Source organism: Lolium perenne, chromosome 2, assembly GCF_019359855.2.
Source record: "Lolium perenne isolate Kyuss_39 chromosome 2, Kyuss_2.0, whole genome shotgun sequence".
Classification (NCBI taxonomy): domain Eukaryota; kingdom Viridiplantae; phylum Streptophyta; class Magnoliopsida; order Poales; family Poaceae; genus Lolium; species Lolium perenne.
The window spans coordinates 209,029,256-209,101,169 of record NC_067245.2 but is presented as its reverse complement, the minus strand read 5'-3'; the positions used below and the strand labels follow the sequence as shown (position 1 = coordinate 209,101,169).

At 42.6% G+C, this 71,914-nt stretch overlaps 3 protein-coding genes across 25 annotated transcripts in view; all 3 read right to left on the bottom strand.

Moving 5' to 3' along the window:
- LOC127334714 (uncharacterized) overlaps window positions 1-10,519 on the bottom strand; it is an 11,838-nt gene extending 1,319 nt beyond the window's left edge. Inside the window, exons 1-10 of one of the 5 annotated variants that reach the window (XM_071826465.1) lie at window positions 10,130-10,518; window positions 9,886-10,035; window positions 9,407-9,556; window positions 8,093-8,175; window positions 5,419-5,480; window positions 3,828-4,167; window positions 3,125-3,270; window positions 2,199-2,393; window positions 1,129-2,090; window positions 1-150 (exon numbers count right to left, since the gene is read on the bottom strand). The exon at window positions 1-150 is cut by the window's left edge and continues 1,319 nt beyond it. In XM_071826465.1, the coding sequence (XP_071682566.1) occupies window positions 4,043-4,167; window positions 5,419-5,480; window positions 8,093-8,175; window positions 9,407-9,556; window positions 9,886-9,948 (483 nt within the window). In that variant the 5' untranslated portion in view covers window positions 9,949-10,035; window positions 10,130-10,518 and the 3' untranslated portion in view covers window positions 1-150; window positions 1,129-2,090; window positions 2,199-2,393; window positions 3,125-3,270; window positions 3,828-4,042. The other 4 variants (XM_071826467.1, XM_071826464.1, XM_071826466.1 and 1 more) reach the window with 4 other exon arrangements.
- Window positions 10,520-16,348: 5,829 nt separating this feature from the next.
- LOC127334711 (uncharacterized) lies at window positions 16,349-29,263 on the bottom strand. Of its 4 annotated transcripts, none has more exons than XM_071826459.1 (13): window positions 28,877-29,263; window positions 28,617-28,775; window positions 28,224-28,344; window positions 27,834-28,137; window positions 24,951-25,012; window positions 24,754-24,815; window positions 24,628-24,673; window positions 21,763-22,113; window positions 21,104-21,188; window positions 19,812-20,035; window positions 19,648-19,703; window positions 18,792-18,873; window positions 16,349-17,625 (listed from the first exon to the last, which is right to left on the bottom strand). In XM_071826459.1, the coding sequence occupies exons 10-13, from the start codon at window positions 19,913-19,915 to the stop codon at window positions 17,496-17,498; spliced, it is 372 nt and encodes a 123-aa protein (XP_071682560.1). In that variant the 5' UTR covers window positions 19,916-20,035; window positions 21,104-21,188; window positions 21,763-22,113; window positions 24,628-24,673; window positions 24,754-24,815; window positions 24,951-25,012; window positions 27,834-28,137; window positions 28,224-28,344; window positions 28,617-28,775; window positions 28,877-29,263; the 3' UTR covers window positions 16,349-17,495. The 4 variants fall into 4 exon arrangements, with proteins under 4 accessions (XP_071682560.1, XP_071682559.1, XP_071682561.1 ...); XM_071826458.1 differs by having other exon boundaries at window positions 24,628-24,670; XM_071826460.1 differs by lacking the exon at window positions 24,628-24,673.
- Window positions 29,264-43,608: 14,345 nt separating this feature from the next.
- LOC127334710 (uncharacterized) lies at window positions 43,609-56,526 on the bottom strand. 16 transcript variants are annotated; one of them, XR_007872381.2, is made up of 15 exons: window positions 56,140-56,526; window positions 55,880-56,038; window positions 55,487-55,607; window positions 55,098-55,401; window positions 52,215-52,276; window positions 52,018-52,079; window positions 51,892-51,934; window positions 49,027-49,377; window positions 48,368-48,452; window positions 47,075-47,298; window positions 46,911-46,966; window positions 46,482-46,530; window positions 46,054-46,135; window positions 45,154-45,226; window positions 43,609-44,906 (listed from the first exon to the last, which is right to left on the bottom strand). XR_007872381.2 is itself a non-coding variant. In XM_071826456.1 (14 exons), exons 11-14 carry the CDS (start codon window positions 47,176-47,178, stop codon window positions 44,758-44,760), a joined length of 372 nt encoding a protein of 123 aa, XP_071682557.1. In that variant the 5' UTR covers window positions 47,179-47,298; window positions 47,738-47,777; window positions 48,368-48,452; window positions 49,027-49,377; window positions 51,892-51,934; window positions 52,018-52,079; window positions 52,215-52,276; window positions 55,098-55,401; window positions 55,487-55,607; window positions 55,880-56,038; window positions 56,140-56,526; the 3' UTR covers window positions 43,609-44,757. The 16 variants fall into 16 exon arrangements, 6 of the variants coding, with proteins under 6 accessions (XP_071682557.1, XP_071682553.1, XP_071682554.1 ...); XR_007872378.2 differs by having other exon boundaries at window positions 43,609-44,887; XR_011752319.1 differs by having other exon boundaries at window positions 43,609-44,887; window positions 47,095-47,298.
- Window positions 56,527-71,914: the final 15,388 nt, after the last annotated feature.

Below are 71,914 nucleotides of genomic sequence, written 5' to 3'. Positions count from 1 at the left end.
CAACATAACTGTTATTAGTTAAAAGAAGTATATGTTGCACTCCCACACAACACAGAAGGAAGCAACCACAAACGTATCTAAACTCACAGGCTGCCGGCCAGCTGGATCTAGCAACCAGAGCTATCTCTCTTGGCCAGCTCCATTTCTCCCCTGAAATACAAAAACACAACGAAAGAGAAAGTGATTTTTATTAAAAGAAGGAATTACTAAAACTAGAAAACAATTTCTAATTCTGACAGCAATCAGGGAGCAAGTACACAACTAATTCCTTCTAAGTTGACCCGATGCACTATGAAGAGAAAAACCAAGTATCCAACCGATTGTAGCTCACCTATGTGAGCCAGGATACGTAATTTCCTCATGACACCGTGTTCTCACAATCAGATGCCATGTTAATCTATCCATTTGCTACTCGCATTCAGAGACGGTCTCCTAGATTTGTTCTAACATTTAGACATGAAATTGGAACAAGCACCTGGTATTTTCTTCAGAAAACGTAGAGATGGTACACAAGAAATTCTCAAGTCAATGTATCATTCCATACTACCTGGCATATTTTTTAAGGGATAATAGATGTAACTATTTGCAAAATTAGTTTAACACGCTGAACTAGTTCTTGTATGACACGATCATGTCTACAAGCAGTATAAAAACTTTCCCAGGTTGCATCACATCTAACACTATTCATCCATAAACAAACTACTAGTACAAATAGGACAATATCAAATTCAAAGCATGCATATGACATCAAGCAAATAAACTCCGATGGGATACACCTAAGCACGCACTTTTGCAATACCACGTACACAATTTGAATCTACTGTGGTTTCATTGTCAACTGGAAAAAAGTGACTTCTCAACTAATTTGGAAAACATGACGCTCATTATTCGGATCAACTATGGAGAGCAGGAACACAAAAGTAATAACACAGTGAACAAGCAAGTACAGAGAAGTATCTTTCTAGCACTACCAGCCCACTAAGCCCAAGGTGTTTCACATCCAACACACAACCAATATGAAAGCCATCATAAGTAAGATCCTCATGACACGGAGTGTTCCTCTAAACCCATCCCCATCTACGGATTAGCATCATCGCCCCCACATGCACAAAAAAGACAATACTTCACCTCAGAGTTCATCTATTTCTCATGACATTCTCTTTGACATCATCTTCTTTTTGATGGGATGCACCTTCGGGTTTGCTTGGTGCTAGGCAAAGAAAGTCTGTATATCTGAAGCGAGCAAAGCATCTGTATATCTGACACACCACAGTCATATCATAATTCTTTACAAGCAAGAAATAAGTTGAAAATTCATTCAAAATTCTGTATCGAGAACATCACATATTCCATTCCATTCATACTCATGAACAGACAACACAAAGAATCAATCATGCTTATTATAAAAGATAGCATCTAGTTCCCAATTCACAACAAATAAAGAAAAAGTCACCCTAGTCCACTTGGCTAATGTCCCAACAACAACAAAAAAAAAATATCATAGAACGTAACTTGCAACTGCTACCGTAGTCCACTTGGTTAAAGTCCAAACAAGTAGCTCAACAGCAGCTAGGTTACCAATTTGATAAATTTACAACACAAATATAGGTAAACACCAAATCATCCATCATGAGACCGATACTTGCAAAGTGGTTCACAACGTGTATAAGACTATGTGCACCTCATAGATGCAACACAATCATTCTAGTTACAGTGCAAAACATTTTTTTAACAACACCTATAGATTATTTGGCTGGGCTGCACTAGTGGCTTCGAGATGTATGATGCAACACAATCATTCTAGTTCATGTTTCAAAACATTTAGTTAAACTAATCCACGCCTTCCATGACTCGGCTCAAATTCGCACTTAAATACGCCTAATGACCACCCTAATCTACATCCAGACTTTGCAAAGAGATCACACTAATCTTAAGCACATTCATTCAACACTTCTTGTCCAACACCAGGACTTGAACAAAAAGGCTAACTACAGCAAGGAAGAGTAGCACAAAATAAACATGGGAACTTTTTCGGTTGAAAACTGTGCCATAACCTCTAGGTGGCTGAATGCCACCATCCGGTAAGGATCCTGTTCAACAAAAAAAGATGACAGTTATTTGTATAAACTATGTTTCTCCACTACGAAGTGGGTTATAGGGAACACACACAACAAAGGAAGATAGGCAGTACAAATTACAGTGAGGATGTCATCCATACTGGCCCCCATTCCTCGAGGTTATGCACTAGAGGATGCACCTCTAGTTGAGAGGCTTGATTGTTCCTTCTTTAGCGCTTGCGCTCCTGGACAACACCGTCACGGGAGAGGACTTGATCACTGGAAACTTCTCATCCAGATCATGTCCATGCGTTTGAGCAGCCTCGTCACCATCATCTGCACCAGCAAATCATTCAACTCGATTAGATGGTTATTTAAGGAGAAATGCAAGTTAAAAATAAAATCACAACTGAGCAAAGGAAACTAGTTCACTATTGCACAACCCATACACAGGACTATGATTCCTATGCAGGGATATAGCGAATAAATCTATACTTCAACAGAAAACGCTACTACCATAAGGAATATCTAAATTTAACCATCACCATATTTCTATATACACACAGCGGTGTTAGCAACACCCAGATCATGTCAAGCGCTAGCAATAGAATCAAACAGTCCATAATCCTAAACATCAACCAAAGAATGGCGTATGGTGAATACCACTTGAGATTCCAGCCACTATTATAGTTCCTACTTAGATGGAAAGATAAAATATATGCCGAACAATACAAAAACGAATTAATGCAAATTATTCATGTCAGCACAATTTCCAAAATTATGCACACTTATACGGTTATTTTAGCTTTTAATAATTTTCATAGGTATTTGAGTTTTTTTGCATCTCGGTCTGAGTCAATATCTAACTAATGTGTGGTCATCTACAAGACATGAAAAGGCGCCAATAAGAAAAAAAGAACATGTGAGAGGGAGAAGGAACAAATAATTCTAAGCATCGCAAGAGAGTGGCCAATAATTAAGGAGTTCAAACTTTTAATCTTGACCATCCAAAAAAAAAATTGTAGGAGTTGATAGTTATACATGCAATGACAGAAGGTTATCCATACTTTTGGATGGAACCATGTTATGATGCCGAATTGCAGATGATGATCAACTGACCTCGCTCCAGAACGCCTGCTACACTGCCCAGATTGACCTTCTCGCATACAAGTCTGCCAGTGTCCCAGTGAGGAGGCCCATAGAACACAGTAAGCTGCATTGGCAGTAATTAAAAGGTTTGTAATAGGCTCAATCAGAGCAGAAAGTTTCAACCAAACCATGGTTAGGTACCATTAAAAGGCTATTTGTTCATATATGCAACCTCAGCAGAACTGTAGTCAAAACATGATTCCAATATTTTCAAAACGTGGTCCCAATGATTCCAAAATATGAAAAGGCAGATTCTAATATTTCACAAATTTAACAAGCATGGGCTCATTGTAGGTACAACATTGCAAGCTAGTTCTAGAAACGACACGGGACAAAATACACAAATTGATATGATTGCATTAGTGCTTGTAATAGCAACTGAAAACAAATTATGTTTGAACCAAAAACCATATAGATCTCTGCAGATGATACGACACATTAATTCGAAATGTGTAGAATAATAAACCAAAGCGTCTCCAATACAAAATCATAATCATACAGCAACACCACTGAGTCCTAAATAAGATCATCGACTCTTTGGCTGGATCACAGAAGCACCAGTTTTATGACTGAGGTACACAGAGCATGTAGAGGAAAAAGAAGAGGAACCTTATGACTCACCTAGAGCATGGAGACCTAGAAGGTCGCTGCTGCCATAGCTGCACCATGGTGAACTTGCCTCCATCGCATGGCAGCGAGGGCGGAGGAAGTAGTCGATGGCTACCTCCTGGCCATCTCCATCTTTACTACTCCATTGCTGCTGCATCAGGGCCTCATCCATTTCTCCCCTTAATGAATGCCATGGAAATATGCTCCTCTGTGTACTTATCCAGCGACTACCACTGGTTCAAGAAGCGCAGCTCGTACGGTGTCGCGGCAGGGCTTGTGTCCTCAGCACTCCACAATGACAGTGCCATGATGGCGCTTGATCTGATCTTCTTAGTTGGGCAGAGGATAAATGCTGGAAAAATATAATGGGTATGGGAGAAGAGAGGAAACATGATTTTGGTTACCAGGATAGGATCAGTAAACGAATAGTAGTAATAAATAGTAATAGAACATATGCGATAAGAATATGTTCTAATCAGTTAACAGAGAAGTGCACAAACGACTTCAACATTTCATGACAAAAGTACATGTGAGCTATTCTCATCCAATTTATAGTTTGCCTTGGCAAAACACAACATTTGCCAACCTCAATAACTACTTAACAGACCCAAATATTTCATTTGTGGCACAAAGTAACAGGCTAGGTCTTTTTCTTTAGAATATCAGTCCAACAGCAAGTAAAACAGCTGTACAGTGTAAAAGAAGCATGCTTTAATGTTAAATTCATCAATCTATCGTTAATTGTTTCTGTGAATCATGTTTTAACAACATAGATAGTAATTAATTTCCTCATGGGATATCACTATCGTGTTTTTTCACTTACATTAATTTCCTCATGCATAATGGGTAAGGCTTGCTACTAACACCTTCCCCAGACCCCGCACAGTGCGGGAGCTCTCAGCACTGGGTACGTCCTTTTTTTATAATGTAGCCTCGGCTGATATAAAGTGGATAGAGAGCCTAATAGCATGATCAAAACTTTAACATGTAGTAACATTTTATGAAGCATCCTGGCACTCCGAATGAAGCTAGTGAACTAAAGACAGATTCATAAACTAACAGAATATGTGCCATCGGACCATCTCAAATTTTGGAATTTCATTGAGCATAACATTAGTATATAATGCACAAGCCTCATTTGATATTTTTCCTCTTCGGAGGCCTGCAACACCAAACCGTCTAAATGCAAAAGCTCTTTTGCGTTTTCTCGAAAACAAAAACTATATAATGCAAACCCGGAAGTTGCCAAGCCAAGTTATATTTATCTATAATCAGGGGTAAGAACTGAAACTAGTATCTATGAGTATTCTTACCTGCTAAACTTGTATTCAGAACTGAACTATTCTAGTAAGAGTATAATCTTGATCAGGGATTTGGTTACCGGTCGGTAAATCTGGTTACCGCCCGGTAACCAAGTTTCCAGAGCACCCTCGATAAACAGGCTAACCGAGCAAAAAATCCCGATTTTTTTTTATAACTAGTTCACTAGACGTCCACTCCCTAGTTGAGGATGAATGCTCTACTAGCCGAGACCATAGGAGAACATGTGGCTTACCAGACAGAAGCCCAATACTAGCAGAGAAGGCAACAATCCGAAGCTCACCTATAACATGAAGACCAAGAAGAGGCCACCGCTGCCACTGGAAAAGATTTCTCCCAGTATATCTGCAGACCCAACAATCAGCAAAGTCAGATAAAGATAGGCAATGCAATTGTAAACTTGACATAGCAACACCAATGGTAAATCTTGGGTGTAGTGATAATACAAAGAACAATATCAGATCTATATGTCGTATAGTTAAATTACTATTTGAGAATTAAGGAACTTATGAAACAGACAACAAACATATAAATTAAGGGTGTGTTTGGTAGCTGGGGCCAACACAGAAATTCTCATCTCAACAGAGATTTTCAGATATGTATGTGTTTGTTAGCCCGGACCAACACATCTCAGCTATGCCCACCTCATACAGAAAACCCCCCTCAGCCAAGCCCAGTTGTGAAGCTCAAATGAGCTTCACAACTCAGCCTAGCTGAGCTCATCCCGCAAAACGTCTCGAAAGGCCTGCTAGCACCCCCCAGACACAAACCCGTGGTCTCCTTACTCTCACAAAATGCCTCATCTCGCTCGCTCCTTCCTCGCTTTCCCCAGGCTGGGCCCCGTCTCCCCTCCTCGTGGCCGCCACCCACCGCCGCCCCTCCCCCTGGCTGCCGGCCGCTGTCGACCCCTCCCCTCGCTCGCCGGAAGAGGCCTTTCTGGCCGCCGACCCCTCCCCTACTCGCCGGTAGACGCCTGCCTGTCCGTCGGCCCTTCCTGGTCGGGACCCTCCCCTGTCCGCCGCCAGTCTGGCCACCGCCCGACTCTACTCAGCAGTTGGCCGGCACTCGCTGTTCATACACACCCGAGCGGAGGACCCCATCGATGAACGGTGCTGCTCCATGTACGCTGCAGATCAGAGCAGAGGAGCCGATTGATTTTTTTGACTCTGTTTCAGGACCTTTTAGCAAAACATGAGCACCTTTTTGCAAAAAAAAACTACTGAATATTGAATAAGTATATATTTTATGGAATATTGAATTAGTGTGTATTTTGTAAATGTATGTTTTATATTTAGATAGTCTCAACTTTGTTCGAATATTGAATTAGTCCTAAAATCAATTGTGGTGGCATCCTATCTCATCTCATACATGTGCTACCAAACAACATCTCATCTCAGCTCATACATGTGCTACCAAACAACATCTCATCTCATTTCAACTTGGTTGGAGTCATCATGTATGGAAGAGATAGTCATTCTCAGTTGAACCGGGCTACCAAACACACCCTAAATAAATTACTGACTGCATATTCCATTTCATGGCATGATTGTTGTGTTAACAACAGTAAAGATAAAGTATTCCAAAAACTCGGTAAAAAGTGCATTGCTAATTCCCAAATTAAAATTTCCAGACATGAGGTGAGTGAGGTGAATAACAACATGCATTTGGACACTGATACTAGCACAAACAGAGCAAGTACTATTAAATGTAGACAAGTGATTGAAGCCTTCCGACAGAGCAACCACCGCCAATTTAACTCATATTAAAAATCTAAACAGAATTATTAATTATGTCCAATATAAGATTGTTAGCAACTCTCAAATAATTCATAACCCAGCAAGACACTGGAAACAAGCATGCATGGAATTTGCAGTAGCATTTAGAATTCACATTGATGCAATTTGTAGTACCATTTTTTGAATTACATAAGATCAGCTAGACATCCAAATAAGTAGACTAATACTGATGCACATTTCCGAACAAGAAATAAGCCTACAATATTGAATTCGAAGCCTGCCAGAAATGATAAGCTACATGATAGAAGGATCTTTTCAGTAAGTACAACAACGTGAAGGAATTGGATAGAAGCATGGCAGCATCGATATGAGGGCAAACAAAGAAAAAAATAACACTTGACCACAGGGTGCCAATGTTGACAAGCTCGTGAATGGCGGCGGCCAGGGTGCAGATTGGGGGTGAGCTCCTGAATGGCCATGGACAATTGAAAAGGAATATCATCCCAATGGGTAGAAAATATATTTGTAATTTACCACATCAGAGGTGAAAAAAGGAAATCCTATGAATCGTTAAGAATAGCAGTGTAAGCACCATCTTAGAGAAAGTTGTATATTACATAGAACACATCATAGCTATTAACTAACGAGTTAATATTTGTGATGGGTTTCAGAATCCTGAACAAGAACTGGATAACGTTGTGAAGAAACTTGTACCGATCTAACATACAATATTGACAAAAAAAAAACATGTGTGATTGCTGTCCAGATGTTATAGAAACCATAAATGTATCATTTTTTTGGACTGACTTAACACGCCATGAATCTAGCTTATTTTGCACATCACGTGAAAGTTTGGAACAAACCTAAAAAGTTACACCTCTGGATCTACAAGTCACACAAATGGAAAACGAACAAATTAGTCATGCCCAAACCAAGGAATGATCTGATGCCAAACAAGAAAAGCGAATAAAATCTATTTAGCAGCAGAATTTTTCTGTTTTAGACTATATATATACACGATCCCGGCTACATGTACAAACAAATTGCAACGAACATCTGCGTACGGATCACAGTGGGACGGTAATGGAAACACCGCCTCCATTTGTACCTCGATTTGGTGGCCAACAATGCAAAGAAGATACATAATCTAACTTGCATTTGTCACAAAAGATATTAGATCCATACTCGATACTTGCTTATGCATGTATAACAAGAACTAACCTGCAGAATTCAGACCTCGGTATTTCTTCTTTAGGTTCGCCTCTTGGCCTAGCATAAAAGTATGTTTGGTAGTCAATGTTCTCCTATACATAGTTGGACGGATCAGGTAACACGAAGAGAAGATACACACTCTGGGAGAAAACAACTATCCGAAAGATAGCGCTGGTCGAGTAAAAATGTACTAAATACATGAACTACCAGCTCACTCTATCGAAATTACTTGGCGCAAATAATGATATGTAAGTAGTAATACAAATAGAGGACACCAATCACTAGTTCACTTTACACACAAGCAGCAATAAGCCGGAAGTAAGTACGCTGGTCACAATATTCAACAGCAATGTAGAAACAAGAGAAAATAAACGTGCCAGAACCACGAATGCTAGTGCCCTGGTTATAAAATCGCTAAAAAGGTTTACAAGCTTGAGCTTGTTGTCATGCAGTGGCTCCCGTGGGAGACGTTCTCCGACAAATATAATGTACATAAAAAATCCTGTCTTGCAGATATAAAATGGAACCAGGCTGAACCATACCAGTTCTTAAGTCAACAACAGGCTTCCAATTGATAAATGCTTGAGAGTATTACCTATACATAAGTAGGAAGAATTCTTTTTTGGCAGGGGAAAGTAGGAGGAATTCGTTGTTCCTGACTAGATGCGCCCCTCCAACAGTACCAGTTAAATGCAGTTAGTATCTTGAAACTAATTAACTTCAGGTTGTGTTGTAGTTGACCAAATTAGAAGAATATTAGGGACTCTACCAAACCATGTTTAACTAAATATTTAGGTTTTAATCTGATCGTACATAAACGGTCATTTCGCTTTGTGTGCTTATATGAACATTGGCTTAATTAATATGCAAGAAGAGCGAGCTAATTAAGCCGGACGGTACCAAACTTTGAAATGTTATACACATGCATGACCATTTACCAAAAGTATGAAGTTGTACTTGAGCACCACAAACTCAGGTTACAACTAGATCTCGACACCCTCGAATGCTGCTATGTTAAACACAATACAGCCAATGGCATATATGATACATACATGGAGTCACTCAGGTTTCAGGTCTCCTCATCGATTACAAGATAGATACATGCAAAGATGAGAAGCAAAGTCACCAAATCAATTTTATCGTCTCATCATATATTCTTATTAGGTCTTACAATAAAAAAGTTATCATATTTTTGTCTCTACAAGTAAAGACCAAATTAATCTGACCCAAATTTAGCACAACACAAAGATCATATACAACAACAGCATCTTAGCATCAACGACCCAACAAAAGTAGCCAACAAGGAAAATGGGTGGTGGCTACCTTCTCGTACGTGGTGGTCTTGCTCTCGGTGGAGCATAACCGGAATTGAGGGGGTGGCGGCGATGTGCTGGTGGAGGGCCTGGACAACGACTCTTGGTCCACATCGGCGAACCATCGTCGGCAGCAAGTCCTTGCAGGCGTCGAGCCTTGCTGCAATCGGATGGTGGCAGGGTTGAGCGAGAGTGAGGTGGACGCCTAGTCCTTTCCATTTCCATGTCAGTGTAGGCCAGGGCTGGTATATATTATACTAAAAATAAAAGAGCACTTAACGAGTTTTCTGTTTGTACGTGCAAGCTTAACCTAAAATTATACTTCTAGTAACTCACTTGCTTGTCAGCTAAATTTTTCTGCCGATCTGAAGAAGCAGATAGGGATGGGAAATCCAAATTTATCTTTAATCATAAAAAACTCCATATTATTGCTGGGCCAGGGGACTGTTTTAAATGGGGAATACATCATATATTCTGGGAAGAAATTACCTTGTGCGGGGCTGGACGGCGAGCTCGAGGTTGGACTAGATGGCCTGCTCGTCGGGGCTGCATCGCCCAATCCGGACGGCGACGTCAGCAACTCCTCATGACCAACCTGTTTTCCACCATCCTCCCTGTGGCCGTCCTCCTCTACCTTGTCTGAATCAGAGCGCATGCAAGGGGGCGTGAGCAGAGAGGCAATTGAAGACGAAGGCGCACATGATTAAGGAGGAGCGGAGGAAAACAGACTGACCGATGAGAAGTCGAGGTGGCTGGGGACGGCTAGGAGGGGCGGCGCTTGATTCCGCGGCCGAGAAGAAGACGGCCGCAGACGGTTAGTCGTCCGGCGAGGCCCAGCCGGAGCCGCGTCTTTCTCGACGGGTTGCCTGAAGAGGAGCAGGTGGGGTTTCACAGGACAGAAGATGGTGGCGCGGCGCGGGGAAGCGGCGTCGGAGAGGGCATCGGGGGATGGGGCGGCGAGGCTGCGGCGGCCGGGCGAACGCGGGCTGTGGAAGAAGAATGTGGATACAGGGGAGCTAGGCGGGCGGTTGATTGGGGAATGAGACGGGCTCGATCGGGGGTAAACGAACGACTGATGCATTGACTTCCTCCCCTTAATTAATGGAGATGGAGATGATGATACGGAATCGAAGCGTTGGTTGTGTTGCGGACAATGCTCAGCCAGGTGCATGGTTCAGTACTCAGTAGTACGTACTTGTTCATGTACACCCAACGCATTGCCGCCTAATCCACGCAATGTTCGTTGTCACGATGGCACTGGCCCTTCTAGTATCTATCGCAAATTTATCTAGGTTTGGATGTATCTAGTACATATATTTTAGTGTACACATTTATGTTTAAAAAGGTTGCGACACTTATTTTAGAATGGAGATAGTATATCCTACTTCGATAGCTTTGCATCTGTCTTTCTTTCTATGCCAGCAATCAATAGTTATTGATTCTTTTTTTTTTAAGAGTAAGCGGCCCCGGAAGGAATAGAAGCTGCATTAAAAAGCAACAATTACATGGAGTCCCTCATTAGTTACGGTTCGTCTCGACATCTCTGGGGACAAACCACTTGGGGACGAAGCGACGCCGAGATGGAGGTTGAACTCCTAGAAGAGGGCCGCCATTCGACCATAGGATGTAGGGGCAAGGCAAAGACGCCAGCATCAATCCCCTGGTCCCGAAGATTGTCACAGTCTCCACAACTGCCCGCTCCGTAGATCTACAAAGGACAACAGCAGGCCGATGCTCCTCTTCTTGACCACCACCTTGGTGGCCTGAAAAAAGGAAGTAAACCGATCTCGCCACCTCGATCTGGAGAGCTCCAATCGACCTTTATTGGGGGAGGGGATGTAATAACCCGGAATTTATGGGTTATTAAATAATTTAAAATAAAAAATAATTGGTTGCTAAATATGTAGTTTATAGCTAATATCTAGTGTTTAAATAAATGTTAAGTTTTGCGTGCAACAAAAATAGAAGAGTTAAACTAACTAGTATTATAGCTTGACTATGTGTGTCAATGAAGCTAATAAACTGAAGTAGCTAGCTAGTTGTGTATTGGTACTGTAGTAGTATATGTACGATGTACTAGCAGTCTAGCATGCCACAAGAGCAGAAGTGGAGTCTGGCCTTTGTCTGGTCATGTCGGCCTGGTTAAAGTACGACCTTTAAGAGCAAGTACAATAATAAGGTACAATTTGGCTATAAGAGATAAAATATTATAAGTTTGCTTAGTTGGAGGAGAGAGATTAGGAGAGAGAAGGTAAGTGGACTCTTATCTAATAGTCAGCTCTAGCACGTGCTCCTAGGTACTATGTGAGACTAAAAGGTGGGCCATGTATTGTAAATGTACTACACTTTTATAGTTTATACTATTGTACATGCTAGTTATAAGTTGACTATAGATGATGTGGCAAATTGTTATAGCCGGCTGCCGGCTACACTATTGTTCTTGCTCTAATCATGAAGGTGAAATGTGGCTGGATGCTAGAGGTAGCTGGGTTTGCATCGGCAAGACATTTCTCATGTGGACGTGCTGCATGGTGGCCAGCTAATGAGCCAATTACACGATGGATGTCGGCCAACGATATTTTATCCAGCTCGAAGAGTTAAGCGGCCGGCCCTGATATTTACCTAGCCTTAGGCGGTATTACTTGCTATAAATAGTACTGCTTGTGCCTCCAAGCCAACGTCGAAACTCAGAGATAGAGATAGGAACGTAGAGTATTCGCTGGCGGGAGAGATGTAGCTGTGCGTGTGCATGCCGAGAAGAAATACAGAGAGAGAGGGGTTACGCTGGTGAGAGAAAAGGAGAGGTGCTGGACGCTGGTGAGAGAGAAGGGGATGGTGCTGCCATGATTCTTGATACTTCTACCGAGGCAAGTAGATCTCTTCATGATCTTTGACTCATGCAAGTAGCTCCGTTGCTACTTTTCATGATCTCGGGTTACTCGCAAGCGAAGATAAAGATCTACCGGAGGTCAGTTTGCTTTGATCTGACTGGAGAGATGAGTTCCGGAAAGCTCCGCTGGCGAATGGAACAGTGCATATTTTGCCTGCAGTTTGCTGGATCGGGTGGTATTCGGTCGCGCGCACCCATGTTTTTATTCCGACCGTTTGGTTCCGGAGGGAGCACCGCGAAGCTGTATTCCGTGTTGACATCTGGTGACTTTTTGGTCCATGGTGAAGTCAGAAGAAGAAATATCATGAAGGCCGGATTGGTGGACTGACTAAAGGAGGTTCGAGTCAACGTGATGCTGAGGGATCTGCTTGGCGTTCCGGGCTTGCAGCAGTGGTATGCATGTGGGGGCGGCAGCACAGGGGAAGTCCAGAGTCTTACCTCTCAGGGTGAAAACCCAAGGTCTGGCCTAACTGGCAATGTTCTTGTTGGAGGCATTGTTTTGAGAGTGGGGACTATCTTCAGGGAGAAATCCTAAGACCTTTGGTCGGGCGACGATGGCGTTGGTGCACTGTTTTCTTCTTGGAGGTGTCGCTTTTGCAGAGTCTGTACTTCAGGTGTTGTCACGGTGGTGGTTGTATTGCTGTTGCTAGGTCTAGAAGGCTGTAGCGGGACTTTTTTTTCTTAGTTTTCTTTTCTCTTTTTTGGCTGTGTGCATCCGTACTGCCATTAGGGTGGGGCGTTGTTGCAGAGGCTGGGTGTAATTGGTATCTTTTGATATTAATATATTCCTTTTATCGAAAAAAGCTCCGTTGCTACTTCTAGATTCTATCTTCTAAATTTTGAGAGAATTAAGAGAAATGTGGCGGGAAACAAGATTAATTTCGGTGGGTTCTATTGACATGGCTAGATGCCTTGTGAGACCAAACGACAAGTATGGAAAAGAGGCAAGTCTAGTTAATACGGGGAGGATTCCTATCACGCTTCCGGGATTGGTTTGCTATCAATCACGAGACCCTAAAATCCATAGCATCCTATATACTCGGGGATTTCTAGGATGTGGATCGTGGGAATCCTAAGAGCCCCTCTGCAAACCAAGTAGCTTTCCACTCACTTCTTAATTTGATTGTTCCATCCAATGGTACGGAGTGCGGCTGGAACACATGGGCGGAGCTCCTTGGCTGTACTGGTGTGCTATACATAATCCTGAAAGTTTGACTGTTTATCTTTGTACACCCATTATTTGAAACCTGGCTCCGGCAATGGGCTGAATTGGTATCTCCGTGATTTTTTAGAGCTTCGATTCCTTATGACAATGATTTTTTATCATTCACAAGTGAAGTGTTGCTTCTGGAAAAGAAAAAAAAGTTGTAGAGATCTATGGCTTAAAGCAGCATGTTCGGTGGATACATTGTTTCATGCTTTCCCTAAATACTGATAGGTAGATTGATGCTTTCCTTCTGCTTTCCCTAAAGAAATTAGCATTGTGGTGGCTCAAACGTGCATCACATGAAAACTAGCTGACGGTAGTAATGAATGGATGATAATGAATACCTGATTATTTTTACATAAACAATGATGAAAAATGCACATCTCAACCCGAGATCATAGCAAACAATATCAAAAATTCTGATTTTTTTTTTTTGACGAACATGAGGATGCGTTCTAACAGCAAGTAATATTGTGGTGAGAAATGACAACAGTTCATTATACAAATATTTCAGAATTTCTTGATTTTATTCGCTACTTTTTCTGAAACTTTTATTGGAGCAAGAGCATGAGTTCGGGAGCAGAAAAACCTTGTCCAAACAATGAATTATAGAGGTTAATAGGAAAAACTGTAGTTAATCAATTAGATATAAACAAGGGAGATCAGGATTTTCTTCAAAAAAAATAGGGTAGTTGGGCACGGAAAAAAAAACCTAGATCGTTATTAAACATATATTTTTGAGAAACCTTTGCTTTTTTGTCTCAGTGTTTTTGAAAAATAAATATATAAGTGCATATACGTTTTAGTAAATGTGACCAAGTTGTCTAGCATTCCTGAAAAACAATACGTAAACAAAGTAAACCACGGGCGCAAATGCTGGTAGAAAACCATGGGGGAAGTCTCTGGAGCCAAGTTGTCTAGCACTCCTGAAATTGGGTAAATAAATTTCACAAAATAAGGAACCTTACCTTGACTGGACGCACGAGATTGCGCCCCTCGCTATTACTCCCCCATGGTCGCTCCCATTGCCGGAGTCGCGAATGCATCACTGGTACCATCCTCGTCCGTGAAATCGAGGACTCCATCATCCCCGGACCTACCAGACACCACAAAGTCCTCACCTCCCTGCTTCATTGGCTGCAGCGAGTTGTGCGGTTGAGCGGCGGCGCAGCGAAGGGAGACCGTCACAACAAGGGGCGGGGTGATGCGACAAGCTAGCGGGCGAGCAGGGGGGATGGAAGATACTGGAAAAGAGCTGAAGCAGCTACTGGAAAAGAAAACAACTTGATTGATCCTAGTTTGGAGCAGGCTAAGGAAATAAATCTAATTCATGCATCAAAAGAATCCGTGGAGAACTAACCTTACGATAGCAATCCAAATGTTGATGGTGTTGCTGGACTGCAGCTTTGACAGAATAAGAACAAGATCCGCCCGCTGCAGATCATTCATACACGCCTTGATCTCCTCTCATCTCGTCGAGAAGAACGGAGTGGCTGCTCTCCTCGCCTCGCCTCGCCGACGCCAAAGTCCAAAGTCACAAGTCACGCGATAGCCGACGCGCGGCAGCGTGACCATGGTCTAATACTTATAGAGGAGTGATAGATCTAAGGTTGCTGAAGAGGTTTGAAATTTCGAGGGAATTAAGAGAGGTGTGGCGGGAAACAAGACTAATTTCGGTGGGTTCTCGTCAAGAGCGATGGACCGCTGGGATGCCTTTTCTCACGGATTATTGACATGGCTAGATGCCTTGTGAGACCAAACGGCAAGCATGGAAAAGAGGCAAATCTAGTTAATACGGGAGGATTCCTATCACGCTTCCAGGATTAATTTGTCATTAACAACTCCAAGAAACCGCACGGTTAATATCACTCCCGGAATTCTAGGATGTGGATCATGGGAATCCTAAGAGACCCCTGCGAACCAAGTAGTCTCCACTCACTTCTTAATTTGGTTGTTCCATCCAATGGTATGGCGTGCGGCTGGAGCACATGGGCTGAGGCCACGGAGGCATATGGGTACTTGGTTGTACCGGTTTCTAGGTTACATGCCATACATATTTCTGAAAGTGTGAAAGTTCGGCAGAAACCTGTGGCTCCGCCAATGGGCTGAATTGGTATCCATGATTTTTTACAGCTTTGATTCCTTTTGACAATGAATTTGTATCATTTCACAAGTGAAGTGCTGCTTCTGGGAAAAAAAGTGGTAGAGAACTATGGCTTAAAGCAGCATGTTCGGTGGATATATTGTTTCATGCTTTTCCTAAATACTGATAGGTAGGTTGATGCTTTCCTTCTGCTTTCACTAAAGAAATTAGCATTGTGGTGGCTCAAACGTGCATCACATGAAACTAGCTGACGGTAGTAATGAATGAATGATAATGAATACTAGCTGATTATTTTTACATAAACAATGACGAAAAATGAACATCTGAACCCGAGCTCATATTGCCCTTGCCCAAATAAAGAATTTGCAAAAAATAGCAAACAAAATCGAAAATTCTTAAAAAAAAAATACGACGAACATGAGGATGTGTTCTAACTGCTTATTGTGCTGAGAAATGACAATAATTCATTGTACAAATATTTCAGATTTTTTTTATTTTATTCGCTATTTTTTCTGAATTTTTATTGGAGCAGGAGCATAAGTTAGGGAGCAGAATAACCTTGTCAAAACAATAAATGATAGAGGTTAATGAGCAAAAATTGTTGTTTATCAACTAGATATAAACGAGGAAGATCAGCAGGATTTTCTTCAAAAAATTAGGGTAACTAATTAATCAGCTAGAGGTTGTTCAGCTTGACCTTTGATGTTTTTCAGACATCCAGAACACACAGGTAATATATATCGGAAAAGACTAGAGTGCACACATCACAACTCATTTGACATTCAGTCCTACAATCAACCTCCCCAAAGGAATAATCAAACAAAAATAGTGCAATACCAAACAACAAACATCAATGAAAGTTGGGACGGTTACGTACAACACATACATGCCAGGTTACAAGATGCTCTCAAATCTCAAAGCTCGGTTGCAACCATAAATAATGCAGAGATAAATAAGGAGCTAGAAAGAAAGCTGCATCTGCTTAGAGATTGTTCAACGACCAAGCCGTATATATGAAGATGTCCATTGTCCCACGAGTCTTCCAGCTGCCGCTGCCCATTGTCCCACGAGTCTTCCAGCTGCTGATGCCCATTGTCCCACGAGTCTTCCAGCTGCCATCCGAGTAAGATGCACCAAGCTGCAGCAGCTACAGGTCACAGCTGCTACCCTGGCTGCCATCTAGTCCTCGTCATCATCCTTGCACAAAAACAAGCCATCTTGGTCACTTCTAGAGAACATCTAGCAAGAATAGATAGATTTCAAGGAGGGTTTTGACTAAACAACCCACACGACACAACCAGAGCATTACTCACTGGTTTTCTGTCCATTACAAAAAGGAAAAACAACAATAGCAAAAATGATTTCTTTCAGACAAGCCATGTGTCACTCCATGTGCTACTACTAGGTATAGGATGATGGAGTAGAACATATTAGTCAGTTATTAATGAGAGACGAAACCACATTCAGATTAGCCATTTTTTCACTTTTATTTACCAGACTCGACTGGTATAAAGTGGATACAGAGCCTAATAGCATGATGATTTAGGACATGGTGTTTTGGCTCTTAGGTTAATATGCAGCCAGTATGTACAAGGTTCTATGTAGCAGGCTGGCACTCTGGAATGTAGATGAAGATAGCTTCATATCTCAACTAAAAGACAAGCAGACCATCTCAAACTTTGGAATTTCACTGAGCCTATCATTGGGATATTATAATGGAAAATGAGAAGTTTCCAAGGCACAATAATGCAAAATGCTGTAAATGCTATACCTGAATTCACAACTCACCTTATTATAAAAACTATAATCTAGACCACCAGGCATGATGAGCTCAACCGAAATAGTGCTGGTTGCTCGCTATGTATCTCACCATAACTGGTATTAGTGAAAAGAAGCATTCATTGCACTCCCACACGATTGATCCCAGACAACACAATAGGCAACCAGAAAAGTACCAAAACCCACAGGCTACTTGCTGGCTGGATCCAGCGACCAGAGCCAGCTCTGCTGGCCGGCTCCATTTCTCCGCTGAAATACAAAAACACAACTAAAGTAGGATTACTAAATCTAGAAAACAATTTTCAATTCAGGAGGCAATCAAGGAGCAAATAGGCAACATATTCCTTCAAAGTTTACTAGATGCACTATGAAGAGTAAAATCAAGTATCTAGCCGATTGTACCAGTCTGTCAGGCTCACTTATGTGTGCCAGACCTATGTATTCTCACATTCAGACAGCATCTTAAGTTATTTATTTGCTGCTCACATTCAGAGACATGAAACCAGAACATGTACCTGGTATTTTCTTCATAAAATGTAGAGATGGCACACAAGAAATGCCCAGAGTCGATGTATCATTCCATACTACCTGGCATATTTTTTTAAGGGAACATAGATGTAACTATTTGCAAATTTAGTTTAACACAGAGAACTAGTTCTTGCCCGTACACCATTATGTCTACAAGAAGTATAAAAAACTTCCCCAAGTTGCATAATCACATCTAACACTTGTCATCCGTAAACAAACTAATAGTTCAAATAGGACAGTATCAAATTCAAAGCATGCACACGACATCAAGCAAATAAGCACTGGCAGAAGACACCTAAGCATGTACTTTTGCAATACTGCATACACAATTTGAATCAACTCTGGTTTCATTGTCAACTGGAAAAAAGTTTAAGGACTTCACACCTAATTTGGATAACATGACGCTCATTATTCGGATAAACTATAGGGAGCAGGAACACAAAGTAATAACACAGTGAACAAGCAATTAGAAAGAAGTATCTTTCTAACACATCCAGCCCACTAAGCCCAAGGATCCTCATGACAAAGAGTGTTTCTCTACACCAATCCCCATCCACAATAAAGACGACACTCTTCACCTGAGAGTTCATCTACTTCTCATGACATTAACTGGGACATCATCTTCTTTATGATAGGACCCACCTTCGGGTTGGCTTAGTCCTAGGCCAAGTTGGCAGGGTAGCTCAGCACGGTAGGCAATTTGAAGCAAACTAAAAATCAGCTCCCCGTAAAGAAAGTATATGTCAAGTAGAAAAATGTACACTACACCTCGCCAATTTATTCATTCTACTTGACCAATTTTACTCCATCTATCCAGGAACTCCACTCACCCACAACAACATGTCATGTTAATCTGCATGGAAGGAAATATGTTGTTCCTTGTCTACCTGTAAGCGGGACCAAATGCTCCCAAGTCCTCAATACATGTGTAGTTGCTGCTCTGGCCATCCAGTCGATGTGTATGTATATCTGACACATCAGAGGCATACCATAATTCTTTCCGAGTAAGAAATAAGTTGAAAAATCATTCAAAATTCTATACTGAGAACATCACATATTACATTTCATTCATATTCATGAACAGCCAACACAAAGAATCAATCATGCCAACTAAATAGAAACTCGCCCTACTCCAATTGGCTTATGCCCCAAGAACAAAAATATATATCAGTGAAGGTAACTTGCAACTGCACCCTTGTCCACTTGGCCAAAGTCCAGGCATGTACCTCAACAGCAGATAAGGAAACAATTTGATAAATTTCACAACACAAATATTAAAGGTAGACACGAAGTCATCCATTATGAGACCTATACCTTTCCAAGTGGTTCACAACGTGCATCAGACTATCAGTATCCAGTGCACCTGATAGAAGCAACACAATCATTCTAGTTACAGTGTGCCCAATTTACTGAAAATAATTTCTTCTATTAGCAACACCTATAGATTATTGTGCTGCACTAGTGGTTTGAGATGTATGATGCAACACAATCATTCTAGTTCATATGTTCACAACATTCAACTAAACTAATCCACACCTTCCTTGACTCGGCTCAAATTTGCACTTATATACCCCTTATGACCACTCTACTCTACATCTAGACTTTGCAAAGAGATCACACTACTCTTATGCACATCCATTCAGCACTTCTTGTCCAGCACCAAGACTTGACCAAAAAGGCTAACTATAGCAAGGAAGACTAGTATAAAGTAAACAAGGGAACTTTTTCGGTGGAAAACTGTACCATCCTGAAGAGCCGTCATAACCTCTTTGTCAAAAGGGCCGCCATGAGGTAAGGTCCTGTTCAACAAAGAAAGATGTCAGTTAGTTGTATAAACTATGTTTCTCCACTATGAAGAGTGTGTTATAGGGAACACACAACAAAGGAAGATAGGCAGTGCCAATTACATTGAGGATGTCATCCATACCGGCCCTCTTTCCTCAAGGGAAGCCTTTGAAAGATATACCTCCAGATGAGAGACTTGATTGCTCCTTCTTCTTGGACTTCTCATAAGCGCCGCCGAGGACAGCACTTGTGCTACTGGACAACACAGCTGCGGGACAGCACTTGATCATGGAAAGCTTCTCATCCAGCTCATGTCCAAACGTTTGGGCATCCTCGTCACCATCATCTGCACCAGAAAATCTTTCAACTCGATCAGATGGTTATTAAAGAAGAGATGCAAGTTAAAAATAAAATCACAAATGTGCAAAGGAAACCAGTTCACTATTGCCCAACGCATACACAGGAGCATGATTCCTATGCAGGGACATACCACATAAATCAATACTTAAGCAGAGAATGATACTACAATAAGGAATATCTAAATTTCACCGGCACGATATTTATATATACACACAACGGTGTTAGCAACACTCAGATCATGCCAAGAGCTAGCAATAGAATCAATCAGTCCATAATCCTAAACATCCACCAAAGAATGACCAAATCCATATTCGATGTCGTCTCACAAGGATATAAGTAGCTAAAAAACCAGACATGGCAAGCAGTGATACGAATGAAATTTCCATGATACAGGCTGACTTCTCAAATGTTGGTATTGTACACACCATGCATCAGTAGAGCTTGCAGACTTCTTCAATACCTCCCCTGAGATTTTCGAGATGAACAGGTCGTATGGTGAATACCACTTGAGATTCCAGCAACTATTATAGTTTGTACTTAGTTGGAAAGATAAAACATATGCCGAACAATACAAATACGAATTAATGAAAATTATTCATGTCAGAATAATCTTCATAGGTATTTGAGTTTCATCTATTATGGTAGTAAACAAGTCTGAGAGCATTTTTTTGCATCTCGGTCTGAGTCCATCTCTACTCAATGTGTGTAGTCATCTACAATACATGAAAAGGCACCGATAAGAAAAATAAACGTGTGAGAGGGAGATGGCCCACATAATTCTGGGCATCGCAAGAGAATGGCCAATAATAACAGAGCTCAAACTTCTAACCTCAACTATCCAAAAGTAATAATTCTAGGAGTTGATGCTTTTACATGCAATGACGGAAGTTTATCCATACCGGCTACTTATTTTATTTGTCCGAGGAGAGGAAGCGCACATGTATATGAAACCATGCATGTATGTATGATGCCAAAACCATGCAACTGATTTTGGACAAGAAGCTTTGGATGAAACCATGTTATGATGCTAAATTGCAGATGATGATCAACTGACCTCGCTCCGGAACGCCTGCTGCACTGCCCGGATTGACCTTCTCGCATACAAGTCTACCAGTGAGGAGGCCGTGGAACACAATAAGCTGCATTGGCGGTAATTAAAAGGTTTGTGTTAGGCTCAATCAGACCAGAATTTCAACAAAACCTAGGTTATTTACCATTAAAAGGATGTTCATACTCATATGCAACCTCAACAGAACTGTAGTCAAAACAAGATTCCAATATTTCCAAAACGTGGTCTCAATGATTCCAAGACATGAAAAAGTAGCCTCCAATATTTCACAAACAAACATTGCTAGCTCATTGTATTACAACATTGCAAGATAGATCTAGAGAACGACATCAAATCAGGACAAAATACACAACTTTATATGATTAAATTAAAATTCGACAGGGGCCTGTAATATCAACTGAAAACAAATCATGTCGGAACCCAAAAATCATATAGATCTATGCAGATGATACTACACAGTAATTCGAAATATGTAGAATAATATACCAAATCGTTGCCAATACAAAATATTAATCAAACAACGTCACCACTGAGCCCTAAATAAGTAGATAATCGACTCTTCGGCCGGATCACACAAGCAACCGTTGTATGATCGAGGTACACATAGCATGTAGAGGAGAAATAAGAGGAACATGATGACTCACCTAGAGCATGGAGTCCTAGAAGAAAGCGGACGCTGCCATGGCTGCAACACAGTGAACTCGCCTCCATCACATGGCAGCAAGGGAAGTTGAAGTAGTCGAAACCATGGCTACCTCCTGGCCATCTCCATCTTTAATACTCCACTACCGCTACTGCATCAGGGCCACATCCATTTCTCCCCTTCATGTGTGCCATGTCAATCCGCTCCTCTTTGTACTGCTCTAGCGACTACCACTGGTTGAAGAAGCTCGGCTCGTACAGTGCCACGGCAGGGCTTGCGTACTCAGCGCTCCACAATGACAGCACCATGGTGGCGCTTGATCTGTTCTTCTTACTTGGACAGAGGATAAATGCTGAAAAAATATAATGGTTATAAGAAAAAAGAGAATACATAGTTTTGCTTACCACAACAGGATAAGTAAATAAACAATAATAACGATAAACAGTAATGGAACGAATGCGAGAAGAATATGTTCTAATCAGCTAACAGAGAAGTGCACAAACAACTACAACATTTCATGACAAAAGTACACATGAGCCATTCTCATCCAACTTGTAGTTTGCCTTGGCAAAACACAACATTTGCCAACCTCAGTAGGTACTTAACAGACCCAAATACTTCATTTCTGGCCCAAATTAACAAGCTAGGTCTATTTCTTTATAATATATGTCCGACAGCAAGTAAAACAGTTGGATGGTGTGTTCAAAAGATGATTTAATGTTGAATTCATCAATCTATTGGTAATTATTTCTGTGAATCATGTTTAACAACATAGATAGTAATCAATTTCCTCATGTTTTTTCACTTACATTTATCACATCAAGAACAACAGCCAGAATAAAAATCACCATTACCCTACATCAGGGGCGGAGCCAGGCCCAGGGCAACAAGGGCCATGGCCCGGGGCGCCAGAAAATTTTCTTCTTCCTATTCCCGAAAAAAACATTTGGCCTGAGGTGCGGATCAGGTCAAGCCCAACTCGGTTTGGCCTTCGAACTCTCGCTCGCTGGTGTGACCCGTCGCCCTCGCTCGCTTCGTCGCTGCGCAAGAGCGCGCCGCCACGTTCCAGGTCGCCTTGCTGCCGGAGCCCGCCCCTGCCTGCATACCTGCGGCCGCGGCGCCGCTTGCCCTCGTCGGCTCCTCTGCGCCCACTACCATCGGCCGGCGACAGATTTCTGCGGCACTGCCTTGTCCTCCTCTGCTCTTAATTCCTATCTTCATTCCAACTGCAGAACTGCAGATTGCTTCCGGCTCGGCTGCTGCTCCTCTCAACTAGGTAATTTCCTGTGGGGTTTCTTGTTTTAGGAACAGATGATGAATGACCCCTGATTGAGTGATATGGTGCTATGTTTTAACAATTGTTTGCAATTGACTTCACATTTAGGAACAGAACATGAAATATATGATTTGCGAAAAATTATTTCTAGATTTTATGCTCCTCTCAACTAGGTAATTTCCTTCGAACTCATTGAGCGTTAACAATGGATTTGAAAATATATGTTCATCTTTGCTATTGTATCAATTTTGAGTTATTGCAAGTGTTTTTTTAGAATTTTTTCGTGCGCTTAGTTTTTGCCCCGGGGCTTGCTCCAATCCTAGCTCCGCCACTGCCCTACATAATGCAGCATCGGCTGATATAAAGTGAATAGAGAGCCTGATAGCATGATCAAAACTTTAACATATACTACAGTAATGTTTTATGAAGCAGCCTGGCAGTCTGAATGAAGCTGATAAACTAAAGACAGATTCATATTTGAACTAAAAGGATGTATATCATCAGACTTCTCAAAGTTTGGAATTTCATTTAGCATAATAGTAGTATATAATGCAAAAGCTTCTTCTGTTATGTTCCTCTTCGGAGGCATGTGACAACAAACCTTCTACATATTCAAATAAATAAATGAGACGCAAAAGCTTTATGCGTTTTCTCGAAAAAAAAACTATAAACTTGCCAAGGCAAGTTCTATTTATCTAGAATTTAGGGGTGAGAATCGAAACTAGTATCTATGAGTATTCTAAAAGCTAAACTTGTATTCAGAACTGACCCTATTCTAGTAATACCAGAACTGCTAGTGCAAAGCAGCACTTGTTTCACAGCAAGGACCACCTAAAATGGCACTGGAAACAAGCTGAATCACACAGCAATCAAAGTTTCTATTCTTGGCTTTTAAAGGGTGGAAGACAGACTAACAAATGGCCTTGTAAACTGTCAAGTGTTTGATATTTGCACTCTGCAGCTTCACACGGATGATTTCCCAGTGGAAAAAAAAATGATAAGGAATACATAACTGAAAGTCAATGCAAGATACTTATATAAACTGAAAGAAGATAAATAATAATGCTACCGAGGCATTTCCACTTTCAGCTACTACGTACTAGCACCGATACAACGGTTACATGACAGTGACAATTATTATCAGACTACCACTAATTTGTTTACTTTGTAGCAGTACTAATGATTTCGTTGAATGACCCTAAGAACTATCAGTAGGTAGATAAGACTGCCGGATTCCTCTATCAAGACCCTAGTTTGCATTAAAAAATTGGAACCTGTGACTATTTAACCTGTGCCCGAAACATGCGTTCTAGTAAAATAAGCACTATGGTATCCTGAAAATTAACCAATAATTATTATAAAATAAAATGTGGTAAATCACATATAAAAAGCTCCTGTTGAGACTTGAGACCGGGAAGTCTAGAAAACTTTTGCTCCCAGCTAGGGCAGACAAATTATTAACCAAGTAGTTCACAAAACCTCCACTTCCTAATTGAGAATGAATTCTCTACTAGCATAGACCATAGAAAAACATGTGGTTACTAGAAATAAGCCCAATACTAGGAGAGAAGGGAACAATCAGAAGCTCACCTACAACATTAAGACCAAGAAGAGGCCACCGCTGCCACATTCTCTACTAGCATAGACCATAGAAAAACATGTGGTTACTAGAAATAAGCCCAATACTAGGAGAGAAGGGAACAATCAGAAGCTCACCTACAACATTAAGACCAAGAAGAGGCCACCGCTGCCACTGGCAAAGATTTATCCCCGTATGTCTGCAGACCCAACAAACAGTAAAGTCAGATAAAGAAAAAACAATGAAATGGTTAACCAGACATAGCAATACCAATGGCACACAGAGAATCTTGGGTGTAGTGATAATACAAATAAGGGAACAATCAGAAGCTCACCTACAACATTAAGACCAAGAAGAGGCCACCGCTGCCACTGGCAAAGATTTATCCCCGTATATCTGCAGACCCAACAAACAGTAAAGTCAGATAAAAAAAAGACAATGAAATGGTTAACCAGACATAGCAATACCAATGGCACACAGAATCTTGGGTGTAGTGATAATACAAAGAACAATATCAGATATATCGAATTGTTTAGTTACTATCTGAGAATTAAGAAACTGATGAAACAGAGAACAAACATATAAACTTAATAAATGACCGAATACATATCCCATTTCATGGCATGATTGTTGTGTTAATGACAGTAAAGGTAAATAATTACAAAAAACTTAGCAAAAAGTGCATTGCTAATTCCCAAATTAAAATTGCCAGACATGAGGTGAGTGAGGTGAATAACAGCATGCATTTGGACACTGATACTAGCAAAAACAGAGCAAGTACTATTGGATGTAGACAAGTGATCAAAGCCATCCGACAGAGCAACCACCACCAATTTAACTCGTATTAAGTTGTACTATCAAAAAATGATAACCATTCAACAAACTTAAGCCTGAGAGGACTAAGTCGCTAAACACAATTATTAATTATTTCCAAGACAAGATTGCTTGCCAGTGTAGATTCATTCATAACCCAGCAAAACACTAGAAAGTAGAAACAACCATGCATGGAATATGCAGTAGCATTAGAATTCACATTGATGCAATTCGCAGAAGCATTTTTCAAATTACATAAGATCAGCTATTCAATACTGATAGACATGAAAATAATTATAGTAGTACCAATGCACATTTCTGAACAAGAAATTTGCCTACAATATTCATTTCGAAGCCTGCCAGATACGATACATAATAGAAGCATCTTTTCAGTAAATACGACATAAAGGAATTGGATAGAAGCCTGGCAGCAATCGATATATCTTTGCAACTGGGTAACCAAAGAAAAAGAAAATTGGGGTCAAGCTCCTGAATGGCGGTGCCCAGTTGCAAAGGAATATCATCCAAATGGATAGAAATATGGTTGTAATTTAGCAAACGTCAGAGGTGAAAAAGGGAAATCTTCTGAAGCGCTAAGAATACCAGGTTAATTTTTGTGATGGGTTTAAGGAGGCTGAACAATAAACAGATAACATTGTGACGAAACTTGTGAGGATGTAACATACAATACTGACAAAAAAAAACATGTGTGATTGATGTCCAGATGTTACACAAACTACACATGTATCATTTCTTGGACAGAACCAACACGCCATGAATCTAGCTTATTTTGCACATCACGTCAAATCGTAGAACAAACCCGAAAAATTACACCTCTGGTTCTACACTTCAAGCTAATGGAAACCAAACAAATTATTCAGGCCCAAACCAAGGAAAAATCGGATGCTAAACAAGAAAAGGGAATAAGATCTATTTAGCACCAGAATTTTTCTGTTTTACACTTTACATGATCCCAGCAACATGTATATACAAATTCCGACGAACATCTGTGTTCGGATCACAATGGAACAGTATTACGAACAAAGCCCCCCCGTTTGTACCCCGATTTGGTGGCTAACAATGCAAACAAGATAGATAATCTAATTTGCATTTGTCCCAAAGATATCTGATCCATACTCAGTTACTTGCATATGCATGTATAACAAGAACTAATCTGCAGAATTCAGACATCGGTTTTTTCTTCTTCTGGTTCACCTCTTGGCCTAGTATAAGATTATGTTTGGTAGTCCATGTTCTCCTATACATAGTTGGAAATATCAGCCAACACCGAGAGAAGATACACATTCTAGGGGGAAAACAACTATCCAAAAGAGATAGAACCGTGAGTAAAAATGTAAATACATCAACTACTAGTTCAGTTTATTGAAATTACTTGAGCACAACCAATGATATGTAAGAACTAATATACATAGAGGACAGCAATCACTATATACACATGCAGCAATAAGTACTAAGTACACCGGTCAGAGTACTCAACAACAACAACGTAGAAACAAGAAAAAATAAACATGCCATAACCATGAGTGCTAGTGACCTTGTGATAAAAGTGTTAACAAGGTTTACAAGCTTGAGCTTGTTGTCATGCAGCAGCTCCCGGGAGACCTTCTCCAACAAATAACAAGTAGTACATAAGAGAAAATTCCTATCTTGCAGATATAAAATGGAGACTCGCTTCCGATATACAACTGCTAGCTAGGTTGAACCATACTGGTCCTTGAATCAACAACAGGATTACAATTGATAAACTTAGCTTCAACAAAAGCAGTTAAATGCAATTAGTACCTGAAAACTCATCAACTTGAGGTTATGCTGTAGAGAACCAAATTAGAAGAATATTAGGGCCTCAACCAGTTCCATGTTTAATAAATACTCAGGTTTTAATCCGATCGTTCATAAAAGGTCATTTTGATTTGTGTGCTTATATGAACATTGGGTGGATGTACAAGTAGAACGAGCTAATTAAATCAGACCATACCGTACGTAGTCTGAAATGTAGCATATGTTATACACATGCATGGCCATTTACCAAACATATGTAGTTGTACTTAAGCACCACAAACTCAGGTTACAGCTAGGTCTCGACACCCTTGAATGCTGCTATGTTAAACACAGCACGGACAACGGCGGATATGATACATACATGGAGTCAGTCAGGTTTCAGCTCTCCTCATCGATGACATGATAGATGCATGCAAAGATGAGAAGCAAAGTTACCAAATCAATTTCATCGTCTCATGATCTTATTAGGTGGTACAACCGTACAACTAAAGACCAAATTAATCTGACCCAAATTTAGCACAACACAAAGATCACATACAACAACATCATCCTAGCATCAACGACCCAACAAAAGTAGTCAACAAGAAAAATGGGTGGTGGCTACCTTCTTGTACTGTGGTGGTCTTGCTCTCGGTGGAGCATAACCGGAATTGAGGGGGTTGCTGCAACGTGCTGGTGGAGGGCCTGGAAGGCGACTCTTGGTCCGCGTCAGCGACCCGTGTTGTCGGCAGCAAGTCCTTGCAGGCCTCGAGCCCTAGAGCGAGAAGCCGATGGGAGACGGTGGCTTTGCAGCTGGGCGTTCATGGACTGAAGCGCCTAGGTGGACGCCTACTTGCTTCCATTTCCGTGTCACCGTAGGTTAGGGCTGGCAGCAGGCTGAAGATCAAGATTACCACATCGATCCCCATCTGAAGAAACAAAAAAACAGAAAATCTTGAATCAGCGAAGCCAGAGGTAGGCAGCGGTGGGGAACAGATAGAGAAAGAAACCAGACCTAGAGTTTATTCTGAATCGGGAGAAGTGCTCGCGCTTGGCCGGGCAGGATCGAAACAACAACGTCGAGGCCGGAAGTGCCTGCTTGTTCAAGAAGCCTCGCCCTTGCCCGTGACAGAGCTCTACAAAAATCACAGAGATTTCAGGCGACTAAACAAAGAACTCCCTTGCAGATTATACTGAAAATAAAAGAGCACACAATGAGCTTTCTGTTTGTACGTGCAAGCCAAACCTAAAATTAAACTTCTAACTCACTTACTTCTCGGCTAAACAAGTAGATAGGGACGGCAAATCCAAATATATCTGTAATCAATCCTAATGAACTACATATTTTGGCTGGGTGACGGGACTGTTTGAAGTGGGGAATACAACATATATTCTCGAAAGAAATTACCTTTCACGGGGCTGGACGACGAGGTCGAGACTGGACTGGATGGCCTACTCGTCTTGTGCGCCCACTCCCGGCTCCCCACTCCGGACGGCGACGTCAGCAGCTCCTCATGACCAACCTGTTTTCAACCATCCTCCCTGTGGCCGTCCTCCTCTACCTTGTCTGAATCAAAGCGCAAGTGGGTGTTCCCGGGCGTGAGCAGAACGGCAATTGAAGACGAAGACGAAGACGCATAGGATTAAGTAGGAGGAAACCAGACTGACCGATGAGAAGTCGATGTGTCCGGTGGCCTGGGACGGCTAGGAGGGGCGGCGCTTGATTCCGCGGACGAGAAGAAGACGGCCGCAGACGGTTAGTCGTCCGACGAGGCCCAGCCGGTGCCGTTCCGGCAGAGCCGCGTCGTCCTCGATGCGTTGCGTTGCTTGAAGAGGAGCAGCTGGGGTTTCGGGGGACCGCGGATGGTGGCGTGGGGAAGCGGCGTTGGGGAGGGCCGGCATAGGGGGATGGGGCGGCGAGGCTGCAGCGGCCGGGCGAGCGCGGGCTATGGAGGAAGAATGGGGATACATGGGAGCTAGGAGGCGGTCGAATGGGGATATCTTCCTCGATTGCTAGACTTCCTCGCCTTAATTAATGGTGATGATGATGGAATCGAAGCGTTGGTTGTGTTGCAGCGAATGTTCAGCCTAAGTGCATGGTTCAGTAAGTACTCACTAGTCACTACGTACTTGTTCATGTAGTACTCCTAACGCATTGCCGGGTAATCCATGCAATGTCCATTATCTCAGGATGCACTGGCACATAGTGCTCCCTTCCTTTTAGTATCGCAAATTTATCTAGGTTTAGACGTATCTACAATTCTACATATATTTTACTGTACACATTTATGTCTACAAAGGTTGCGACCCTTATTTTAGAATGGAGGTCGCAGCATTAGTCTTGTTTTCTATGCCAACAGTAGTTATCGATTTTTTTTTTTTGAACACTAAGCGGCATCTGAAGGAATAGAAGCTGCATTAAAAAGCGGCAGATACACAATTACATGGAGGCCCTCATTTGTTAGTTTTGCAAGACTTCACAATTGGTTCAGTTTGATTACAAGAACTTCGAATTATCGGTTTTTTTATGCGTTCACCAACTTTCCCCGGAAGAAAGGGGGCAGTCTAAGGCAGGTCGACCAATCGACTACTTATGACGGTTGTGGCTTCTTTTTTTTTTTTTTTTTGAGAAACACAGTACAAACGTAGGCGCTCACATACACGCGCATACACTCACCCCTATGAACGCACACACGCACACCCTACCCCTATGAGCACCTCCGAAAGACCGAGCCGGCGGATTGGATCTTGAAATTGACGAAGTCACCACATGCGCCTCACTATCGACGTGAACGTCGCCTCCCACTGAAAGAATATTCCGCCTTTATGAGACACACAAATGTCAAACCTGGGATTTGAACTCTGGTGGGCTAGGGGTACAACCACCCAACCTCAGGTTGGTTCTCGACGGTTGTGGCTTATATTGTCTTCAAAAACCTAATATTTGAAGATAAGACCTCTGACTTTATAAAAAAAAGGACCCTAGCACAAGGAAAAACTAAGAAATTGGGTACCTAAGCTCCTTCTCCGCGTTCACCGGTGACCTCAAGGCGCATGCCGCGCCGAGGTCCGACAGGAAGGTGCTCGAGGTTTTCTCTTTGCTAACCCAAAACCAATTTCGCTGGCCATCTCGACGCCTCCGGGGATGAACCACTTGGGGACGAAGCGACGACAAGATCCGACGCTTGGTAGACAAGAAAGGCATCCAGATGGAGGTTGAACTCCCGGAAGAGAGCCACTAGTTGGCCATAGGATGTAGGGGCAAGGCAAAGACGGCAGCATTAGTCCCCTTGTGGTGAGCTTTCCAGAGAGTGCTCTCGAAGATTGTCGCAGTCTCCACGACCGCCTGCTCCGTAGATCTGCAAAGGACAGCAGCAAGTTGGTGCTCATCATCTCCTTGACCACCACCTCGGCGGCCTGAAAAAGAAGTAAACGCCACCTCGATCTTGAGGGCTCCAATCGAGCTTTATTGAGTTTGGGGGGGGGGGGATTTAGATGCGGTGCCGCCGCCCTCCTCTGTCTCCTTCCACTCAAGCACCATGAGCAGCCGCACCACCAACAACCGCCACCAAAAGCAGCTCGAATAGCTCGGCGACGAAATCCCCATTGACATCTCACCAATCTCCACATGTGTAAAACTTAGACCTAAACTAACTCTACTGCTACCTCTCCCCTGCCGTCTCCAACTGACAGAGCCGCCAAAGAGGTGAGGGAGAGAAGCACGGGACTCTACAGAGGGGGCCAGCCTCCTCTCCTACGCTATCTCCGACCGACCGCCTAATCGGAGAAGGAGAGGATCATGGGACGACTGAGGTCGACTAGTCTTATTTTAGACCTGGCTAGTTCTTCATGGATCAGGAACCTTTTTTTCTCTTGACGCGGTTCAGTACAATAGTACTACATATTACGTACGTGTATATATGTGTCGACTACGGACATATACTACCCACACTGGTAGAAAAACAGGCTTCCGGTGAGCCCCATAAGTCGCGAAGCTGTAGGAACCGCGACTAATGGGACCTTTAGTCGCGGTTCGGGAGGCGAACCGCGACCAAAGGCCTGGGCCCAGGGCGCTCGGTGGCCAGCCGGTGCACGTTGGGGGCTTTAGTCGCGGTTGGCCAGGCCAACCGCGACTAAAGGTGCCCGAAGGCCTTTAGTCGCGGTTGGCCAGGCCAACCGGGACTAAAGCCCCTCCCCTATATATACCCATCCAGCAGCCAACACTTAGCCATTTGGAGCCATTCTCTTCACAAACTTCACAAGTGGGTGTTAGGTTTGCTTTTGGTTCCTCTTATGCACATAAGGTGTTTGATGAAATGCCCCAAGAGCATGAAACAAACATGATATGAAGTGTTGGAGCCACACTTGAGCTTTCTCATTTATTTTTTCCTCCTTGATCGCGGTTAGCAACTTGAACCTTTGATGTGTCGTCGTTGATAAAATATGCATGTGTGTGTAGTTCATTGTTTAATTTATATTGTTTGTAGCTTGTTAGTTTAACAAATGCATGATGGTTAATTATATATTTTATATTATAATAATGCAGATGAATCGACAATGGATGTACGGTAACCGACTCTCAGCGAGTTCAAGACGGGTTTGAAAGATTTCCTCGTAGTGGCTAATGCGAACAAGCGGGGGGTTTTGTTATCTCATTCCATGTGTTAACCGTAAGAATCGGAAGGGTTACTCTTCCTCAAGAGATGTTCACATGCACCTGCTTTGGCACGGTTTCATGCCAAGCTATAATTGTTGGACCAAGCATGAAGAAAGAGGGGTTATAATGGAAGAAGATGAAGAAGGGGATGATTTCATCGATGAAAGCTATCTTGCTCATTTCGGTGATACTTTCATGGAGGATGCTGAAGGTGAAAGGGAAGGTGAAGGGGAAGGTGAAGAAGAGGCACGTGATGATCCCGTTGATGATCTTGGTCGGACCATTGCTGATGCACGGAGACGCTGCGAAACTGAAAAAGAGAGGGAGAACTTGGATCGCATGTTAGAGGATCACAGGAAGGCGTTGTACCCCGGATGCGATGATGGTCTGAAAAAGCTGGGCTGCACACTGGATTTGCTGAAATGGAAGGCACAGGCAGGTGTAGCTGACTCGGCATTTGAAAACTTGCTGAAAATGTTGAAGAATATGTTTCCAAAGAATAACGAGTTGCCCGCCAAAGACGTACGAAGCAAAGAAGGTTGTCCGCCCTCTAGGTTTAGAGGTTCTGAAGATACATGCATGCATCAACGACTGCATCCTCTACCGCGGTGAATACGAGAATTTGAATGAATGCCCGGTATGCACTGCATTGCGTTATAAGATCAGAGGCGATGACCCTGGTGACGATGTTGAGGGCCAGAAATCCAGGAAGAGGGTTCCCGCTAAGGTGATGTGGTATGCTCCTATAATACCACGGTTGAAACGTCTGTTCTGGAACAAAGAGCATGCCAAGTTATTGCGATGGCACAAAGAGGACCGTAAGTCGGACGGGGAGTTGAGACACCCCGCAGATGGAACGCAATGGAGAAAGATCAACAGAGAGTTCAAAGATTTTGCAGCTGACGCAAGGAACATAAGATTTGGTCTAAGTACGGATGGCATGAATCCTTTTGGCGAGCAGAGCTCCAGCCATAGTACCTGGCCCGTGACTCTATGCATCTACAACCTTCCTCCTTGGTTGTGCATGAAGCGGAAGTTCATTATGATGCCAGTGCTCATCCAAGGTCCGGAGCAACCCGGCAACGACATCGATGTGTACCTAAGGCCATTAGTTGATGAACTTTTACATCTGTGGGGCAGACCTGGTGTCCGTGTGTGGGATGAGCACAAAGAAGAGGAATTTGACCTACGAGCGTTGCTTTTCGTAACCATCAACGATTGGCCTGCTCTTAGTAACCTTTCGGGACTGTCAAATAAGGGATACAATGCATGCACGCACTGCTTACATGAGACTGAAAGTGTACATTTGCCAAATTGTAAGAAGAACGTGTACCTTGGGCATCGTCGATTTCTTCCGAAAGGTCATCCAGTAAGAAAGAAAGGCAAGCATTACAACGGCAAGGCAGATCACCGGCCGAAGCCTGCGGAACACACTGGTGCTGAGGTATTTGATATGGTCAAGGATTTGAAAGTCATCTTTGGAAAGGGTCCTGGCGGACAATCAGTTCCGAAGGGAGCTGACGGGCACGCAGCCATGTGGAAGAAGAAATCTATATTCTGGGAGCTAGAATATTGGAAAGTCCTACAGGTCCGCTCTGCAATCGACGTGATGCACGTTACGAAGAATATTTGCGTGAACATCCTAAGCTTCTTGGGCGTGTATGGGAAGTTAAATGATACAAAGGAAGCACGGCAGGACCAGCAAAGTTTGAAAGACCCTGATGACCGGCATCCGGAACGGTTTCAAGGTCGTGTCACTACGCTACGACCAAAGAAGAGAAGGTCATCTTTTTTGAATGCTCGAGCAGTATGAAGGTCCCGTCAGGATTCTCGTCCAATATAAAGGGAATAATAAACATGGCGGAGAAAAAGTTCCAAAACTCGAAGTCTCACGATCGCCACGTGATTATGACGCAATTGCTTCCGATTGCTTTGAGGGCTCTCGCCGGAAAATGTTCGAGTAGCCATTGTGAAGCTATGTGCATTCCTCAATGCAATCTCTCAGAAGGTAATCAATCCAGAAGTTCTACCACGGTTACAGAACGATGTGATCCAATGTCTTGTCAGTTTCGAGTTGGTGTTCCCGCCATCCTTCTTCAATATTATGACGCACCTCCTGGTTCACCTAGTCGATGAGATTTCCATTCTCGGTCCTGTATTTCTACACAATATGTTCCCCTTCGAGAGGTTCATGGGAATATTAAAGAAATATGTTCGTAACCGTGCTAGGAGAGAAGGAAGAACGGCCAAGGGCTATGGAAATGAGGAGGTAATTGAGTTTTGTGTTGACTTTGTTCCTGACCTTAAGCCGATTGGTCTTCCTCAATCGCGGCACGAGGGGAGACTAAGTAGAAAAGGCACGATCGGAAGGAAATCAACGATATGTATGGACGGCCATTCTCTGACTGAAGCACACCACACGCTTCGACCAATTCCAGCTTGGTGGCTCCGTACTTTGAGAAACACAAGAATATTTTACGCTCGGACAACCCTGGGAAGCCTGAATCCTGGATTAGGAAGGCCCACATGGAGACTTTCGGCAGTTGGTTGAGAAAACATTTAATGAGTGACGATCATGTTGTAGATCAGCTGTACATGTTGGCCAAGACACCATCTTCGACTATAACGACTTTCCAAGGGTACGAGATAAATGGGAATACATTTTACACGATCGCCCAAGATAAAAAGAGCACCAACCAAAACAGTGGTGTCCGCTTTGATGCAAAGAACCGAGAATGGGCAAAAGGTCACATATTATGGTTACATAGAGGAGATATGGGAACTTGACTATGGACCCTCCTTTAGGGTCCCTTTGTTCCGGTGCAAATGGTTCAAGCTAACAGGAGGTGGGGTAAAGGTGGACCAGCAATACGGAATGACAATGGTGGATTTCAACAATCTTGGTTACCTTGACGAACCATTCGTCCTAGCGAAAGATGTCGCTCAGGTTTTCTATGTGAAGGACATGAGTAGCAAACCGAGGAAACGGAAAGATAAGAAAACGATCAAGACATCATGCGATGATCCAAAGCGCCACATTGTTCTTTCAGGGAAAAGAAACATCGTGGGAGTGGAGGACAAGACAGACATGTCAGAAGATTATAATATGTTTGCTGAAATTCGGCCCTTCAAAGTGAACACCGACCCAAGCATTAAGTTAAATGATGAGGATGCTCCATGGATACGGCACAATCGTAAGCAAGCAGGGACACAAGGGAAGAAATGATGTGTAATAATTTATTGTACCAAACTTTGTTGAATGGATCATGTGAATTATATTACCCGTGATGTGTTTGGTGTCCATTTTCGAATGATTCAATTGACTCGAGATAGCACTGATGATACTCCTGCATACAGGAAATTTGGAGTGACTAAGTCATACTCCTGCATACATGAAATTTGGAGTGATTTAGTCATACTCCTGCCTAGGCGTGTAATATGCATACTCGTAGTCTTCATAGCCGCCGCCATTGTACTGGTAGTCGTCGCCTTCTAAGTTGCCACCGTCGTCGTCGGCTGCCGCTGTCGTCGCTGTCGTCGGCGGCGCTCGTGGCTCGAATCGAGGGTAGCGCAGGCGGGGATATCGCCGGCCGTGATGTAGTCCATGACGCTCTGCGAGTCCGGCCGTACCACCATAGCCGACGGCCGGCCTCGTGGAAGTTTCCAGGAGGCAGACCGTCCTCCTCATACCTGGCGAGCGCCCTCTCACGCCGATTGATGAAGAAGGCGTCCCAAGTATGCTGGTTATCGGGATGCCAGCGGGGATTCATCCGCTGCTCCGGCGTGAGGTCGAGGTAGTAGTGGTTCGTGATGGCCGCCCGGCGCGAAGTACCCTGAGGGACGGGAGGGACCGGCACGCCGCCGGCGGGGACGCGGTAGCCCGGTGGGCAAGGGTAGTTGATACGTCCAAAACGTATCTACTTTCCCGAACACTTTTGCTATTGTTTTGCCTCTAATTTGTGTATTTTGGATGCAACTAACACGGACTAACGCTGTTTTCAGCGAACTGCTCACAGTGTCTCGTTTTTGTGCGTAAATCCAACTTTCGGGAAAAACCTCGGAATTTATGCAGAAGGCCCTATTTTCCCAGGAAACTAACGGAGCCGGAAGGGCAATTGAAGTGGAGGCCCGAGGGCCCCACACCATAGGGCGGCGCGGCCCGGGGGGCCCGCGCGGCCCGTGGTGTGGCCCCTCGGCCGGCCTCCGACGCCCTCCTTCGGACTACTTATTCGCCTCGACCTAAAAACACCGGGAGAGAAGTCGAAGTCGCCGTAAACCCTCCAGAACGCCGCCACATCGCGAAACTCCGTCGCGGGAGCCAGAAGTCTCCGTTCTGGCACTCCGCCGGGACGGGGAATTGGAGGAGATCATCGACACCATCACCGCCAACGCCTCTACATCAACCAGCCATGTTTCCCCCATCCATGTGTGAGTAATTCCCCCGCTGTAGGCCGAAGGGGATGGTAGGGATTGGATGAGATTGGTCATGTAATAGCATAAGATTGTTAGGGCATAGTGCCTAGTGTCCGTAATTGGTACTTTGATGATATTGTTGCAACTTGTTATGCTTAATGCTTGTCACTAGGGCCCGAGTGCCATGATCTCAGATCTGAACATGTTATTGTTTCATCATGATATTCATTGTTTATGGTCTTACCTATAAGTTGTATACACATGTCGCTGTCCGGAACCAATGGCCCCGAAGTGACAAGAATTGGGACAACCGGAGGGGATGGTAGCGATGTGAGGATCACATGTGTTCACGGAGTGTTAATGCTTTGCTCCGGTACTTTATTAAAAGGAGTACCTTAATATCCAGTAGTTTCCCTTGAGGCCCGGCTGCCACCGGCTGGTAGGACAAAAGATGTTGTGCAAGTTTCTCATTGCGAGCACGCACGACTATATATGGAACACATGCCTATTGATTGCTTTGTACTTGGACACCGTTTTATTATTATCTGCAAATGTCCTGCTATGATTGTTACATGAGTTTCTCTCATCCATGCAACGCCTGTCATCCGTCCCCGTGCCTACAGTATTTTAATCCTGCTGTTTACTAAAATCACTACTGCTGTCTCTGTTACTCTGCTGCTGTTATTTCACTATCGCTATCGCTATAAAACTGTTACATTATCGATAAACTCTTGCGAGCAAGTCTGTTTCAGTGCAGCTGAATTGACAACTCCGCTGTTAAGGCTTCCAAGTGTTCTTTGTCTCCCCTTGTGTCGAATCAATAAATTGGGTTTTACTTCCCTCGAAGACTGTTGCGATCCCCTATACTTGTGGGTCATCAAGACTATTTTCTGGCGCCGTTGCCGGGGAGCATAGCTTTATTTGGAAGTTCACTTGGATTAATATTGTTCGCTGCAAATTCTCCATCATGGGTAAACCTCGCGATACTAAGATCGCCATATTACCATCCACTACAAGAAAAGGTACAATTCTGAATACCTCCGCTGCACTTGATTCACCATCTGTGATTGATAAACTTGTTTCACCGCCACATGCTTCGCATGTGGGTACATCTGCTGAATCTGAACACTCTCATAATATTGATAATGTTTCTGCTGTGCTTGATGATAGTGGTTCATTGGGATCTTTTCTAGATGCTACAATTGCTAGGTCTAGACAAATTGAAAATACTGAAACTCCTAATGCTACTACACCTGTTAGTTCACCTGAACTTGGTTATTTTAGTGATGATCCTGAGGAAGATTATGTGGAGCTTAATGATGATTTTATTGAAAAATGCAATGCTACTACAGATGCAAGAAAAATTAAAAAGTTGCTTGCAGAACATGCTGTTAGATATAAACTGTCTCCTGATCCTAAGTTTGCCACATGTCCTATAAACATTAGGGATAAAGATTATGATTTTTCTCTCGATCTATCTCATATAGCTATTGTTGAGAAAACACCCTTTTGTGGTACTGAAAAAGAAAGTGCTGTTGAACACATGACTGAGTTATCTACTCTTAGTAGCTTGTTTTCTGATGATGTTAAGATGCGTACTTACTTTGTTGCTAAAATATTTCCATTCTCATTAAAGGATGACGCTAAAACTTGGTATAATAATTTGCCACCAAATTCTATTAAAAGTCCGAAAGAATTGCTTGATGTTTTCTTCCGCAAATACTTTCCTGCTAGTGCTCAACATATTGCTTTGCAGAGAATTTATAATTTTAATCAGGAAGATGAAGAGAAATTGCCTGAGGCTTGGTCGAGATTCTGCTCTCTTATTAGAGCTCGGCCCGAGCATGATCTGGAAAAGCATGATTTACTTGATATATTTTATAGTGGACTAACCATTGAGTCTAGGGCATACCTGGATAGTTGTGCTGGTTGTGTTTTCAGGAAAAGAACTCCGGATGACGCTGAAGAATTATTGGCTAAAATAAGCCGGAATCATGATGAATGGACTACGCCTGAACCAACTCCAACTCCAATATTGAAGAAGAGGGGTTTAATTGAATTGAATGATGAAGATATGAGGGAAGCCAAGAAGTCTCTCAAGGAGAAAGGTATTAGATCTGAAGATGTGAAGAATCTACCTCCTATTGAAGATATATGTGAGATAATTCCCCCTTCATCCATGATTGAGGTAAATTCCCTTCAACGCTTTACTAGGGAGGATATTCCGTATTCAAAGCCTCCTGCACAATGCATAGATGAGTTTGATAATTATATTGTTAAGCAAGAAAATTTTAATATGAGAGTAGAGAATCATTTAATGGAAAATTCTCGAGCTATTAGTGAATTGCATGGTATTGTGGAGAGAACCTCCAATGATGTTAAGATGCTTGTTAAACATTTTCATATGATTCAAACTCAAATTGATCAACTCACTAAAGTGCAAAATGACTTGTTAGGGAATAATTCTAAAGAGAAACATGCTTATGAAGTAACAACTAGAGGTGGTGTCTCTACCCAGGATCCTCTATATCCTGAAGGGCATCCCAAAAGAATTGAACAAGATTCTCAACGCATTGAACCTAGTGCTCATTCTAGGAAGAAAAAGAAGAAGAAACATAAAAATGTTGTAGAATCCTCTGAACCTGTTAATGATCCTAATAGTATTTCTATTTCTGATGCTGAAACTGAAAGTGGTAATGAACATGATAATGATAATGATAATGTTAAGAATGATACTCCTGATAAAGAAGAGGTTGAAGAAGAACCTGAAAAGCATGCTAAAAATAAAAAGTACACTAAAGAAGACTTTATTGCTGAGAAACATGGTAATGAAAGAGAACCTTGGGTGCAAAAGCAAATGCCTTTTCCTGCTAAGAAACTAAAATCAAAGGAAGAAGAACACTATAATAAATTTTGCGATTGGATGAAACCTTTATTCTTGCAAATCCCTTTGACTGATGCGATTAAATTGCCTCCTTATTCAAAGTATATGAAAGATATTGTTACTAACAAAAGGAAAATCCCCAATGAGGAAATTTCCACTATGCTTGTGCCTCCAAGCCAACGTCGAAACTCAGAGATAGAGATAGGAACGTAGAGTATTCGCTGGCGGGAGAGATGTAGCTGTGCGTGTGCATGCCGAGAAGAAATACAGAGAGAGAGGGGTTACGCTGGTGAGAGAAAAGGAGAGGTGCTGGACGCTGGTGAGAGAGAAGGGGATGGTGCTGCCATGATTCTTGATACTTCTACCGAGGCAAGTAGATCTCTTCATGATCTTTGACTCATGCAAGTAGCTCCGTTGCTACTTTTCATGATCTCGGGTTACTCGCAAGCGAAGATAAAGATCTACCGGAGGTCAGTTTGCTTTGATCTGACTGGAGAGATGAGTTCCGGAAAGCTCCGCTGGCGAATGGAACAGTGCATATTTTGCCTGCAGTTTGCTGGATCGGGTGGTATTCGGTCGCGCGCACCCATGTTTTTATTCCGACCGTTTGGTTCCGGAGGGAGCACCGCGAAGCTGTATTCCGTGTTGACATCTGGTGACTTTTTGGTCCATGGTGAAGTCAGAAGAAGAAATATCATGAAGGCCGGATTGGTGGACTGACTAAAGGAGGTTCGAGTCAACGTGATGCTGAGGGATCTGCTTGGCGTTCCGGGCTTGCAGCAGTGGTATGCATGTGGGGGCGGCAGCACAGGGGAAGTCCAGAGTCTTACCTCTCAGGGTGAAAACCCAAGGTCTGGCCTAACTGGCAATGTTCTTGTTGGAGGCATTGTTTTGAGAGTGGGGACTATCTTCAGGGAGAAATCCTAAGACCTTTGGTCGGGCGACGATGGCGTTGGTGCACTGTTTTCTTCTTGGAGGTGTCGCTTTTGCAGAGTCTGTACTTCAGGTGTTGTCACGGTGGTGGTTGTATTGCTGTTGCTAGGTCTAGAAGGCTGTAGCGGGACTTTTTTTTCTTAGTTTTCTTTTCTCTTTTTTGGCTGTGTGCATCCGTACTGCCATTAGGGTGGGGCGTTGTTGCAGAGGCTGGGTGTAATTGGTATCTTTTGATATTAATATATTCCTTTTATCGAAAAAAGCTCCGTTGCTACTTCTAGATTCTATCTTCTAAATTTTGAGAGAATTAAGAGAAATGTATGGGAAACAAGATTAATTTCGGTGGGTTCTATTGACATGGCTAGATGCCTTGTGAGACCAAACGACAAGTATGGAAAAGAGGCAAGTCTAGTTAATACGGGGAGGATTCCTATCACGCTTCCGGGATTGGTTTGCTATCAATCACGAGACCCTAAAATCCATAGCATCCTATATACTCGGGGATTTCTAGGATGTGGATCGTGGGAATCCTAAGAGCCCCTCTGCAAACCAAGTAGCTTTCCACTCACTTCTTAATTTGATTGTTCCATCCAATGGTACGGAGTGCGGCTGGAACACATGGGCGGAGCTCCTTGGCTGTACTGGTGTGCTATACATAATCCTGAAAGTTTGACTGTTTATCTTTGTACACCCATTATTTGAAACCTGGCTCCGGCAATGGGCTGAATTGGTATCTCCGTGATTTTTTAGAGCTTCGATTCCTTATGACAATGATTTTTTATCATTCACAAGTGAAGTGTTGCTTCTGGAAAAGAAAAAAAAGTTGTAGAGATCTATGGCTTAAAGCAGCATGTTCGGTGGATACATTGTTTCATGCTTTCCCTAAATACTGATAGGTAGATTGATGCTTTCCTTCTGCTTTCCCTAAAGAAATTAGCATTGTGGTGGCTCAAACGTGCATCACATGAAAACTAGCTGACGGTAGTAATGAATGGATGATAATGAATACCTGATTATTTTTACATAAACAATGATGAAAAATGCACATCTCAACCCGAGATCATAGCAAACAATATCAAAAATTCTGATTTTTTTTTTTTGACGAACATGAGGATGCGTTCTAACAGCAAGTAATATTGTGGTGAGAAATGACAACAGTTCATTATACAAATATTTCAGAATTTCTTGATTTTATTCGCTACTTTTTCTGAAACTTTTATTGGAGCAAGAGCATGAGTTCGGGAGCAGAAAAACCTTGTCCAAACAATGAATTATAGAGGTTAATAGGAAAAACTGTAGTTAATCAATTAGATATAAACAAGGGAGATCAGGATTTTCTTCAAAAAAAATAGGGTAGTTGGGCACGGAAAAAAAAACCTAGATCGTTATTAAACATATATTTTTGAGAAACCTTTGCTTTTTTGTCTCAGTGTTTTTGAAAAATAAATATATAAGTGCATATACGTTTTAGTAAATGTGACCAAGTTGTCTAGCATTCCTGAAAAACAATACGTAAACAAAGTAAACCACGGGCGCAAATGCTGGTAGAAAACCATGGGGGAAGTCTCTGGAGCCAAGTTGTCTAGCACTCCTGAAATTGGGTAAATAAATTTCACAAAATAAGGAACCTTACCTTGACTGGACGCACGAGATTGCGCCCCTCGCTATTACTCCCCCATGGTCGCTCCCATTGCCGGAGTCGCGAATGCATCACTGGTACCATCCTCGTCCGTGAAATCGAGGACTCCATCATCCCCGGACCTACCAGACACCACAAAGTCCTCACCTCCCTGCTTCATTGGCTGCAGCGAGTTGTGCGGTTGAGCGGCGGCGCAGCGAAGGAGACCGTCACAACAAGGGGCGGGTGATGCGACAAGCTAGCGGGCGAGCAGGGGGGATGGAAGATACTGGAAAAGAGCTGAAGCAGCTACTGGAAAAGAAAACAACTTGATTGATCCTAGTTTGGAGCAGGCTAAGGAAATAAATCTAATTCATGCATCAAAAGAATCCGTGGAGAACTAACCTTACGATAGCAATCCAAATGTTGATGGTGTTGCTGGACTGCAGCTTTGACAATAAGAACAAGATCCGCCATTGCAGATCATTCATACACGCCTTGATCTCCTCTCATCTCGTCGAGAAGAACGGAGTGGCTGCTCTCCTCGCCTCGCCTCGCCGACGCCAAAGTCCAAAGTCACAAGTCACGCGATAGCCGACGCGGCAGCGTGACCATGGTCTAATACTTATAGAGGAGTGATAGATCTAAGGTTGCTGAAGAGGTTTGAAATTTCGAGGGAATTAAGAGAGGTGTGGCGGGAAACAAGACTAATTTCGGTGGGTTCTCGTCAAGAGCGATGGACCGCTGGGATGCCTTTTCTCACGGATTATTGACATGGCTAGATGCCTTGTGAGACCAAACGGCAAGCATGGAAAAGAGGCAAATCTAGTTAATACGGGAGGATTCCTATCACGCTTCCAGGATTAATTTGTCATTAACAACTCCAAGAAACCGCACGGTTAATATCACTCCCGGAATTCTAGGATGTGGATCATGGGAATCCTAAGAGACCCCTGCGAACCAAGTAGTCTCCACTCACTTCTTAATTTGGTTGTTCCATCCAATGGTATGGCGTGCGGCTGGAGCACATGGGCTGAGGCCACGGAGGCATATGGGTACTTGGTTGTACCGGTTTCTAGGTTACATGCCATACATATTTCTGAAAGTGTGAAAGTTCGGCAGAAACCTGTGGCTCCGCCAATGGGCTGAATTGGTATCCATGATTTTTTACAGCTTTGATTCCTTTTGACAATGAATTTGTATCATTTCACAAGTGAAGTGCTGCTTCTGGGAAAAAAAGTGGTAGAGAACTATGGCTTAAAGCAGCATGTTCGGTGGATATATTGTTTCATGCTTTTCCTAAATACTGATAGGTAGGTTGATGCTTTCCTTCTGCTTTCACTAAAGAAATTAGCATTGTGGTGGCTCAAACGTGCATCACATGAAACTAGCTGACGGTAGTAATGAATGAATGATAATGAATACTAGCTGATTATTTTTACATAAACAATGACGAAAAATGAACATCTGAACCCGAGCTCATATTGCCCTTGCCCAAATAAAGAATTTGCAAAAAATAGCAAACAAAATCGAAAATTCTTAAAAAAAAAATACGACGAACATGAGGATGTGTTCTAACTGCTTATTGTGCTGAGAAATGACAATAATTCATTGTACAAATATTTCAGATTTTTTTTATTTTATTCGCTATTTTTTCTGAATTTTTATTGGAGCAGGAGCATAAGTTAGGGAGCAGAATAACCTTGTCAAAACAATAAATGATAGAGGTTAATGAGCAAAAATTGTTGTTTATCAACTAGATATAAACGAGGAAGATCAGCAGGATTTTCTTCAAAAAATTAGGGTAACTAATTAATCAGCTAGAGGTTGTTCAGCTTGACCTTTGATGTTTTTCAGACATCCAGAACACACAGGTAATATATATCGGAAAAGACTAGAGTGCACACATCACAACTCATTTGACATTCAGTCCTACAATCAACCTCCCCAAAGGAATAATCAAACAAAAATAGTGCAATACCAAACAACAAACATCAATGAAAGTTGGGACGGTTACGTACAACACATACATGCCAGGTTACAAGATGCTCTCAAATCTCAAAGCTCGGTTGCAACCATAAATAATGCAGAGATAAATAAGGAGCTAGAAAGAAAGCTGCATCTGCTTAGAGATTGTTCAACGACCAAGCCGTATATATGAAGATGTCCATTGTCCCACGAGTCTTCCAGCTGCCGCTGCCCATTGTCCCACGAGTCTTCCAGCTGCTGATGCCCATTGTCCCACGAGTCTTCCAGCTGCCATCCGAGTAAGATGCACCAAGCTGCAGCAGCTACAGGTCACAGCTGCTACCCTGGCTGCCATCTAGTCCTCGTCATCATCCTTGCACAAAAACAAGCCATCTTGGTCACTTCTAGAGAACATCTAGCAAGAATAGATAGATTTCAAGGAGGGTTTTGACTAAACAACCCACACGACACAACCAGAGCATTACTCACTGGTTTTCTGTCCATTACAAAAAGGAAAAACAACAATAGCAAAAATGATTTCTTTCAGACAAGCCATGTGTCACTCCATGTGCTACTACTAGGTATAGGATGATGGAGTAGAACATATTAGTCAGTTATTAATGAGAGACGAAACCACATTCAGATTAGCCATTTTTTCACTTTTATTTACCAGACTCGACTGGTATAAAGTGGATACAGAGCCTAATAGCATGATGATTTAGGACATGGTGTTTTGGCTCTTAGGTTAATATGCAGCCAGTATGTACAAGGTTCTATGTAGCAGGCTGGCACTCTGGAATGTAGATGAAGATAGCTTCATATCTCAACTAAAAGACAAGCAGACCATCTCAAACTTTGGAATTTCACTGAGCCTATCATTGGGATATTATAATGGAAAATGAGAAGTTTCCAAGGCACAATAATGCAAAATGCTGTAAATGCTATACCTGAATTCACAACTCACCTTATTATAAAAAAACTATAATCTAGACCACCAGGCATGATGAGCTCAACCGAAATAGTGCTGGTTGCTCGCTATGTATCTCACCATAACTGGTATTAGTGAAAAGAAGCATTCATTGCACTCCCACACGATTGATCCCAGACAACACAATAGGCAACCAGAAAAGTACCAAAACCCACAGGCTACTTGCTGGCTGGATCCAGCGACCAGAGCCAGCTCTGCTGGCCGGCTCCATTTCTCCGCTGAAATACAAAAACACAACTAAAGTAGGATTACTAAATCTAGAAAACAATTTTCAATTCAGGAGGCAATCAAGGAGCAAATAGGCAACATATTCCTTCAAAGTTTACTAGATGCACTATGAAGAGTAAAATCAAGTATCTAGCCGATTGTACCAGTCTGTCAGGCTCACTTATGTGTGCCAGACCTATGTATTCTCACATTCAGACAGCATCTTAAGTTATTTATTTGCTGCTCACATTCAGAGACATGAAACCAGAACATGTACCTGGTATTTTCTTCATAAAATGTAGAGATGGCACACAAGAAATGCCCAGAGTCGATGTATCATTCCATACTACCTGGCATATTTTTTTAAGGGAACATAGATGTAACTATTTGCAAATTTAGTTTAACACAGAGAACTAGTTCTTGCCCGTACACCATTATGTCTACAAGAAGTATAAAAAACTTCCCCAAGTTGCATAATCACATCTAACACTTGTCATCCGTAAACAAACTAATAGTTCAAATAGGACAGTATCAAATTCAAAGCATGCACACGACATCAAGCAAATAAGCACTGGCAGAAGACACCTAAGCATGTACTTTTGCAATACTGCATACACAATTTGAATCAACTCTGGTTTCATTGTCAACTGGAAAAAAGTTTAAGGACTTCACACCTAATTTGGATAACATGACGCTCATTATTCGGATAAACTATAGGGAGCAGGAACACAAAGTAATAACACAGTGAACAAGCAATTAGAAAGAAGTATCTTTCTAACACATCCAGCCCACTAAGCCCAAGGATCCTCATGACAAAGAGTGTTTCTCTACACCAATCCCCATCCACAATAAAGACGACACTCTTCACCTGAGAGTTCATCTACTTCTCATGACATTAACTGGGACATCATCTTCTTTATGATAGGACCCACCTTCGGGTTGGCTTAGTCCTAGGCCAAGTTGGCAGGGTAGCTCAGCACGGTAGGCAATTTGAAGCAAACTAAAAATCAGCTCCCCGTAAAGAAAGTATATGTCAAGTAGAAAAATGTACACTACACCTCGCCAATTTATTCATTCTACTTGACCAATTTTACTCCATCTATCCAGGAACTCCACTCACCCACAACAACATGTCATGTTAATCTGCATGGAAGGAAATATGTTGTTCCTTGTCTACCTGTAAGCGGGACCAAATGCTCCCAAGTCCTCAATACATGTGTAGTTGCTGCTCTGGCCATCCAGTCGATGTGTATGTATATCTGACACATCAGAGGCATACCATAATTCTTTCCGAGTAAGAAATAAGTTGAAAAATCATTCAAAATTCTATACTGAGAACATCACATATTACATTTCATTCATATTCATGAACAGCCAACACAAAGAATCAATCATGCCAACTAAATAGAAACTCGCCCCTACTCCAATTGGCTTATGCCCCAAGAACAAAAATATATATCAGTGAAGGTAACTTGCAACTGCACCCTTGTCCACTTGGCCAAAGTCCAGGCATGTACCTCAACAGCAGATAAGGAAACAATTTGATAAATTTCACAACACAAATATTAAAGGTAGACACGAAGTCATCCATTATGAGACCTATACCTTTCCAAGTGGTTCACAACGTGCATCAGACTATCAGTATCCAGTGCACCTGATAGAAGCAACACAATCATTCTAGTTACAGTGTGCCCAATTTACTGAAAATAATTTCTTCTATTAGCAACACCTATAGATTATTGTGCTGCACTAGTGGTTTGAGATGTATGATGCAACACAATCATTCTAGTTCATATGTTCACAACATTCAACTAAACTAATCCACACCTTCCTTGACTCGGCTCAAATTTGCACTTATATACCCCTTATGACCACTCTACTCTACATCTAGACTTTGCAAAGAGATCACACTACTCTTATGCACATCCATTCAGCACTTCTTGTCCAGCACCAAGACTTGACCAAAAAGGCTAACTATAGCAAGGAAGACTAGTATAAAGTAAACAAGGGAACTTTTTCGGTGGAAAACTGTACCATCCTGAAGAGCCGTCATAACCTCTTTGTCAAAAGGGCCGCCATGAGGTAAGGTCCTGTTCAACAAAGAAAGATGTCAGTTAGTTGTATAAACTATGTTTCTCCACTATGAAGAGTGTGTTATAGGGAACACACAACAAAGGAAGATAGGCAGTGCCAATTACATTGAGGATGTCATCCATACCGGCCCTCTTTCCTCAAGGGAAGCCTTTGAAAGATATACCTCCAGATGAGAGACTTGATTGCTCCTTCTTCTTGGACTTCTCATAAGCGCCGCCGAGGACAGCACTTGTGCTACTGGACAACACAGCTGCGGGACAGCACTTGATCATGGAAAGCTTCTCATCCAGCTCATGTCCAAACGTTTGGGCATCCTCGTCACCATCATCTGCACCAGAAAATCTTTCAACTCGATCAGATGGTTATTAAAGAAGAGATGCAAGTTAAAAATAAAATCACAAATGTGCAAAGGAAACCAGTTCACTATTGCCCAACGCATACACAGGAGCATGATTCCTATGCAGGGACATACCACATAAATCAATACTTAAGCAGAGAATGATACTACAATAAGGAATATCTAAATTTCACCGGCACGATATTTATATATACACACAACGGTGTTAGCAACACTCAGATCATGCCAAGAGCTAGCAATAGAATCAATCAGTCCATAATCCTAAACATCCACCAAAGAATGACCAAATCCATATTCGATGTCGTCTCACAAGGATATAAGTAGCTAAAAAACCAGACATGGCAAGCAGTGATACGAATGAAATTTCCATGATACAGGCTGACTTCTCAAATGTTGGTATTGTACACACCATGCATCAGTAGAGCTTGCAGACTTCTTCAATACCTCCCCTGAGATTTTCGAGATGAACAGGTCGTATGGTGAATACCACTTGAGATTCCAGCAACTATTATAGTTTGTACTTAGTTGGAAAGATAAAACATATGCCGAACAATACAAATACGAATTAATGAAAATTATTCATGTCAGAATAATCTTCATAGGTATTTGAGTTTCATCTATTATGGTAGTAAACAAGTCTGAGAGCATTTTTTTTGCATCTCGGTCTGAGTCCATCTCTACTCAATGTGTGTAGTCATCTACAATACATGAAAAGGCACCGATAAGAAAAATAAACGTGTGAGAGGGAGATGGCCCACATAATTCTGGGCATCGCAAGAGAATGGCCAATAATAACAGAGCTCAAACTTCTAACCTCAACTATCCAAAAGTAATAATTCTAGGAGTTGATGCTTTTACATGCAATGACGGAAGTTTATCCATACCGGCTACTTATTTTATTTGTCCGAGGAGAGGAAGCGCACATGTATATGAAACCATGCATGTATGTATGATGCCAAAACCATGCAACTGATTTTGGACAAGAAGCTTTGGATGAAACCATGTTATGATGCTAAATTGCAGATGATGATCAACTGACCTCGCTCCGGAACGCCTGCTGCACTGCCCGGATTGACCTTCTCGCATACAAGTCTACCAGTGAGGAGGCCGTGGAACACAATAAGCTGCATTGGCGGTAATTAAAAGGTTTGTGTTAGGCTCAATCAGACCAGAATTTCAACAAAACCTAGGTTATTTACCATTAAAAGGATGTTCATACTCATATGCAACCTCAACAGAACTGTAGTCAAAACAAGATTCCAATATTTCCAAAACGTGGTCTCAATGATTCCAAGACATGAAAAAGTAGCCTCCAATATTTCACAAACAAACATTGCTAGCTCATTGTATTACAACATTGCAAGATAGATCTAGAGAACGACATCAAATCAGGACAAAATACACAACTTTATATGATTAAATTAAAATTCGACAGGGGCCTGTAATATCAACTGAAAACAAATCATGTCGGAACCCAAAAATCATATAGATCTATGCAGATGATACTACACAGTAATTCGAAATATGTAGAATAATATACCAAATCGTTGCCAATACAAAATATTAATCAAACAACGTCACCACTGAGCCCTAAATAAGTAGATAATCGACTCTTCGGCCGGATCACACAAGCAACCGTTGTATGATCGAGGTACACATAGCATGTAGAGGAGAAATAAGAGGAACATGATGACTCACCTAGAGCATGGAGTCCTAGAAGAAAGCGGACGCTGCCATGGCTGCAACACAGTGAACTCGCCTCCATCACATGGCAGCAAGGGAAGTTGAAGTAGTCGAAACCATGGCTACCTCCTGGCCATCTCCATCTTTAATACTCCACTACCGCTACTGCATCAGGGCCACATCCATTTCTCCCCTTCATGTGTGCCATGTCAATCCGCTCCTCTTTGTACTGCTCTAGCGACTACCACTGGTTGAAGAAGCTCGGCTCGTACAGTGCCACGGCAGGGCTTGCGTACTCAGCGCTCCACAATGACAGCACCATGGTGGCGCTTGATCTGTTCTTCTTACTTGGACAGAGGATAAATGCTGAAAAAATATAATGGTTATAAGAAAAAAGAGAATACATAGTTTTGCTTACCACAACAGGATAAGTAAATAAACAATAATAACGATAAACAGTAATGGAACGAATGCGAGAAGAATATGTTCTAATCAGCTAACAGAGAAGTGCACAAACAACTACAACATTTCATGACAAAAGTACACATGAGCCATTCTCATCCAACTTGTAGTTTGCCTTGGCAAAACACAACATTTGCCAACCTCAGTAGGTACTTAACAGACCCAAATACTTCATTTCTGGCCCAAATTAACAAGCTAGGTCTATTTCTTTATAATATATGTCCGACAGCAAGTAAAACAGTTGGATGGTGTGTTCAAAAGATGATTTAATGTTGAATTCATCAATCTATTGGTAATTATTTCTGTGAATCATGTTTAACAACATAGATAGTAATCAATTTCCTCATGTTTTTTCACTTACATTTATCACATCAAGAACAACAGCCAGAATAAAAATCACCATTACCCTACATCAGGGGCGGAGCCAGGCCCAGGGCAACAAGGGCCATGGCCCGGGGCGCCAGAAAATTTTCTTCTTCCTATTCCTAAAAAAACATTTGGCCTGAGGTGCGGATCAGGTCAAGCCCAACTCGGTTTGGCCTTCGAACTCTCGCTCGCTGGTGTGACCCGTCGCCCTCGCTCGCTTCGTCGCTGCGCAAGAGCGCGCCGCCACGTTCCAGGTCGCCTTGCTGCCGGAGCCCGCCCCTGCCTGCATACCTGCGGCCGCGGCGCCGCTTGCCCTCGTCGGCTCCTCTGCGCCCACTACCATCGGCCGGCGACAGATTTCTGCGGCACTGCCTTGTCCTCCTCTGCTCTTAATTCCTATCTTCATTCCAACTGCAGAACTGCAGATTGCTTCCGGCTCGGCTGCTGCTCCTCTCAACTAGGTAATTTCCTGTGGGGTTTCTTGTTTTAGGAACAGATGATGAATGACCCCTGATTGAGTGATATGGTGCTATGTTTTAACAATTGTTTGCAATTGACTTCACATTTAGGAACAGAACATGAAATATATGATTTGCGAAAAATTATTTCTAGATTTTATGCTCCTCTCAACTAGGTAATTTCCTTCGAACTCATTGAGCGTTAACAATGGATTTGAAAATATATGTTCATCTTTGCTATTGTATCAATTTTGAGTTATTGCAAGTGTTTTTTTAGAATTTTTTCGTGCGCTTAGTTTTTGCCCCGGGGCTTGCTCCAATCCTAGCTCCGCCACTGCCCTACATAATGCAGCATCGGCTGATATAAAGTGAATAGAGAGCCTGATAGCATGATCAAAACTTTAACATATACTACAGTAATGTTTTATGAAGCAGCCTGGCAGTCTGAATGAAGCTGATAAACTAAAGACAGATTCATATTTGAACTAAAAGGATGTATATCATCAGACTTCTCAAAGTTTGGAATTTCATTTAGCATAATAGTAGTATATAATGCAAAAGCTTCTTCTGTTATGTTCCTCTTCGGAGGCATGTGACAACAAACCTTCTACATATTCAAATAAATAAATGAGACGCAAAAGCTTTATGCGTTTTCTCGAAAAAAAAACTATAAACTTGCCAAGGCAAGTTCTATTTATCTAGAATTTAGGGGTGAGAATCGAAACTAGTATCTATGAGTATTCTAAAAGCTAAACTTGTATTCAGAACTGACCCTATTCTAGTAATACCAGAACTGCTAGTGCAAAGCAGCACTTGTTTCACAGCAAGGACCACCTAAAATGGCACTGGAAACAAGCTGAATCACACAGCAATCAAAGTTTCTATTCTTGGCTTTTAAAGGGTGGAAGACAGACTAACAAATGGCCTTGTAAACTGTCAAGTGTTTGATATTTGCACTCTGCAGCTTCACACGGATGATTTCCCAGTGGAAAAAAAAATGATAAGGAATACATAACTGAAAGTCAATGCAAGATACTTATATAAACTGAAAGAAGATAAATAATAATGCTACCGAGGCATTTCCACTTTCAGCTACTACGTACTAGCACCGATACAACGGTTACATGACAGTGACAATTATTATCAGACTACCACTAATTTGTTTACTTTGTAGCAGTACTAATGATTTCGTTGAATGACCCTAAGAACTATCAGTAGGTAGATAAGACTGCCGGATTCCTCTATCAAGACCCTAGTTTGCATTAAAAAAATTGGAACCTGTGACTATTTAACCTGTGCCCGAAACATGCGTTCTAGTAAAATAAGCACTATGGTATCCTGAAAATTAACCAATAATTATTATAAAATAAAATGTGGTAAATCACATATAAAAAGCTCCTGTTGAGACTTGAGACCGGGAAGTCTAGAAAACTTTTGCTCCCAGCTAGGGCAGACAAATTATTAACCAAGTAGTTCACAAAACCTCCACTTCCTAATTGAGAATGAATTCTCTACTAGCATAGACCATAGAAAAACATGTGGTTACTAGAAATAAGCCCAATACTAGGAGAGAAGGGAACAATCAGAAGCTCACCTACAACATTAAGACCAAGAAGAGGCCACCGCTGCCACATTCTCTACTAGCATAGACCATAGAAAAACATGTGGTTACTAGAAATAAGCCCAATACTAGGAGAGAAGGGAACAATCAGAAGCTCACCTACAACATTAAGACCAAGAAGAGGCCACCGCTGCCACTGGCAAAGATTTATCCCCGTATGTCTGCAGACCCAACAAACAGTAAAGTCAGATAAAGAAAAAACAATGAAATGGTTAACCAGACATAGCAATACCAATGGCACACAGAGAATCTTGGGTGTAGTGATAATACAAATAAGGGAACAATCAGAAGCTCACCTACAACATTAAGACCAAGAAGAGGCCACCGCTGCCACTGGCAAAGATTTATCCCCGTATATCTGCAGACCCAACAAACAGTAAAGTCAGATAAAAAAAAGACAATGAAATGGTTAACCAGACATAGCAATACCAATGGCACACAGAATCTTGGGTGTAGTGATAATACAAAGAACAATATCAGATATATCGAATTGTTTAGTTACTATCTGAGAATTAAGAAACTGATGAAACAGAGAACAAACATATAAACTTAATAAATGACCGAATACATATCCCATTTCATGGCATGATTGTTGTGTTAATGACAGTAAAGGTAAATAATTACAAAAAACTTAGCAAAAAGTGCATTGCTAATTCCCAAATTAAAATTGCCAGACATGAGGTGAGTGAGGTGAATAACAGCATGCATTTGGACACTGATACTAGCAAAAACAGAGCAAGTACTATTGGATGTAGACAAGTGATCAAAGCCATCCGACAGAGCAACCACCACCAATTTAACTCGTATTAAGTTGTACTATCAAAAAATGATAACCATTCAACAAACTTAAGCCTGAGAGGACTAAGTCGCTAAACACAATTATTAATTATTTCCAAGACAAGATTGCTTGCCAGTGTAGATTCATTCATAACCCAGCAAAACACTAGAAAGTAGAAACAACCATGCATGGAATATGCAGTAGCATTAGAATTCACATTGATGCAATTCGCAGAAGCATTTTTCAAATTACATAAGATCAGCTATTCAATACTGATAGACATGAAAATAATTATAGTAGTACCAATGCACATTTCTGAACAAGAAATTTGCCTACAATATTCATTTCGAAGCCTGCCAGATACGATACATAATAGAAGCATCTTTTCAGTAAATACGACATAAAGGAATTGGATAGAAGCCTGGCAGCAATCGATATATCTTTGCAACTGGGTAACCAAAGAAAAAGAAAATTGGGGTCAAGCTCCTGAATGGCGGTGCCCAGTTGCAAAGGAATATCATCCAAATGGATAGAAATATGGTTGTAATTTAGCAAACGTCAGAGGTGAAAAAGGGAAATCTTCTGAAGCGCTAAGAATACCAGGTTAATTTTTGTGATGGGTTTAAGGAGGCTGAACAATAAACAGATAACATTGTGACGAAACTTGTGAGGATGTAACATACAATACTGACAAAAAAAAACATGTGTGATTGATGTCCAGATGTTACACAAACTACACATGTATCATTTCTTGGACAGAACCAACACGCCATGAATCTAGCTTATTTTGCACATCACGTCAAATCGTAGAACAAACCCGAAAAATTACACCTCTGGTTCTACACTTCAAGCTAATGGAAACCAAACAAATTATTCAGGCCCAAACCAAGGAAAAATCGGATGCTAAACAAGAAAAGGGAATAAGATCTATTTAGCACCAGAATTTTTCTGTTTTACACTTTACATGATCCCAGCAACATGTATATACAAATTCCGACGAACATCTGTGTTCGGATCACAATGGAACAGTATTACGAACAAAGCCCCCCCGTTTGTACCCCGATTTGGTGGCTAACAATGCAAACAAGATAGATAATCTAATTTGCATTTGTCCCAAAGATATCTGATCCATACTCAGTTACTTGCATATGCATGTATAACAAGAACTAATCTGCAGAATTCAGACATCGGTTTTTTCTTCTTCTGGTTCACCTCTTGGCCTAGTATAAGATTATGTTTGGTAGTCCATGTTCTCCTATACATAGTTGGAAATATCAGCCAACACCGAGAGAAGATACACATTCTAGGGGGAAAACAACTATCCAAAAGAGATAGAACCGTGAGTAAAAATGTAAATACATCAACTACTAGTTCAGTTTATTGAAATTACTTGAGCACAACCAATGATATGTAAGAACTAATATACATAGAGGACAGCAATCACTATATACACATGCAGCAATAAGTACTAAGTACACCGGTCAGAGTACTCAACAACAACAACGTAGAAACAAGAAAAAATAAACATGCCATAACCATGAGTGCTAGTGACCTTGTGATAAAAGTGTTAACAAGGTTTACAAGCTTGAGCTTGTTGTCATGCAGCAGCTCCCGGGAGACCTTCTCCAACAAATAACAAGTAGTACATAAGAGAAAATTCCTATCTTGCAGATATAAAATGGAGACTCGCTTCCGATATACAACTGCTAGCTAGGTTGAACCATACTGGTCCTTGAATCAACAACAGGATTACAATTGATAAACTTAGCTTCAACAAAAGCAGTTAAATGCAATTAGTACCTGAAAACTCATCAACTTGAGGTTATGCTGTAGAGAACCAAATTAGAAGAATATTAGGGCCTCAACCAGTTCCATGTTTAATAAATACTCAGGTTTTAATCCGATCGTTCATAAAAGGTCATTTTGATTTGTGTGCTTATATGAACATTGGGTGGATGTACAAGTAGAACGAGCTAATTAAATCAGACCATACCGCATTTAGTCTGAAATGTAGCATATGTTATACACATGCATGGCCATTTACCAAACATATGTAGTTGTACTTAAGCACCACAAACTCAGGTTACAGCTAGGTCTCGACACCCTTGAATGCTGCTATGTTAAACACAGCACGGACAACGGCGGATATGATACATACATGGAGTCAGTCAGGTTTCAGCTCTCCTCATCGATGACATGATAGATGCATGCAAAGATGAGAAGCAAAGTTACCAAATCAATTTCATCGTCTCATGATCTTATTAGGTGGTACAACCGTACAACTAAAGACCAAATTAATCTGACCCAAATTTAGCACAACACAAAGATCACATACAACAACATCATCCTAGCATCAACGACCCAACAAAAGTAGTCAACAAGAAAAATGGGTGGTGGCTACCTTCTTGTACTGTGGTGGTCTTGCTCTCGGTGGAGCATAACCGGAATTGAGGGGGTTGCTGCAACGTGCTGGTGGAGGGCCTGGAAGGCGACTCTTGGTCCGCGTCAGCGACCCGTGTTGTCGGCAGCAAGTCCTTGCAGGCCTCGAGCCCTAGAGCGAGAAGCCGATGGGAGACGGTGGCTTTGCAGCTGGGCGTTCATGGACTGAAGCGCCTAGGTGGACGCCTACTTGCTTCCATTTCCGTGTCACCGTAGGTTAGGGCTGGCAGCAGGCTGAAGATCAAGATTACCACATCGATCCCCATCTGAAGAAACAAAAAACAGAAAATCTTGAATCAGCGAAGCCAGAGGTAGGCAGCGGTGGGGAACAGATAGAGAAAGAAACCAGACCTAGAGTTTATTCTGAATCGGGAGAAGTGCTCGCGCTTGGCCGGGCAGGATCGAAACAACAACGTCGAGGCCGGAAGTGCCTGCTTGTTCAAGAAGCCTCGCCCTTGCCCGTGACAGAGCTCTACAAAAATCACAGAGATTTCAGGCGACTAAACAAAGAACTCCCTTGCAGATTATACTGAAAATAAAAGAGCACACAATGAGCTTTCTGTTTGTACGTGCAAGCCAAACCTAAAATTAAACTTCTAACTCACTTACTTCTCGGCTAAACAAGTAGATAGGGACGGCAAATCCAAATATATCTGTAATCAATCCTAATGAACTACATATTTTGGCTGGGTGACGGGACTGTTTGAAGTGGGGAATACAACATATATTCTCGAAAGAAATTACCTTTCACGGGGCTGGACGACGAGGTCGAGACTGGACTGGATGGCCTACTCGTCTTGTGCGCCCACTCCCGGCTCCCCACTCCGGACGGCGACGTCAGCAGCTCCTCATGACCAACCTGTTTTCAACCATCCTCCCTGTGGCCGTCCTCCTCTACCTTGTCTGAATCAAAGCGCAAGTGGGTGTTCCCGGGCGTGAGCAGAACGGCAATTGAAGACGAAGACGAAGACGCATAGGATTAAGTAGGAGGAAACCAGACTGACCGATGAGAAGTCGATGTGTCCGGTGGCCTGGGACGGCTAGGAGGGGCGGCGCTTGATTCCGCGGACGAGAAGAAGACGGCCGCAGACGGTTAGTCGTCCGACGAGGCCCAGCCGGTGCCGTTCCGGCAGAGCCGCGTCGTCCTCGATGCGTTGCGTTGCTTGAAGAGGAGCAGCTGGGGTTTCGGGGGACCGCGGATGGTGGCGTGGGGAAGCGGCGTTGGGGAGGGCCGGCATAGGGGGATGGGGCGGCGAGGCTGCAGCGGCCGGGCGAGCGCGGGCTATGGAGGAAGAATGGGGATACATGGGAGCTAGGAGGCGGTCGAATGGGGATATCTTCCTCGATTGCTAGACTTCCTCGCCTTAATTAATGGTGATGATGATGGAATCGAAGCGTTGGTTGTGTTGCAGCGAATGTTCAGCCTAAGTGCATGGTTCAGTAAGTACTCACTAGTCACTACGTACTTGTTCATGTAGTACTCCTAACGCATTGCCGGGTAATCCATGCAATGTCCATTATCTCAGGATGCACTGGCACATAGTGCTCCCTTCCTTTTAGTATCGCAAATTTATCTAGGTTTAGACGTATCTACAATTCTACATATATTTTACTGTACACATTTATGTCTACAAAGGTTGCGACCCTTATTTTAGAATGGAGGTCGCAGCATTAGTCTTGTTTTCTATGCCAACAGTAGTTATCGATTTTTTTTTTTTGAACACTAAGCGGCATCTGAAGGAATAGAAGCTGCATTAAAAAGCGGCAGATACACAATTACATGGAGGCCCTCATTTGTTAGTTTTGCAAGACTTCACAATTGGTTCAGTTTGATTACAAGAACTTCGAATTACTGGTTTTTTTGCGTTCACCAACTTTCCCCGGAAGAAAGGGGGCAGTCTAAGGCAGGTCGACCAATCGACTACTTATGACGGTTGTGGCTTCTTTTTTTTTTTTTTTTTGAGAAACACAGTACAAACGTAGGCGCTCACATACACGCGCATACACTCACCCCTATGAACGCACACACGCACACCCTACCCCTATGAGCACCTCCGAAAGACCGAGCCGGCGGATTGGATCTTGAAATTGACGAAGTCACCACATGCGCCTCACTATCGACGTGAACGTCGCCTCCCACTGAAAGAATATTCCGCCTTTATGAGACACACAAATGTCAAACCTGGGATTTGAACTCTGGTGGGCTAGGGGTACAACCACCCAACCTCAGGTTGGTTCTCGACGGTTGTGGCTTATATTGTCTTCAAAAACCTAATATTTGAAGATAAGACCTCTGACTTTATAAAAAAAAGGACCCTAGCACAAGGAAAAACTAAGAAATTGGGTACCTAAGCTCCTTCTCCGCGTTCACCGGTGACCTCAAGGCGCATGCCGCGCCGAGGTCCGACAGGAAGGTGCTCGAGGTTTTCTCTTTGCTAACCCAAAACCAATTTCGCTGGCCATCTCGACGCCTCCGGGGATGAACCACTTGGGGACGAAGCGACGACAAGATCCGACGCTTGGTAGACAAGAAAGGCATCCAGATGGAGGTTGAACTCCCGGAAGAGAGCCACTAGTTGGCCATAGGATGTAGGGGCAAGGCAAAGACGGCAGCATTAGTCCCCTTGTGGTGAGCTTTCCAGAGAGTGCTCTCGAAGATTGTCGCAGTCTCCACGACCGCCTGCTCCGTAGATCTGCAAAGGACAGCAGCAAGTTGGTGCTCATCATCTCCTTGACCACCACCTCGGCGGCCTGAAAAAGAAGTAAACGCCACCTCGATCTTGAGGGCTCCAATCGAGCTTTATTGAGTTTGGGGGGGGGGGGATTTAGATGCGGTGCCGCCGCCCTCCTCTGTCTCCTTCCACTCAAGCACCATGAGCAGCCGCACCACCAACAACCGCCACCAAAAGCAGCTCGAATAGCTCGGCGACGAAATCCCCATTGACATCTCACCAATCTCCACATGTGTAAAACTTAGACCTAAACTAACTCTACTGCTACCTCTCCCCTGCCGTCTCCAACTGACAGAGCCGCCAAAGAGGTGAGGGAGAGAAGCACGGGACTCTACAGAGGGGGCCAGCCTCCTCTCCTACGCTATCTCCGACCGACCGCCTAATCGGAGAAGGAGAGGATCATGGGACGACTGAGGTCGACTAGTCTTATTTTAGACCTGGCTAGTTCTTCATGGATCAGGAACCTTTTTTTTCTCTTGACGCGGTTCAGTACAATAGTACTACATATTACGTACGTGTATATATGTGTCGACTACGGACATATACTACCCACACTGGTAGAAAAACAGGCTTCCGGTGAGCCCCATAAGTCGCGAAGCTGTAGGAACCGCGACTAATGGGACCTTTAGTCGCGGTTCGGGAGGCGAACCGCGACCAAAGGCCTGGGCCCAGGGCGCTCGGTGGCCAGCCGGTGCACGTTGGGGGCTTTAGTCGCGGTTGGCCCGGCCAACCGCGACTAAAGGTGCCCGAAGGCCTTTAGTCGCGGTTGGCACAGTGCCAACCGGGACTAAAGCCCTCCCCTATATATACCCATCCAGCAGCCAACACTTAGCCATTTGGAGCCATTCTCTTCACAAACTTCACAAGTGGGTGTTAGGTTTGCTTTTGGTTCCTCTTATGCACATAAGGTGTTTGATGAAATGCCCCAAGAGCATGAAACAAACATGATATGAAGTGTTGGAGCCACACTTGAGCTTTCTCATTTATTTTTTCCTCCTTGATCGCGGTTAGCAACTTGAACCTTTGATGTGTCGTCGTTGATAAAATATGCATGTGTGTGTAGTTCATTGTTTAATTTATATTGTTTGTAGCTTGTTAGTTTAACAAATGCATGATGGTTAATTATATATTTTATATTATAATAATGCAGATGAATCGACAATGGATGTACGGTAACCGACTCTCCGGCGAGTTCAGTACGGGTTTGAAAGATTTCCTCGTAGTGGCTAATGCGAACAAGCAGGGGGGTTTTGTTATCTGTCCATGTGTTAACTGTAAGAATCAGAAGGGTTACTCTTCCTCAAGAGATGTTCACATGCACCTGCTTTGGCACGGTTTCATGCCAAGCTATAATTGTTGGACCAAGCATGAAGAAAGAGGGGTTATAATGGAAGAAGATGAAGAAGGGGATGATTTCATCGATGAAAGCTATCTTGCTCATTTCGGTGATACTTTCATGGAGGATGCTGAAGGTGAAAGGGAAGGTGAAGGGGAAGGTGAAGAAGAGGCACGTGATGATCCCGTTGATGATCTTGGTCGGACCATTGCTGATGCACGGAGACGCTGCGAAACTGAAAAAGAGAGGGAGAACTTGGATCGCATGTTAGAGGATCACAGGAAGGCGTTGTACCCCGGATGCGATGATGGTCTGAAAAAGCTGGGCTGCACACTGGATTTGCTGAAATGGAAGGCACAGGCAGGTGTAGCTGACTCGGCATTTGAAAACTTGCTGAAAATGTTGAAGAATATGTTTCCAAAGAATAACGAGTTGCCCGCCAAAGACGTACGAAGCAAAGAAGGTTGTCTGCCCTCTAGGTTTAGAGGTTCTGAAGATACATGCATGCATCAACGACTGCATCCTCTACCGCGGTGAATACGAGAATTTGAATGAATGCCCGGTATGCACTGCATTGCGTTATAAGATCAGAGGCGATGACCCTGGTGACGATGTTGAGGGCCAGAAATCCAGGAAGAGGGTTCCCGCTAAGGTGATGTGGTATGCTCCTATAATACCACGGTTGAAACGTCTGTTCTGGAACAAAGAGCATGCCAAGTTATTGCGATGGCACAAAGAGGACCGTAAGTCGGACGGGGAGTTGAGACACCCCGCAGATGGAACGCAATGGAGAAAGATCAACAGAGAGTTCAAAGATTTTGCAGCTGACGCAAGGAACATAAGATTTGGTCTAAGTACGGATGGCATGAATCCTTTTGGCGAGCAGAGCTCCAGCCATAGTACCTGGCCCGTGACTCTATGCATCTACAACCTTCCTCCTTGGTTGTGCATGAAGCGGAAGTTCATTATGATGCTGCTCATCCAAGGTCCTGGAGCAACCCAAGCAACGACATCGATGTGTACCTAAGGCCATTAGTTGATGAACTTTACATCCGTGGGGCAGACCTGGTGTCCGTGTGTGGGATGAGCACAAAGAAGAGGAATTTGACCTACGAGCGTTGCTTTTCGTAACCATCAACGATTGGCCTGCTCTTAGTAACCTTTCGGGACTGTCAAATAAGGGATACAATGCATGCACGCACTGCTTACATGAGACTGAAAGTGTACATTTGCCAAATTGTAAGAAGAACGTGTACCTTGGGCATCGTCGATTTCTTCCGAAAGGTCATCCAAAGAAGAAAGAAAGGCAAGCATTACAACGGCAAGGCAGATCACCGGCCGAAGCCTGCAGGAACACACCGGTGCCGAGGTATTTGATATGGTCAAGGATTTGAAAGTCATCTTTGGAAAGGGTCTGGCGGACAATCGGTTCAAGGGAGCTGACGGGCACGCAGCCATGTGGAAGAAGAAATCTATATTCTGGGAGCTAGAATATTGGAAAGTCCTACAGGTCCGCTCTGCAATCGACGTGATGCACGTTACGAAGAATATTTGCGTGAACATCCTAAGCTTCTTGGGCGTGTATGGGAAGTTAAATGATACAAAGGAAGCACGGCAGACCAAAGAAAGTTTGAAAGACCCCGATGACCGGCATCCGAACGGTTTCAAGGTCGTGCCGGCTACGCTCCGACCAAAGAAGAGAAGGTCATCTTTTTTGAATGCCTGAGCAGGTATGAAGGTCCCGTCAGGATTCTCGTCCAATATAAAGGGAATAATAAACATGGCGGAGAAAAAGTTCCAAAACCTGAAGTCTCACGATCGCCACGTGATTATGACGCAATTGCTTCCGATTGCTTTGAGGGGGCTCTGCCGGAAAAATGTTCGAGTAGCCATTGTGAAGCTATGTGCATTCCTCAATGCAATCTCTCGAAGGTAATCAATCCAGAAGTTCTACCACGGTTACGTAATCGATGTGATCCAATGTCTTGTCAGTTTCGAGTTGGTGTTCCCGCCATCCTTCTTCAATATTATGACGCACCTCCTGGTTCACCTAGTCGATGAGATTTCCATTCTCGGTCCTGTATTTCTACACAATATGTTCCCCTTCGAGAGGTTCATGGGAATATTAAAGAAATATGTTCGTAACCGTGCTAGGAGAGAAGGAAGAACGGCCAAGGGCTATGGAAATGAGGAGGTAATTGAGTTTTGTGTTGACTTTGTTCCTGACCTTAAGCCGATTGGTCTTCCTCAATCGCGGCACGAGGGGAGACTAAGTAGAAAAGGCACGATCGGAAGGAAATCAACGATATGTATGGACGGCCATTCTCTCGATCAAGCACACCACACGCTTCGACCAATTCCAGCTTGGTGGCTCCGTACTTTGAGAAACACAAGAATATTTTACGCTCGGACAACCCCGGGAAGCCCGAATCCTGGATTAGGAAGGCCCACATGGAGACTTTCGGCTTGGTTGAGAAAACATTTAATGAGTGACGATCATGTTGTAGATCAGCTGTACATGTTGGCCAAGACACCATCTTCGACTATAACGACTTTCCAAGGGTACGAGATAAATGGGAATACATTTTACACGATCGCCCAAGATAAAAAGAGCACCAACCAAAACAGTGGTGTCCGCTTTGATGCAGCAACCGAGAATGGGCAAAAGGTCACATATTATGGTTACATAGAGGAGATATGGGAACTTGACTATGGACCCTCCTTTAGGGTCCCTTTGTTCCGGTGCAAATGGTTCAAGCTAACAGGAGGTGGGGTAAAGGTGGACCAGCAATACGGAATGACAATGGTGGATTTCAACAATCTTGGTTACCTTGACGAACCATTCGTCCTAGCGAAAGATGTCGCTCAGGTTTTCTATGTGAAGGACATGAGTAGCAAACCGAGGAAACGGAAAGATAAGAAAACGATCAGTACATCATGCGATGATCCAAAGCGCCACATTGTTCTTTCAGGGAAAAGAAACATCGTGGGAGTGGAGGACAAGACAGACATGTCAGAAGATTATAATATGTTTGCTGAAATTCGGCCCTTCAAAGTGAACACCGACCCAAGCATTAAGTTAAATGATGAGGATGCTCCATGGATACGGCACAATCGTAAGCAAGCAGGGACACAAGGGAAGAAATGATGTGTAATAATTTATTGTACCAAACTTTGTTGAATGGATCATGTGAATTATATTACCCGTGATGTGTTTGGTGTCCATTTTCGAATGATTCAATTGACTCGAGATAGCACTGATGATACTCCTGCATACAGGAAATTTGGAGTGACTAAGTCATACTCCTGCATACATGAAATTTGGAGTGATTTAGTCATACTCCTGCCTAGGCGTGTAATATGCATACTCGTAGTCTTCATAGCCGCCGCCATTGTACTGGTAGTCGTCGCCTTCTAAGTTGCCACCGTCGTCGTCGCTGCTGTCGTCGCTGTCGTCGGGCGGCGCTCGTGGCTCGAACTGAGGGTAGCGCAGGCGGGGGATATCGCCGGCCGTGATGTAGTCCATGACGCTCTGCAGAGTCCGGCCGTACCACCATAGCCGACGGCCGGCCTCGTGGAAGTTTCCAGGAGGCAGACCGTCCTCCTCATACCTGGCGAGCGCCCTCTCACGCCGATTGATGAAGAAGGCGTCCCAAGTATGCTGGTTATCGGGATGCCAGCGGGGATTCATCCGCTGCTCCGGCGTGAGGTCGAGGTAGTAGTGGTTCGTGATGGCCGCCCGGCGCGAAGTACCCTGAGGGACGGGAGGGACCGGCACGCCGCCGGCGGGGACGCGGTAGCCCGGTGGGCAAGGGTAGTTGATACGTCCAAAACGTATCTACTTTCCCGAACACTTTTGCTATTGTTTTGCCTCTAATTTGTGTATTTTGGATGCAACTAACACGGACTAACGCTGTTTTCAGCAGAACTGCTCTGGTGTCTCGTTTTTGTGCAGAAATCCAACTTTCGGGAAAAACCTCGGAATTTATGCAGAAGGCCCTATTTTCCCAGGAAACTAACGGAGCCAGAAGGGCAATTGAAGTGGAGGCCCGAGGGCCCCACACCATAGGGCGGCGCGGCCCAGGGGGGGCCCGCGCGGCCCTGTGGTGTGGCCCCCTCGGCCGGCCTCCGACGCCCTCCTTCGGACTACTTATTCGCCTCGACCTAAAAACACCAGGAGAGAAGTCGAAGTCGCCAGAAACCCTCCAGAACGCCGCCACATCGCGAAACTCCGTCGCGGGAGCCAGAAGTCTCCGTTCTGGCACTCCGCCGGGACGGGGAATTGGAGGAGATCATCGACACCATCACCGCCAACGCCTCTACATCAACCAGCCATGTTTCCCCCATCCATGTGTGAGTAATTCCCCCGCTGTAGGCCGAAGGGGATGGTAGGGATTGGATGAGATTGGTCATGTAATAGCATAAGATTGTTAGGGCATAGTGCCTAGTGTCCGTAATTGGTACTTTGATGATATTGTTGCAACTTGTTATGCTTAATGCTTGTCACTAGGGCCCGAGTGCCATGATCTCAGATCTGAACATGTTATTGTTTCATCATGATATTCATTGTTTATGGTCTTACCTATAAGTTGTATACACATGTCGCTGTCCGGAACCAATGGCCCCGAAGTGACAAGAATTGGGACAACCGGAGGGGATGGTAGCGATGTGAGGATCACATGTGTTCACGGAGTGTTAATGCTTTGCTCCGGTACTTTATTAAAAGGAGTACCTTAATATCCAGTAGTTTCCCTTGAGGCCCGGCTGCCACCGGCTGGTAGGACAAAAGATGTTGTGCAAGTTTCTCATTGCGAGCACGCACGACTATATATGGAACACATGCCTATTGATTGCTTTGTACTTGGACACCGTTTTATTATTATCTGCAAATGCCCTGCTATGATTGTTACATGAGTTTCTCTCATCCATGCAACGCCTGTCATCCGTCCCCGTGCCTACAGTATTTTAATCCTGCTGTTTACTAAAATCACTACTGCTGTCTCTGTTACTCTGCTGTTATTTCACTATGCCATCGCTATAAAACTGTTACTATCGATAAACTCTTGCGAGCAAGTCTGTTTCCAGTGCAGCTGAATTGACAACTCCGCTGTTAAGGCTTCCAAGTGTTCTTTGTCTCCCTTGTGTCGAATCAATAAATTGGGTTTTACTTCCTCGAAGATCATTGCGATCCCCTATACTTGTGGGTCATCAAGACTATTTTCTGGCGCCGTTGCCGGGGAGCATAGCTTTATTTGGAAGTTCACTTGGATTAATATTGTTCGCTGCAAATTCTCCATCATGGGTAAACCTCGCGATACTAAGATCGCCATATTACCATCCACTACAAGAAAAGGTACAATTCTGAATACCTCCGCTGCACTTGATTCACCATCTGTGATTGATAAACTTGTTTCACCGCCACATGCTTCGCATGTGGGTACATCTGCTGAATCTGAACACTCTCATAATATTGATAATGTTTCTGCTGTGCTTGATGATAGTGGTTCATTGGGATCTTTTCTAGATGCTACAATTGCTAGGTCTAGACAAATTGAAAATACTGAAACTCCTAATGCTACTACACCCGTTAGTTCACCCGAACTTGGTGATTTTAGTGATGATCCTGAGGAAGATTATGTGGAGCTTAATGATGATTTTATTGAAAAATGCAATGCTACTACAGATGCAAGAAAAATTAAAAAGTTGCTTGCAGAACATGCTGTTAGATATAAACTGTCTCCTGATCCTAAGTTTGCCACATGTCCTATAAACATTAGGGATAAAGATTATGATTTTTCTCTCGATCTATCTCATATAGCTATTGTTGAGAAAACACCCTTTTGTGGTACTGAAAAAGAAAGTGCTGTTGAACACATGACTGAGTTATCTACTCTTAGTAGCTTGTTTTCTGATGATGTTAAGATGCGTACTTACTTTGTTGCTAAAATATTTCCATTCTCATTAAAGGATGACGCTAAAACTTGGTATAATAATTTGCCACCAAATTCTATTAAAAGTCCGAAAGAATTGCTTGATGTTTTCTTCCGCAAATACTTTCCTGCTAGTGCTCAACATATTGCTTTGCAGAGAATTTATAATTTTAATCAGGAAGATGAAGAGAAATTGCCTGAGGCTTGGTCGAGATTCTGCTCTCTTATTAGAGCTCGGCCTGAGCATGATCTGGAAAAGCATGATTTACTTGATATATTTTATAGTGGACTAACCATTGAGTCTAGGGCATACCTGGATAGTTGTGCTGGTTGTGTTTTCAGGAAAAGAACTCCGGATGACGCTGAAGAATTATTGGCTAAAATAAGCCTAATCATGATGAATGGACTACGCTGAACCAACTCCAACTCCAATATTGAAGAAGAGGGGTTTAATTGAATTGAATGATGAAGATATGAGGGAAGCCAAGAAGTCTCTCAAGGAGAAAGGTATTAGATCTGAAGATGTGAAGAATCTACCTCCTATTGAAGATATATGTGAGATAATTCCCCCTTCATCCATGATTGAGGTAAATTCCCTTCAACGCTTTACTAGGGAGGATATTCCGTATTCAAAGCCTCCTGCACAATGCATAGATGAGTTTGATAATTATATTGTTAAGCAAGAAAATTTTAATATGAGAGTAGAGAATCATTTAATGGAAAATTCTCGAGCTATTAGTGAATTGCATGGTATTGTGGAGAGAACCTCCAATGATGTTAAGATGCTTGTTAAACATTTTCATATGATTCAAACTCAAATTGATCAACTCACTAAAGTGCAAAATGACTTGTTAGGGAATAATTCTAAAGAGAAACATGCTTATGAAGTAACAACTAGAGGTGGTGTCTCTACCCAGGATCCTCTATATCCTGAAGGGCATCCCAAAAGAATTGAACAAGATTCTCAACGCATTGAACCTAGTGCTCATTCTAGGAAGAAAAAGAAGAAGAAACATAAAAATGTTGTAGAATCCTCTGAACCTGTTAATGATCCTAATAGTATTTCTATTTCTGATGCTGAAACTGAAAGTGGTAATGAACATGATAATGATAATGATAATGTTAAGAATGATACTCTTGATAAAGAAGAGGTTGAAGAAGAACCTGAAAAGCATGCTAAAAATAAAAAGTACACTAAAGAAGACTTTATTGCTGAGAAACATGGTAATGAAAGAGAACCTTGGGTGCAAAAGCAAATGCCTTTTCCTGCTAAGAAACTAAAATCAAAGGAAGAAGAACACTATAATAAATTTTGCGATTGGATGAAACCTTTATTCTTGCAAATCCCTTTGACTGATGCGATTAAATTGCCTCCTTATTCAAAGTATATGAAAGATATTGTTACTAACAAAAGGAAAATCCCCAATGAGGAAATTTCCACTATGCTTGCTAATTACTCTTTCAATGGCAAAATTCCAAAGAAGTTGGGCGACCCAGGTATACCTACTATTCCTTGTTCTATCAAGAATAATTATGTTAAAACTGCTCTATGTGACTTGGGAGCCGGTGTTAGTGTTATGCCTTTTTCTCTTTACAAGAGACTTTACTTAGATAAGTTGATACCTACTGATATATCTTTGCAAATGGCTGATAAATCTACTGCTATTCCTGTTGGTATATGTGAGAATGTTCCTGTTCAAGTTACTACTAACTGCTTGATATTAACTGATTTTGTTGTGTTGGAAATGCCTGAAGATGATAACATGTCTATTATTCTTGGGAGACCTTTTCTTAACACCGTAGGGGCTGTTATTGATTGCAATAAAGGAAAGGTTACTTTCAATGTTGATGATAGGGAGCATACCGTTTATTTTCCCAAGAGGATCGAGAAAGCGTGTGGAGTTAATACTATTTCTAATGTGAGAACTATCAAAGTGGGAACTATTGATTGTCCTATATATGAGCCTAAGGAAGAATATCAAACTCTCGTGATTGGATCCATATCAATACAATTCAAGGTAACATGATTGATTTGAGGTTTATTTCTTCTTATGCTATGTAAAATTTATTTGGTGACAAGACTTGATCAACCTTGTTAACGGATACTTTTTATATGCATAGAAAGGTAAACAACATATCTTTCTTCCTCCACTTGCTCTAGTTGCTGTAGCATTTTTAATTTGCAAAGTTCTTGAGTTATTCGAAGATTTCAAAAAAAAAATTCCTGGCCAGTAATAATAAACTAAATACCCAGAAATGTGCGTTTTTCAAAGTTTTCAAAAATTCACAAAAATTATACCGTTGGTCCTATTTTTCCACGAGGCACCTGGGAGCACCAGAGGATGACCTGTGGGGCACAAGAGGGCGCTGCATCACGTGCCGGCGCGGCCAAGGAGGTGGCCGCGCCACCATGTGGTGTGGGTCCCCCTCTGCCCCACTTTGCCATCTCTTCCTCCCAGACTCTTCTCTCTCCCGAAAAAATCGACACCAAGTTCCTCTCACTCGCGTTTTTGCTCCAGAGCTCCAGATTTTTCGATCTCTTTGCTCAGCCCAGATTTCTGTCTGAAATTTGGCACATTTGCTCTTCGGTATGTGACTCCTCCACCCATCCAAGTAGAATTTCGTTTGGTTGAGTATATCTTGAATATTTTGCTGCTGTAGGTAACATGTTTAGTGAGCTTGCATGCTTGTTCTAAGTGGTAGAAACTAGTTTTGATGCATGATTAGTACTCTAACAAGTTCCTATGGTAGTTTCCCTCAATTATTTGTCACCAAATCAAATTTCTATATTGGTTGTTGAAATTTCAGAAAATGGAGTGGAATAGATATCACTTGAACCAGCAAGAATTGGAAGTCCAACAAGTTATGATGGTCAATCGTGAAGACGGAGTATACCCCTCTTACTACCCGTGCGCGGATTTCATGAGAAGCGCGGGGATATTTGAAGATGTTCAAACTCTAATTTCTCGTGCAGGGCTGAGTGACTTTGTTGAAGGAGAGCCAAGACAATATGTGAAATTAACTATGTCTTTTGTGCAGGACTTCAAGTTCAATTGGTCGCGATCTAACCCCACGGTCCAGTATAAAATTTACAATAAAGCTGTCAACTTGCCATTTAGTGCTTTTTGTGCAGCAATTAGAGTACCGCAATGGGGATCATGTGAGAAGATAAAGGGATCGCCGCAAGAACTCTCGGATCTCTATAAGATGATTTGCGATGGAAGGAGTTTCTCAGGTGAAAGTGGTAAAATCACTAGTATTCAGCTCCCGGCTATCCGCTACTTTGCCTATTTTATTACCAAGTGCGTTCTCGCTAAAAGGATTGGTGGTAAACTTTCTATCCCGGATTTGGCTTTTCTAGCTGCAGCACCGCAAAATAGTAGGTCTTATAATTTGGGGGCATTAATAGCTTATAGACTTGCTACTAACCGCGAGAAAGGTGGAATTTGTGGAGGTCTCATCGCCTCTCGTTTACTAGCTTTTCATAATGTAGAACCTCATCATTTTGATATTCCGTTCCCCATAGAAAAACTTGACATAGCCTCTATGATTAAACATGAATTTGTTTCAGATTCCTCCAACTTGGGTAACCTGTATTATAAGATGATATTTTATAAGAAAGTTTGGAGAATAACTAAGAAAACTGAGAAACTAGTAAGATTGCCTGCGCCTGTTTTGTCTAACCTTGATTCCAGGGGAGATTGGTCGGTCACAGAGGGTGCACTAGATGCACACATAGAGAGAGGAGGTCAACATGCAAGAGACGACACGGAGGTCGAGGAGCACCTCGACTCATCATCCGATGCAGCAAGTTCCTCGCATCAACACGGTGGATATGCGGAGCCTCCACGCTTTTCTTCTGCGCAGGAGCTTTACTATGACTACTCCATGGACTACCCACCGGCGAGGAACAACGACCCTCGTTGGGGTTAAACTCCACTTAGGCCAAAAGCCTAAGCTTGGGGGGAGGTATACCGGCATCACTCATTCTTTGCATATTATGGTTGCTGGATACTTGTACATACTTGTTTTGTTCGTTTGAGTGGTTTTCTAATGAGAGGAGGATGATATTTGGGGAAATGCTGCCTGAAAACAGATTCTGGAACGTTACTGTAAAAATCGTCAAAAATAGCCAGAGCGTCATTTTAAGCTGCAAATTTTTGTGCAGGTTCCCCAGGTTGTTATCTAACTTTCATTAGTTGAACACTTTTCGATCTGAGCAACGTAAGATTTTTGTAAAAATCGATTTCTGTACTGCTGTCAGGTTTTGGCAGATTTCTGCCATCTCGCTTTTCTGTGTTTCTTTTAGTTTGCTATTTCTTGTTTTGCTTTGTTTTCCTTCCCAAAACACAAAAAGACCAAAAATATTTCTGTTGTTTCTCTTCACCATTTGTTTGCTTTGGTTTCTTGCATTTGTTTCACTTTATTTGCTATTGCTAGTTTGCTATAAGAAAACCCAAAAAGATTTTGCTTTGTTTGTTTGTTTCCTCTTGTTCTTATTTGCAATTTGAAAACACCAAAAATATTTGATGTTCTTCTCTGGTTTGTAAAGTTCTTTATGAGTTCAATGGTCTTCGGTGGCTGGAGCGTGATTTTCATTTCATATTATCCAAGCTGCACAAGTGAAAAGGCAATAATGACGATCTACGACAACCTGATTGTGGTGAGAGGCTGGTATGAACTCTATTTGTTTTCATTTTTGTACATATACTCATCCATGTGAGCATGCTTAGTTGGTTCATGTGAGGTATATGTTATTTGAGAAAGTCTAGTAGTTTATGATCTCTCATGTTTAGCTCCAATCTATTAATATGAGTAGCATGTCATGTATGTTTGTTTGCATTGTTTTATTCATAAGTAAGTATGGCATTGTGGTATCCTCCTCTGAATAATTCATTTATATCGACTTGGCACATGCTCACGCATGCATATGACTGAACAAAAGTCAATTAAGCCTCGATGATCTATATTGCTTCAGAGTTCTTGTATCACTTTTATGCCTCCGTTAATTTATTTTGCCGCAAGCATGATTATGACGATTCATCGCTCTCTTGATTTGTCGCTCCCTAGTCTTTTGCTAGCCTTCACTTGTACTGAGCGGGAACGCTGCTCGTGCTTCCAAACACATGAAAACCAAGTTATTCCAGAGTGTCCACCATAAATACCTATGCATGGCATTTCAAACCATTCCAAGTAAATTCTCGTGCGCTACCTTTAAAACCTTCAAAATGCTTCTCAATTTGTGTTTATGTTTCATAGCTCATGAGGAAGTATGTGGTGTTTAGCTTTCAACCTTGTCATTTACTTTTGACGGACTCTCATATGGACTAGTGGCACATCCGCTTATCCAATAATTTTGCAAAAAGAGCTGGCAATGGGATTCCCAGTCCCAAATTAATTAACTTAAATAGACACTCCTCCATGATTTGTGATTGTTGGACGGCACCCGAAGGATTCGGTTAGCCATGGCTTGTGTAAGCAAAGGTTGGGGGGAGTGTCATCATCATAATAAAACTAAAATAAAAGGGCACTCCTTCATGGTATGAGATTGTTGGCAGGCACCCGAGGATTCGGTTAGCCATGGTTTGTGCAAGAAAGGTTGGAAGGAGTGCCAAATAAATATGCAATAATTCATGGGAGCCGCTCTTGAAAGTCCGGTTGGCGAGGTAGTTAGTGTACCCATTACCATTCGTTGACAACAACAAACACCTCTCAAAATAATTTTACTCCTGTCTTTATAAAAATGAAAAGCTCTAGCGCATGTTAATCCCTGCTTCCCTCTGCGAAGGGTCAATCTTTTACTTTTATGTTGTGTCTCCATTATTTCTTTGAGCACTATCTTGAGAGCACAACTGTCATTCTTAGTACAATATGCTTGTCTCAAAATATGATTGATTGTGGTATAACTTTGATGCATTTATCTTTTGACAATCACTACTTCTAGTCTTTCTATGAACTCCAGAGGTGCCCGGGCATTTATGTTTTGCCAATCAAATACAGGCAAGCGAGATACCACTTTATCATACTCTCTTATGAACATTGCAATCCTGCTTATATACATGATTCATGATGCTTATTATTAATTGTTGGTACCTCTCCATGTTTGGCATAGCTGTTAGATGATCTTATTTGCATGTATCTCATTATGAACTGCTCGAGTATTAGCCATTGCATGAGAATATATACATCATATGAGCAAATGTGTTCGTGAAAGTTCTTTTATCGCTCAGTTGTTAACTGAATTGCTTGAGGACAAGCAATAAGCTAAGCTTGGGGGGAGTTGATACGTCCAAAACGTATCTACTTTCCCGAACACTTTTGCTATTATTTTGCCTCTAATTTGTGTATTTTGGATGCAACTAACACGGACTAACGCTGTTTTCAGCAGAATCGCTCACAGTGTCTCGTTTTTGTGCAGAAATCCAACTTTCGGGAAAAACCTCGGAATTTATGCAGAAGGCCCTATTTTCCCAGGAAACTAACGGAGCCAGAAGGGCAATTGAAGTGGAGGCCCGAGGGCCCCACACCATAGGGCGGCGCGGCCCAGGGGGGCCCGCGCGGCCCTGTGGTGTGGCCCCCTCGGCCGGCCTCCGACGCCCTCCTTCGGACTACTTATTCGCCTCGACCTAAAAACACCAGGAGAGAAGTCGAAGTCGCCAGAAACCCTCCAGAACGCCGCCACATCGCGAAACTCCGTCGCGGGAGCCGAAGTCTCCGTTTCGGCACTCCGCCGGACGGGGAATTGGAGGAGATCATCGACACCATCACCGCCAACGCCTCT

What these genes read in the sequence shown, in the direction of transcription:
- LOC127334711 (XM_071826459.1), bottom strand. Translation starts at nt 19,915, where the DNA reads ATGAGAAGTCCAAGAAGAAGGAGCAATCAAGTCTCTCATCTGGAGGTA. An exon ending in GTATGGATGACATCCTCAAT is followed by an intron (nt 19,704 to 19,811) that starts GTAATTGGCACT and finishes TTTGTTGAACAG; the next exon opens with GACCTTACCTCATGGCGGCC. An exon ending in TATGACGGCTCTTCAGGATG is followed by an intron (nt 18,874 to 19,647) that starts GTACAGTTTTCC and finishes CTGATGTGTCAG; the next exon opens with ATATACATACACATCGACTG.
- LOC127334710 (XM_071826452.1), bottom strand. Translation starts at nt 47,178, where the DNA reads ATGAGAAGTCCAAGAAGAAGGAGCAATCAAGTCTCTCATCTGGAGGTA. An exon ending in GTATGGATGACATCCTCAAT is followed by an intron (nt 46,967 to 47,074) that starts GTAATTGGCACT and finishes TTTGTTGAACAG; the next exon opens with GACCTTACCTCATGGCGGCC. An exon ending in TATGACGGCTCTTCAGGATG is followed by an intron (nt 46,136 to 46,910) that starts GTACAGTTTTCC and finishes CTGATGTGTCAG; the next exon opens with ATATACATACACATCGACTG.